This window comes from Rhipicephalus sanguineus, chromosome 3 (assembly GCF_013339695.2).
Source record: "Rhipicephalus sanguineus isolate Rsan-2018 chromosome 3, BIME_Rsan_1.4, whole genome shotgun sequence".
In the NCBI taxonomy this organism is placed as follows: Eukaryota; Metazoa; Arthropoda; class Arachnida; order Ixodida; family Ixodidae; genus Rhipicephalus; species Rhipicephalus sanguineus.
The window spans coordinates 210,588,584-210,660,245 of NC_051178.1; the positions used below are offsets into that span (position 1 = coordinate 210,588,584).

The following is a 71,662-nucleotide window of genomic DNA, read 5'->3' on the forward strand; positions in this document are numbered from 1 at the left end:
GACAAGAATATAGAAGGAAAAGAAACAGTAGGAGTGTTGCAACCGGCAACAGCCAATTCCATGGAAGGAAGAACAGCTTATTCCATGTCCATAATTTCCAACAATAAGTAGTGCCCTTTAAGACAGAACTTCAGAATACGAAGTTACGTTGCTGCAGTCCTCGCTGAATCTTCATGTAATCAGATCTAGTCTGGCAACATGAACTCTTCCACGAATGAAGACTATTGCTTAATACTTAATGAGAGCAGCATTCTGGGCATGTTTGTAACCCATTACTTGAGTACGAATGCGCAACAAAGGCAGGAAGACACGGACGAAAGAGAAGAAGACTCATCCAGCACGTTTGCTCTAGGTGTCTTCTTTTTTTTTTTTTCCTTCGTTTGTCAAGTAAAAGTGCACACCCCTTCATCTCCCACCAATTTCAATACAGCAAAAAAAAAAACATTTTTGAAGCGCCACTTTGTAACATTGATTCCAGTTAAATTATCGCTTAGTCAAAATGGCGTATTTCACGCAATGAGTTGACTCATTCAGCGAATCGTATACCTACTTATTCAATGTTCCTATTATGTTTTTCTAAATTCCTTATGTTCTAAATTGTGCAAGAAATCTTCTCTTTCTGTTTCCTTAATTTACTTGTTATTCTTCTGATCTCACTTTTCATTTGCTGAATACCCATCGTTTACCGCTTATCTTCGGGTTCCTTTCACTCATGTTCTGTTTATCCGATTTTTGTGCCTATCCCAGGCCGCGAGTATGTGCCGTGTTTTTAAAGCGCATTGTCATCACCAAGGCACGCTCCACTGGGCTCACGCGCCAGACTGGCCGCCATATCAGAGAACAACTGTCCTGCTGCGCAGACTTCGCTCCTGTCGACTTCTGCTCTCAGGCCTGTCAGCGGCTCTCTCTACGACCGCGCTCCTTGGGAAACCTCAGTATGGACACCATTGTAGTATTTGCAGCATCACTGATGGGCACAACCAAGTATGTGTAGCGCTTCTTTCTCTTTTCAAGCGCACTTTCTGTCTTTGTTTACGTCTTAGACAAAATGTACGAATTTAGATCACGTCATCTTGACGGGTATGAAATTCCTAGCGAATATTTTTTATCGATTGTCTGTACTATGAAAATGTCATCGAAGGGGCACCTTACGAGGAGTCCCGCTTGCGGCGGATGTTCATTCTACTGTATTCGTTATTTCCTACACTGCCCTATCTAAGAATTCTTCGAATGGAATCAATAAGCGACTAAAGTGAAGTAGAGTATGAGCAAGACATTTCTTTTATTGCGCGATTATTATGTACACGGGCAGTTATGCTCAGGGCCATTAAGTCCTTTGAAGTACACTTGTGGAGCAGACAGTCAGTTTCGTTGTCGCGGCTTTTGTCTTCCTTACGCAACTTCAGATTACGTCACGGTCATCAAGTTCCTATCTGGAAGGGGGAATACGAAGGTTTTTCTGTTACCCTTCAATAGCAGAGGCGCCGCTCGGTCGGCGTCGTTATCGGCACCAAACCTGGCCCATCTCATCGCTCATCCATTAGTCAACTTTACGGACGACTAAACGTTGCCACCTTTCAGCTCCCGACTCCTCTTCCTCGTTCTAATCTTCATTCACACAGTAGAAAGTCCTTCTACTCTGGCTCCCTACACTGCTCACTACAAACCGTGCCTCTGTACAGCTCTTAACCTCAAAACATACAGTTTCTGAGTACGCTTTCTGTCGCAAGTATTTCACATTCCTATTCATCTTCGGCGTCTGTTCTGTATTCAGTACCTTCAATATTCTCGTGCTGTCCACTGAGCTTCCTGCGTGGAGATTATGCCGAGATGTCCAATGAAAACTACGCGCTCATGTAACGCTTTGCAGCGTCGCAACGAAGTCATCACTGGTGAGCCGGTTCACGATCTGGGATTACCTGGTGTTCTGCGGCATGCTCCTGGTCTCGGCAGGCATCGGTGTCTACTACGCTTTCTTCGGCTCCAAGAAAGTGTCCACCGACGAGTTCCTGATGGGCGGCCGCCAACTGAGCGCGTTCCCCGTGGCGCTCTCCATCTTGGCTAGCTTCATGTCGGCCATTACTCTGCTCGGCACGGCCTCCGAGGTGTACCTAGCCGGCACCCAGTACGTCCTCATCTGCGTCTCATACTGCTTCGTCATCCCAACCACGGCCTACTTCTATATGCCAATCTTCCATCACTTGCAGTTGACCAGTGCCTACGAGGTGAGCACACGTCGCTATAGCCCGCCTGTTTGCCTTGCACGTTTCACGCACGCAAACTTCTGCACTTCAGAACGAGCACCTTTTACTAATAGCGCTAGTGACGAGCCCTATTCTTCAAGTTAGAAACTTTGTCGCTTTGAGTTTTGGAAAAGGAAACAAGAAGCTGGGATGAGTTCATCGTGTAAGTCAAATTGTGGCCCTCTTGGAGCTGCACATATACGCTGAGTTGAGGCGCGACAAACACGATGTGAAAGACTAGCATAAGACTTCTTGTTTGTTTGGTGTGTGCCACGTCAAACGGCCTATTAAGCCTGCATAAATGCAATGGGCTCGGCGATTAGTTATGTTACCTAGGTTTCTACCTGGTATAGTACTCGCAGTACTATGTGAATGCGAGAGACTAGAGGAATAAATTTTATCGAATAAGATGCATTTATTTTATAAAGTATCACAAAACAAATTAACAAGCGTTATCTTTTTTCGACATCCTGATAGCTCTTATTATAATTGAACGTTGATATCGATTTTTTTTAAATATGTACGTGTAGTTCGTTGGACACATGGTTCTTTTTTTTTTAATCCAATATAGTACCTCGAAATACGCTTCAACCAAGTGATACGATCCATGGGAAGTATAACATTCTCAATTCAAATGGTAAGTGTTGATGACATCGCACACCTTAAACGATCAAGTATGTACATCAAATAAATGTTTCTGTTCCTGTTTCAGCTAATTTACATGTCAATCGTACTGTACGCACCCGCGCTGGCACTCTCTCAAGGCAAGTTCAAGCATTCTTTTTTATTATCATATATAATGCAACTTACAAAGGCGTTGCACACAAATGCATTCACGTGAAAACTTCAGTCCCTCAAATGCGGTCAGAATATGTTATAATGAATAATGTTGACAGCAAAAATAAAGCGTTTGCATTAACTGCACGAACTTATGAGCGTTTTTTATAAGTATAATCTCGGTACTGGTACTACAACGTTTCAGTGTAAGTGCTCTGAATGCATGTTTGTAGCAGCAATCGTCGCCAGTTTTGATTGGACGTTTGCCGTCCTCCTGGTTGTATACCTCCTTCGAGAGAATTACACCGCACTATGCAGTACGCACATGGCTTTTCCTAAACGCGAAAATATAGTTTATTGGTTATGACGCAGAGCTGCTGCGGTTGCTGGTTCAATCACGGCCAAGGCGGCCACATTTCAATGCAAAAAAAAAAAAAGTTCTTACATTTAGGCGCACGTTAACGAACCTTGTGCGCTCAGAAATAATCCAGAATGGCACACTACGGCAAGAAACATAATGGGACGGTAGTCGCGGGACAAACGACCACTTATTTCACTTATTAATGATCAGTTTAGGTATTAATAACCGATATCAGTTATAACAACAGTAATGTATAAGATGATATAGATAATAACTGAACAATAATGACCTTCCAGCTGGACATATCAAGAGTGCTAGTTGCCTTTTTTCAATATCAGTTTTCTTTTTATTAAGAGGTGTAATCGTAGCTTACAGCCCTTCCTCGTACGGCAATGAGAACTCTCTGCCGTTATTTAATAAATATCGAACAATCATCAGCTTACCTAGAAGTGCGAGTAGTGGTTCTGAAATATGTCACTGTTACAGATGTCGATGTGGATACATGCTCTCATATCTATCCACTCCGGTAGAGCAGGTACATATAAAACCCATTCGCCGGGTCAACGTATAAAGCAGAACTGTGTGGCTTGCCTGTGGCCAGTACCTGAATTGGATAAAGAACGAACGCTGGTTAGCATTGTCAATAGCTGCATCTGTGATATCGCTGTCTTTTCGACAAGCAAGCAGACTGCGCGTCAGTTGCGTGCTTTCAAAACGACTAGTGACGACGTATCGTTGCCAACTATCGCCTCCTACGCAGTGACGGGAATTTCCACCTGGACATCGATCCTGTCCCTAGGAATAGTTTGCACTTTCTACACGAGCATTGTGAGTAAAATGACTTGTGAACTTTACGCCGATCTGTTAACTACGGGGAGTGGGCGCGGACAGGTAGCACATATGGGCCGTAACCACGTAGATCGATTAGTGCACTGCGCCATAACGCACTTACGCGTATGTGATAGCCTAAGCACAAGCGCGCGGCGATGTCACCCTATGTATTCAGTTTTTTCATCGCAATTATCCATGTCTGAATGAACTACTGCCTGGAATATTCGCAGCTCTCGGCAAGGAGCAGTAACAATATCAGTATCTTACTTTAGTGCAGTGAATTACTTACAAGGCCCTACATGTGAATGTCTGAGCTCCTCGTGTGTGCTGTACCTAAACAAAAAAATTAATCTCTATCTAAAGGTAACAACCCAATTTTCCGGGGAATCACGAGACCTCCTCACAATGCTGAATCCAGTTAGCCTTAGTGCGTGCTTCACCGGGAGATTTTTCTAAAGAGACAACTTGATTTACTGTGATCACACTTAAGGTTGCTGACGTGAAGCAATTACATTGCACTCCCGCCGTAACATCGCAAAGACATTCGTCGTAGATGCAAACTGAACTCAAATCGACACCTACTAGGACGGGTTGTGCGCTACTGTCTGTAGATGCAACATTTCTCGCCTTCACCTTTCCGAGAGTATAATAAGTATTTTGTTTTTGGTTCATGCCAAATGCTTCCTTGCCACTACTTCTTCAGGGGGGCATGAAAGCTGTCGTGTGGACAGACGTCTTCCAAATCACGCTAATGTTTGGATCCATGATCGTGGTCGTCCTACGAGGGACCATCGACCTCGGTGGGCTTGGATACGTCTTTGACAAGGCCCAAGAGGGCGGACGTCTGGAATTTTTTAAGTGAGAAATGTTCAACGAATTATTAAGGCAAAGATGCAATCATGTTTAAGTGCAATGCATGAGCAGTGAGACTCGTGTCATCTTCAAAGCTCATTGCTTACTCCAAATCTCGAGTCGGCTTTCTGTGGCAGCAAGGCAGGTGCTAAGCAGTATAAGCTTCGAACAGAGACGAAACCATTGCATGTGAAATATAGATAGACGACATAGTTTCGAAGCTTTATTCTACTAGCACTTGATACCGAAATAATGAAAGAAGGATCTCATTTGAATTAAGAAACGTTCTTGCTCATTTTTTTCATTTTAGCCGCAGTAAATGTCACCCCTTACACAGAGCTTTATTCAAATGGCGCTGATTAGCTAACTAGATCAAGTCATTAGAGAGGAGGCTACCGACTGCAGAATGCAGACCGTGTGTTTTAGATCGTTTTAAAACGTTTAAAACGAACGAGAAAGGTACGCGTTATCTGTCTCAGTATCCCAGAAAAAACTCGGCATTCATGACAAGCCTTGAAATTTCTTCAAGCAGATGCAGCATTGTCACTGGATGGAGCATTACTTCCGTACATCATGGTCATTTAAGAGTAAACTTATCGGCACCCCTTGCTTACGCTATGATCGAGCAGGTACATATAAGGTACAACCTGAATGGTTTGCGAATTGTGAAACACGTTTACCCAGCGCCAGAGGACGAACGAGACGTTTGAAAGGAAAGCGCAGGATAAACGGTTTACAATAAACAGTTCGATAAACAACACGCTGTGAACGAAGGATAATAGGCTCTGCAACTGCGTAATTCTGCAGCACGAACCTGAACCCTGCGGAGCGGCACACGATATTCGGCGTGACCATCGGCACATACTTCACCTGGATGTCTGTGTACGCCGTGAGCCAGGCCATGGTGCAGCGATACCTCACCATACCAACAATCCAGGGTGCACGCACGTGAGATGCCTTCTTTCGCTTTTCACACTTCTTCGAAGCATTGCAAGGACTTTCGGTTTACTTTCACGTACGTCACTTCCTTCAAATATATGTAAAAGTCGACCAGCTTTTCAAAAGATCTTCAGGCAGATGTGTGCCGCAAGCAGATTTACATATAAGATGTAAGCTGTGAACGGCTTGGACTTTATAAAGATTGAGGCTAGCGCTAAATATAAAAGAAGCATTTTTATGCATGAGACAGAATAATATGCGCGAGCACAGATTCAAAAGAGGAGGTACAATGTTGTACGTTGATAATCCTCCATAGTGCAGGGGTGTCAAACTCACGACGGCCAGCGGGCCACTGTCGCGAAATTTAGTGCCGCAGGGGCCGGGACAGTGAAGGAGGTTAAAACGAGGAGGGGGGGGGCAGTTTGTACAAAATGTCAGCTAAGACCATCCCCATACCTCAATATGGGTCATTTCTGAAGGGGGTTTGGCGTGAGGATTCGAGAAACATATCGATACCGATCTCCAAAAAGACTAAAATGTGGACGCCGATTCTGAAATATAGAGCAGTTGTTTCGCGGTTATGTATCAAAACACGGCGACCGCAGCGGGTGCCTCACGAAAAAAACTGCTTTAGACCAGTCATGCTTCTGTAGCTCATGAACGTATACTTAACAAAATTTAAGGAAATATATGGGACGAAGAGTCATGTGTGGGCCGTGTGTTCGAGACGCCTGCTCTAATGTACTACAATTAACTTCGTGTTGGTAATAATGCTGCAGGTAGCGATTACTCTTAGCCGCAGCCGCCGCCCACCAGTACCCCCAATATAATGACCATCACACATGTAAATACATTCCGACAAACGCTTTAAGCATGCACAGCTTTGCCTCTATTGGTCTACGGAGGCTGCTTACAAGGGCCCTCTACAGGCATATTTCAGTGAGCAGTCAGGAAGTCGCACTGCTGAGAATGCTACGTCTACGTCAGCATAACAGCTTATGTAGTAACAAGTGAACGCAGCACACGACTAGCTTAACATCGATGCGTCGAATATAAACTGAAACGTTACAAAATATGGCTGAGATCTGCTACGCGAAAGTGGCGTATAGAACAGCAGCACATATGAACGATGCAGTTTGCTTACTAATTGTTCGTTCGCACTGCAGGCGTGACAATTTTTTACTCATCTTCGGTTGACTTTGGCACCAACTAGCGCAAGTTTCCATTCTTATGCAGTTGATTTCTTACTCGTAACTAACAAACAACGAAGGTTGTAGGCGAGACGGAGACAACGTAGTACTGTAAATTCTTATTACGCTTGAAGATCACCGGGAGGCGACGCACGCTAATTCATCGAATGATTTGCACCCTTGCGATGACATTGGTGTGAACACCCAGTATGCAATAAATATATTGAAAATGTTACTGTACGCAGTGCAGAGAGGTCTGTGGAAGAAGTAGCGACAAGAAAGACCCCTACGGTTGCACAAATGTCTAACCAATAGCGAATAGCTAGTTCAGGTATGTTGAAGTATATAGTCCATGGAAGTTATATTTGTGCAATGTCTATGTAGTTCCTTCAAGGCTGTTTCCCGGCATAATAGTGACGATTTAGGGACACCTTTTAGTATGTATTAAGCAAGCATTTACAGTTCTAGGCTTTACTTCACTCTTAACTGATCTACAGATTAACGCGGGCAACCTGAATACATCACGAATGTCAACGTACTCCAGCTGCTGCTACCGACAGGATATTTAAGAAGGTGTTCGCAAACTTTGAGAATGAAACGTAGACATTCACACATTTACAAAACATCACGTATCCAGACTCCAGAAATAAGAATTAAGAAATGTCAAAATCAAAGCACAACATGCAACTTTTTCTCACCTTTTCTTGCTCGGGGAAGAACTACATCCAGCTTGTAACTGGAGCTAAATGCGTGATATCACTGTTATATTGTCATGCCTCAAGATATATTTCTTTTGCAAGCCGCTTTTTCCTTCAAGCAACACCGTTCTCGGTTGACCGACTTTTAGTAAGATTGCCATCTCGGACAGCCAGTTTGAGCTTAATTTAAATCTGAAAACAATAAAATAATGAAATTACAATGTACACAAAGTCAAACGCACTCTTTCTATCCATGTCTGCCGTGCCATCTTAAATCCAATCGAATTCCACACCACCATATTAAAGGACGGCAGCCTTCATTCAAGCCATAGCACCAAAAGTGCTAACGTCAGAGACATGTGCAAATCCTTCGAGATGATAGCATTGCGCCGTAATTAACACTATGTCCCGTACGTGCGACTGGTACAGCAGCGCAAACGATGTAAGCAAGCGGCATGTAAACAGAGTGCATCCATTTTTGTAAAATTTAAAACGTGGAAACATCCTTATTTCACTCTTTGTAGAACGAACTCGAATTTTACTGCAGTATACCGCTTTTTACGTAAAAAGACTCATTTAATTACGTAAAATAATTATGGCTTTCTATTTTCATTTATCTACACATAGCGTGTATTGGTGAACATACGAATTGGGGGAAATGTCTGCCTTGCTGAGAATTTGGATGTGTTGTGTTCTTTTTCTGAATCCTATTCGCTGTTGCACGATACTGTTTAGGCTGTACGTTACACATTTTCACGCTACATAAAAGAGCAGAAAGGTTGGAAGTGCTGCAAGCCGACGTCCTAACACAGGCCTACGATCACAAAATAAGCGCTTAAGAGCACTCGGTAAAGGTGGTTAACCATGTTGTACGGCAGCCCGGCCATGATGGCCAAAATAGATGCAGAACAATTTAGTGCTATGTGCAAATTCTGTGGCAGCCGCGATGATCTGTTTCACATGGTTTTGTCAAGCCATCCTAATAGAAGCATCGCGCAAACTACGCAGCCGACGTGGGCTTTGTCCAGCCCACATCTCTCGGCCATCAGCGGCGCCTCGTGGAACAGGTTGCAGCTCAGTCCAACGGAGTCCTCGAATAGGGACGCGCCCAATCGTCTCTAGCAAAAACTGCAGCAGACGATACGATTTCCTCAATAAATGTTTTATTCATTCATTTAATGAGTGAAGCTGAAACGTGCGGCATCGGTGTTTATCACGAGCTGGGTTCTGTCCAAGTGTCTTGTAAGTTTTGTTATTGTAGCTTTTGACTTCTCTATCACCACATTTTAAGAGATACGTGCTTCATTTGCGTTTGGCCACGATAGCTTAAATGATAATAAGACCTAAAGGATTTTATGGGTAGTGATTAATGCTGCGGCGGGTATAGTCCCTAGCTGACAAAACATCAAAAGAAACTAGTGCAAGCGCAGAGACCCTTCGAGGGTCTCCGCGGTATGCTATAGCATTGCTTCTTTATTATAATTTCTGCGTACTCACGCAAAGCCACCTTTTTCCACCTCCTAGCGAAATACAGCTTCGCTGTCCGCCTCGGTGGTGCAGTGGTTACGGTGCTCGGCTGCTGACCCTAAAGTCGTGGGTTCGATTCCGGCCGCGGCAGTAGCGTTTCGGTGGAGGCGAAATTTTAGAGACCCGTACACCGTGCCATACCAGTGCGCGTTAAACACCAGGTGGTCCAAACTTCCCGAGCCCTCCACAACGCCGTCCCTCATAATCATATCGTATTTTTTGCACGTAAAACGGCAGACATTTTTATCATACGGCTGCGCTGTACAAAAAAACATCATTTCCATTTCAACGTAAAATCCTACTTTCGTCACAACACACATCAGCTCTACCATGTTCCCGAAACTCTACTTTCTATTTGACAGTACAAAAAGGCACTTTCAGTATCATATAAGTTGTAGGATTTACGTGATAGGAAGTTGTAGGATTTACGTGATAGGACTTTGTATTATCACATTGTTCGCAGGGCCATCTGGCTCAACCTTCCGGGCCTGTCGTTCCTAATGCTCATCTGTGCCATGGCGGGTCTTGTCATGTACGCTCGCTACTACGACTGCGATCCAATCATGACCAAGAAAGTTAGCTCGGCAGACCAGGTGTGTGCACTCAAGAGGAATGCTACGAGTAGGCAGGCTGTGACATTCGTTGAAGTCTCGTCGCCGTTCTACGATACACAAAGCAAAAACAATTCCCTGAGAACGCGCCCATGTGGCTTTGCCATCTCGGTATCTCAACCTGCTGCAGTCGAAACACTTAGGTTTGTACGCAGTCAAGCTGTTAACTAACTTCGCGTTATTGGTTGTGACGAGTTACTTTTATACGCGGCAATATAATTGCTTACGTGTCATTTAGCGACCGCGGCATGTTTTGTATAACGTATATGCGCATTTCTATTTCTCCTGTGTCACAGTAAATATGTTTATATCCTGTTCAATTTCATCGCAGCAATTCGTTTTCGGGCAAGCAAATATTAAACAAAATAAAAAAAACATGCTGCAGCTAGCGTTGCGATCACGTGAAGGACCACATTTTACAGCGTAATGAGCAAAATTTCATATTGCAGAAAGCGCCGTAATGAACTTCATAAAACTTGTTCTGTCTACAGCTCCTTCCACTGTATGTCATGGACGTCCTGGGCAAGTTCACGGGTCTTCCTGGACTTTTCGTCTCTGGAATTTTTAGCGGCGCACTCAGGTGAATGCACACAGTTTCTAACGTCTAAAGCCGCATCCATGTTATGTCGTCGGACCGTTATCAATGCTCATTGAAAAGGCTAAGCAACTTAGGCAGACTTCTATATTCATTACACCGTATACACTTAAGAACACGTTGAACGGAGATAACGCAAAGGAAGGCTCTGAAGAACTTGAGAGTAGCAGCTCGAAATTTAAAAACATGGACAAACAATGACACATACAACAAAGCAGCGTATACGTATATAACATGCACACAGCCTGGTAAATAAAGAAACTCCGCCGTTAGAATCGACCAATGCGCACCTATTACAGATTGAGTAACAAAAATCTACCAAACAAAAACGTAACAAAAACGTGGGCTGAAGTGCGTCTGGCAAACATTAACCTGTGCAGGCCAATATGAAAGTTGCGTTCAAAGAATGGTAAGAACGACGTAACACCGTAAAGAAAAACGACGAAGATTCGACGCGACTTTCGCATGTAAATCGCGAAGCCTTTATAAGTTAGCGACGAAGCAACAACGTCGGATGACACGAGCATAGCACAAGCTATGTGTTGTGCATGGAAAGAACGTTTCATGCACGCATAGAAACGTGTGACGTAAGCGCTGTGTCACACGAGGCACATCCATTCTGGAGGGTCGGCCAAGGGTGGGCCCATGCCTATCTATATAGCTGCACATACCTAGTACCGAAATTTTCAGCTCGAGTACATATCCCAATGGGAACGTACAATCCAGTGGCACATGTTTTCCCACTTTGCTTTATTCCGGAAGGTGGCAGGTAGTGAACACTTACTATGCCGGTTTGCCTACGTGTATAAGAGACAAAGTTTTGCGTTAAAGGGCCAATGAGCGAGATAGCTATAGAGGAAGCTTTGCTAAAACAAAGACATCACTGTGAACTCTGAACTTTATTTCGTATCCTCACGAGGTACAGATGACAGAGGCACAGACAAAAAGCCACAAATCGGCCTGACTAGGTCTGCGTCCCTTATTATCACGATATGAACTGGGGATCAAAAACACGAATTGATCTCGTACAGATAACAGCTGGGCAAGCGACATAATGCGCTGTATACACAGATAACCATGGGTCTGTCATAGCGGTTTAATGGATACCAAGGGAGGCGGAACGCAGTCCATGTGGCACACGAGGAGATGGCGCGATGAAGTCAGGAAATTTGCATACGTTGGCTGACGTCAGTTTGAGACTCCTTTCTTGCAGTCACGGGCATCGAATACGAGAAAAATTAAATGCAGTCCAAAACTCGGATTAAAACTGAAATTACAAAATTTCGCGACGTAGGAGAACATCAGTTGATCCTGAATATGGGCAAATAGAAATCTTCAGGAAGGGGGCACTCTCGTTAAGGTTATCAAATTGTCGCATCTCTCGTTCTCGCTTCACTCATGGACGACTTTAACAGCGACAAAAAAAAAATACTACTGCTTTTATGACATCACTGAACAGGACATAATGGAATGTAGGAGGTCGCTTTCGCTGTTGAGTGAGGAGGAGCGGCAAGCTCTTAAGACGTGTTGAACGTTTACCTGTCCCTCATTATGTCACGTTATCGCTACCGGTTCCCCCTCTCCGTTCAGGAAGACTATAGAAAAAGCGGCGGTAGAGATAAGGCTTCTTAAGTACACAAATTAAAGAAACACTTATGGGGCTCTGAAGTTCCGGAAACTCGCCCATGATATACATATGTTACACCTACATCCAAATATGCCTGCGCGATATGAAGCCGGCGCTAAATTACTAGATAGCATCCAGAATTTGCTGCTCATTTCATCGGCTCTGAATATGATAGTAGGGTTAGCGTTAGCACTACCAAATCATATATCGGTCTCGACTCCTTAGCTCAACGAAGAAAGACACTGCGGCTGGCACTGTTTCATAATCTGTATTACAATCTTCCTGACCTCCGAACTTCATTTTAATTCCACCTCCGCGAACATCATGTTAGCTTTTCAATCCCATGAATGTGCAGCGTATAAATGGCTCTACAAGCGCACTCAATAACTAATCTTACCCTTGGCCATAGAAGAATGAACTCGCTTCCCGAATCAATCGTCCATGCACACGACAATTCGAAATTTAGGTAGTTAGTACTGAGCCCACTTGGCAAAATTAAGCTGATCAACAGCAGACTGTCTTCTTGACTTGGCCGACAAATATCAACTGGACTCTTACTTTGTAGGTGCTCTTTAAACTCGTTTATATTTAATATTTTGATCCAGTACCTTTATATTATTTCCTGAAAATTGTGCCTTTAAAATGGCATTCTTTTCATTGTCCTCACTTCCATAAAGATAACAACGTAACTACGCTTTCCTGTACATTGCTGCTTCCTAAACCACTGCATCAAACATTCTGTAAACGCATGTGGAAACGCATCGCATGTGTGTTTTGTTTTCTTGCAGTCATCGCCTTTTTGCTTTGGAAACCAAAATGTGAATATTTTATTATAAACACATGCGGAGAGGCCTTGCATGAGTAGGTTGACGGAGGGAATTATGAGCCAAGTTCAACGTACTCAGCGTTGATCTGCAACTGCAATGTCGGTAATATGCACACTCGTACCGATGCACTTTCTCATCGCTTCCTGAGGTGATATATAAACGACTGAGGCGAGGAAGACGGGCTCGGTTGAACGCGCTTAAAAAAAAGTTCATGCTTGCTTGCTCTTCATCTCTTTCTACGCAACAAAAATCCTATTGTCAATGAAAAATCGTATTGCTTTGTCGGCAGGTATGTAGCGTCCGTGGCTTCAAGGAAAGACTACTAGGACACTGTCAGCACCATCGATCGGTGTCGCAGTAGCAAATGTACCTTACAACATCAGCATGGGCGTGACGACGTTTCATATGCAATAACTTCGTTACCTAATAAGCAGAAGCCCAGGGTCCCTTACGCATCCGCTCAGACGACTCAAAGGTGAAAGACTAACCAGTGTGGCCATTTTACTGTGCACTTTATATCGAATTAACGTTCAGTGACTAATATTCACTAATTTCCATGAATTCCCCTAGTTGACTTTAGTGATCAACGCTCACCTATTGCACTAATTATCATTCACCAATTGACTCAGTATTCGCTTTATTTGCTCTTATTATTGTGACGTGATTAGCTTTCACAAATCAATGAAATCACTACTCACTTAAGTTGCTTTATCATCATATGTACGCACAGTCATGCTTTCACTCTTTCGCGTGGCTTTCGCTCCCTTAGAGGTCACGTGATCCTTCTTGCTTCTCTCCTCTCCCACTGGCTTTCCGTTCAAAGTCCACGTTCTCATTAGACATGGCTTTCGCCTTAATGAAACCGAATAACAGTGCGTATTTATTTCTGCGCAGCACCGTCTCCTCCGGAGTCAACTCGTTGGCGGCTGTCACCCTCGAGGACGTCGTGAAACGCTACATCGTGCAAGACATGAGCGATCGCTCTTCCACTACGCTGACCAGGTTACTGGGTGCGCAAATTAATATTGGGATGCACTTCACGGCGTCTGCTACGTTCGCAACTTAAAACACCAATGCAAACACGTGGCGCCAGTAGAGATGCAAAGCATACATTGTCGAACCTGTTCCTTTAAGGTGAATACCTCAGCGCAAACCAGGACGAACCACAAGGAAGCGCCAGTGCTTCTCTTCTTTCTTGTCGGGCCTGGTTTCCGCTGAGGTATTCACCTTAAAGGTTATGTATCAAGCAGGCCCAAACAAAGTTTTATGGAAGAACCTGTTCTTAGCGAGCAGTTCCCAAGCTTAAATTAAGAGAGTTGTAAACAGCGCGACTAAATATTATCCAGCTTACACAGATGCATGACGCGCTGAATCTGTTACAAGCGCCAGAGGAAAATACATACTCGCCATTCGCCGTCCTCACATCTAGGTTTTGTGAATGAAGCCCGTTTCATTTCTAATGAAACTGCGAGCGAGCACTTATTTTGCACGAGAAAAAGGCTGCTAATCATTTACGAACTTACTCGCAACTTTTACGTGCGCAGCGCTAACATTTGGGTGCACCGCCATTGCGCTCGTTTACGCCGCGCAGAACATGGGCAACGTCTTACAGGTGAGACTTCGGTCGTTGTTCTTTCTTTCGTGTGTACCTATGAACATTTTGGTATCCATTTCAGGCAGCTCTGGCAATCTTTGGCATCGTCGGAGGACCGCTACTGGGAGTCTTCACCCTCGGCTTATTTTTTCCCTTCGCGAATAGCATTGTGAGTCTCGATGCACTTTTGCAGCCATTTTGATCTGACAAAAAATATAACGGTCGGAACAGTATGCATTGCATAGCGTCACAAGAACAGAGAAGCCATTTATAGCGAACTCTGTAGCCTCACCATTTGCATCGCACTGAAACAAATCACGACTCCCGCCACGGTGGTCTAGTGGTTATGGCGCTCGATTGCTGACCCGAAGGTCGCGGCATCAAGTTTCAAGTTTATTTCGCATTTCCTTTTTACAGGAAAAAAGAAAACGCCAGGGCAAGGAACAAAAAGCTGCAAAACAGCAGCTTGACGAGGTTCCTGCCCCCTTGGTTTGGCTACAAAACATACAGCATGTATACAAATAGAGGGGAAAAAATACATATTCACACGCTTCTATGTCCGCATATTCATGTATATACAACATCTGAACACTTTTCTATTTATACATTAACACAAAATATCTACATCTATTCACATACAACAGTTTTCATACGTACGTGCGATTCAGCATAGAAAAAAAGAAGAAAAAATGTATACAGTAATGTGCGCACATATAAACTTAGTCGATACAGGAATGATTAACGCGCACATACATAAAAATACTTAAGGGTTTAATATCGAAATTGACACTGTTGGGCTGAACAAGACAGGCAAAAAATATATATACATAAATACAAAAAGTAAGGAGTACGAAAGGAAGAAAACTAAAGAAGAAAAAAAAGGACAAAAAGATGAATGTGAAATTGGCAACTATTATTGATATAATTGTACCCTTATTTAATAGGTTTGATTTTAACGCCTTCGGTTTTTGAGGAATACAACACATTTAATACCCAAGGCACTTGGTACTGCAATCGACATGAGCCGTAATTTGTTTTTGAAAATGGCAAAACCCAGTGATTTCGTTTTCTGAATTCATATAATGGTTCCTGTGACCCAACTAGGTTACACAAGTTTAAAAATATCGCATTGTTGCACCGGAAATACTTTTTGATTTTCAAAACAAGGTTATATTCGTAAAAGTGTTCAATAGGCAGTACATTGAGAGTGCGGAATATTTCGTTGGTATGTGCATTAAATGGAGCAGTGACAATATGCCTAATAGTTTTCTTTTGTAAAGTTTGTAAGCTATCAATGTTTGTTTTTGATGTCGTGCCCCACACTACGTTACAGTAACTGACATGCGATAGGAACAGACTGTTATACAACATAAGTTTTATTTTGGTAGGAAGCATGCATCGTAATAGGCAAATAACACCACATGCTCTGGCTAGTTTAGACGCAATACGTTCAACATGACGTCCCAGTTTAAATGATTGTTAAAGATAACGCCTAATGTTTTTACGTTGTCAACTAATTCTATCTTGTCTGCACCTAGGTAAAGAGCACTGCTGCAGTTCACATGTTTTTGCGGTGGTGTGAACAATACAGCCTTAGTTTTTTTGGTATTAATAGGTAATGAATTTAAGTCACTCCACTTTTGTAGTATGCTTAAGGATGTGTTTGCTACGTTTACGAGATGTACGATGTCAGGAGATTGAAAAAAAAGACTGGTGTCATCCGCGTAGACTACAAACTGAGCAAGTTTCGTTATATTTGTTATGTCATTAATGTAAAGATTGAATAAAACAGGTCCAAGTACGCTACCTTGGGGAACACCTTGTGTTAAGGATCTTGCTGATGAGAGTTTTAATCCAATAGCAACGCAATGTTTTTTGTGTTGAAGATATGATTTTATAAGTTTGAGTGTAATGCCGGGAAAGCCGTAATGCTCCAACTTTGAGAATAGGGTTTCATAGTTAGTAGAATCGAAAGCTTTGGAAAAGTCAATGAAAATGCCTAGAGTTAATATTTTGTTCTCAAAGTTGTTTAAGATTAATTCTTTTTGCGATAACAGAGCAAGCTCCGTTGACATTCCACTGCGGAATCCATACTGCGTACCTGATAAGATATTATGTTTATCACAAAATGTCGTTATTCTTTCACATATGACCTTTTCGAGGCCTTTAGAAATTATTGGAAGTACAGAAACTGGCCTATGATTTGTTAATTCATTTGTGTTGCCGGACTTAAATAAAACGATCACTTTGGCATGCTGCATTTTCTCGGGAAAGACGCCATTAGATAAACAAATGTTAAAAATGTGAGTAAGCACTTCTACCACAAGGTCAAGCACATATTTAATCGGTCGAATTTGAAGTCCATTTATATCGCGCGATGTACTATTCTTTAACGACATAAACGTCTTGCATACTTCATTTGCTGTTACAGGTTCAAAAACCGCAGTGTGTCTGTTAGGGCTACCCAGAAAAGAAGTAGCGTTTATATCATGCGTACTAGAATTTAGAGACGTAAAGTGCTTGTTAAATGTGTTAGCTAATTCTTCACCACCTACGACGTTACTACCAATTGTCAGCTCTAGCTCCTGCTGCCTGTGACAATCGGGCAGAAGAACCTTATTTACTTCGCGCCATACGACATCACTCCTGGTTCCGGCTCTAATGAAGACCTTTTCAAAATGTCTATTTCTAGCACTTCTCAAAAACTTATTTAAAAAGTTTCGGTATTTTTTGAAAGACGAAAGGTCCGCGGGTTCCCGAGTCTTTACAAACTTCGCGTACAATAAGTTCGAATCCCGGCCGCGGCAGCTGCATTTTCGATGGCGGCAAAAATGCTTGAGGCTCGTGTACTTAGATTTAGGTGCACGTTAAAGAAGCCCAGGTGGTCGAAATTACCGGAGCCCTCCACTACGGCGTTTCTCATAATCATATTGTGGTTTTGGGACGTTAAACCCAGATAATATTAAATCACGACTGCCATGAAAATATGCAAAAAGCGCGCAGTCTTTTTTTCAGACGCTAATTTTACTTAAGGACGCATTTTTTTTCTTAACTTCAACCGACTCTGATAGTTAAGTGTTTATGTAGCCGTTGACTTCTTCGACAAATCGCACTGGTGTGCATCGCGGATGATCGGACGAAAGGCGCACTAGGGCGCACCGACGCGATTTGTCGAACTTGCTGCTCAGTGACGTGAAACTTGCGCACGCTTAACATTCCTAGTCTCGCCGCGCAGGGGGCCGGCGTGGGCATATTGACGTCAATGGTGGTTACCTTTTGGATTGGCATCGGCGCATTTTACTACAAGCCAGCGAAACGGTTGGCTCGGCGCTCTGTAATGGGATGCCTGCAGGAGTACATCAATGCGACGCACCAGAACCCTGCGAACGTGACCTTCCCCGTCCTTCCCGATCCTGATGTAGCCAAGTGAGTCGCTCCACGAGAACGCCCTCACCTCACATCCAGTCCTGAGAACGGATAACTGGCACGGGTCAACTGCTTTAGGACCATTCAAAGCTGAGCAAAGTAGCGATTCATATTAGCGAAAGACAAGCACGAGCGTTAAAGACAACACAAACGCCGACTATCAAATGTCGGCAGACATTCGCCTGCAGTACAAGAATGTGTGCGTTCTTCCATATTCTTAGCACAAGATTTTTATGCGCGCATATATAGAAAAAAAGTAAGAAAAAACACCTCAGTTCTCCCACTATCACCTTTAGTTTTCTTATTTATGCACAATGTTTAGATGCAGACAGCCTACAAACGGTAAGGCAAAAGTCATAACCATGTAAAACTATCATCTTTGATGTTTTCTATATTATTGCTGCTGAGTCCCCTGTATATATAACGAGTACTTGTAATTCCTTCACAACAGATATTGCTTTATACAATCTCATAGATGTGAAACCGTTCTTTTTTTTTTCTTCGGCACTAGCTAAATCGTGCCAATCATACGGGACTTCGTGAAACCCATGTCGTTGTTTTTGTTGTTTTTTTCGTAGCAAGGACATATTCTACGCCTACCGGATCTCGTATGTCTGGTACAGCATGATTGCCTGCATGCTGGTCGTCTTCGTCGGAATCGCCGTTAGCTTTATCACCGGTGAGTTGTCATAAACGAGGAGTTCTTCATAGGCCTGCGCAGGGTTGCCCATCAGGTGGGGGGGGGGGGGGGGGGGGGGGAGGGGGGCAAATGTTCATCGCAGCGACCACCACCCTAGTAAGTCAATGTATGGGGCAGATTTTGCGCCCCCCCCCCCCTCTTAGGTGACTAGAAGGGTCAATGTACGGGGCAGATTTTGCACCCACCCCCCTCTTATGTGATGAGGGGGGCGGCTGCCCCCTGTGCGCACGCCTGTGGTTATCACCTTCGATGAAACGCGCTTTACGGGTGGTGCATGAAGGTCAACAGCGGCAGAGCTAGTACTGTGTCAAATGTAACAATTAACAGCCGATAGCAACTTTAAGAACTGATGGTGTTATCGCTTTTTTTTTTTACTCCTTCATAGCGTCAACTGGGAATGCCGATATGATAAAGAGCAAGACAAAAGCAGCGAGACAGGTTTAAGAAAAATAAATAAATAAAAGTACGCTAGATTTCACTGACAACAAGGATTCATTGCACCATTCTTTCCTGGCAATTAATAATGCGGAGAAGCCGCAGAAGCGGTGTAGAAAGCTAAAAGTCTTCGAATGTACAGCTCCAATGTAAATTCTGAACGATATTTCATTGTCATGTACTTCTTGTTGAGTGATCAGACTTGTGGTTTAGCTTTTCGTGTTTGTTGACAGGGTTGAAGGTTGCATATTGGCTAAGTGTTCCCTGCACTGTCACACGACAATAAATAACAGCTTACAAAGCCACACACACAGGACAATCGGCGAATGCAGTTGAACAAAGTGGAGGCGGTTCTTGGAGCGAAGCAGAAGACGCCTATGATTTACTCGAGCAGCTCCACTAAAGTGAAACAATAAATTAGTTTAGACAGATAAATTACACTCTGAAAGCTCTAGTGCCGGTAATTTCCCCACCATAGGTTTGTTAATAGATAAGGTCCAACGTTTCACTTTTAAATTTCCCGCCGAAATCTCCGGTGGTGACGCCATGTATTTCAAAGTGTTTTTTTCCCATTTTGGCCCCAGTGGTTCTACGAGATTTTCTAAAACTTGGTACGTGAGGTGTCTGGCCCCCTCGCAGGACAAGGTACTTCATTTTACCGATCAGGAGCTAGATAGGCCCCAGTAGACGCCATTAAAATCTATGACGTCACGGCGACTAGCGCTGGTACTTCAAGGTGGCGTCGCCACACGCATTTTCTTTCTGGGCGTGTTCTCGATTACCAAGCGTCTTCTCACGGCAAGCGTTTCTTTTTTTTTTTCGTATCATGAAAGAGCAATTTACGAAAAAAAAACCTTTAATCTTTAGTGTCCCTTTAAGCTGTACACCGTCGATATAATGAAATAAATTAGCAGGGGATCATCAGCGTCGAATCTAATTGAATAACCACAATAAATATTGATTCATATATCTGATAAACGTGTTTTAGTGAAGAGTGGCTTCTTTTCAGGGCCCTCTGATCCGTCGAAAGTGGATCCGAGGTCGATTCATCCATCTATAACTGGATTGTAATGAAGCTCACGACACCGCCTAGGAGAGAAAGTTACTGGTCAGAAGTGAGGTAAGTAATGTCTATCTTTATTTTTACAGAAGAATGGTAAGGATGTTTTAGTTTCCAACTCTCCCCACTTGCGATTCTAAATTTTGAACACTAAAGGTGACATGTAACATATTTAAAGGGGTACTGACACAATATTTCGCGGCTGAGATAGCCTGCGGGGTCGATTCCGGTGAACGTGCGTATATCATCTGCAAAATACCAACAGTGAATATAGCTTGGAAGTTATTTTAAATGAATTTTGAAGTTTGCGTGAGCGATCGACATCCTCGCGCTACCGACACCCTCAAAGGGGACCCTTGGGGACTCGCTACTTCCCTCACGTGATCACGCTGCAACAAATTATGATGATGTCATAGCCGCCATGTTTTTTTGCCGCGTTTGCTCCAGCAGCCTACTTCTCGGCGGCTGCTCGCGAACCGTGCGGAAGTGCGTCACAGTTCTGTGTGCTGACGTGATCAAGCGCTGCACCGGCTAGGTGGTGATAGTTGCACCCGGAGGCTTGTCGTTCTTGAAACCGAAACTGACACTGATCGATAATCAGGAGCCTGTAATAACTATCTGTCGCGCGCTGCAGCAAACGATGTGCCGTGTTATGGCTAACAGGCCCCCAGCAACACACTGCAGCAAAAAACCACGAGGCCAAAATTTTTGAATCGGCACCCCTTGAAGTATCCAATACGTTTTTGGCCTGCAATTATATTCATAACAGCTTGACCATGCGTCATTAAGCTGCCTGCTTCAGCGCCTTTTATGATCATTTTCAGACTATTTTTATAGCACAACGAAGGCCTCTCCCAATGATCCCTGTCTCGCGCGAGCTGGTTCTATTTTTTTGTCTGCGAACTTCTTGATATCTAACTCGTTGCTGTCCTCTTCTCTTTTTCCCTTCCCTCGGTATCCACCCTGTTGCCCTAAGTGACCACCGGTTGCCTGTCCTACGCATTACGCGGCTGGCCCAGGTCCGCTTCGTTGGCTTAATATCAAATACACACTTCATTCTACTGTCCTCCAATTTTACGCCTACCATTATCCGTTCCATTGCGTGGTCCTTAACTTTTCTCGAGTTTTATTTTTCTTCTGTTGTTATCCTCCAAGTTTCAGCTCCATACGTTAAAACAGGAAATACAGATTGTTATAAAATGTTGTGCGACTTGAAATGCTAAGCTGAATCCAGAGGTAACATGTGCGCCAACAGGAGGCATACGATTGGGACCGCATGGTTGAGCTGGGCCGAAGGAAAAAGGGCGCTGATCACGTGGAGTCGGGACAGTTCAACGCTGGCTACGTGGCCGAACAAGCGGCGCCATCAAAGGACCGGATCGAGGCACCCGCGCATTGGACCATCGGAGAAGCCCCCGGTATGCCGAAACTTTTGAGCGTTTTGATTCGAGTCATTATTTTAGGAGCTACGGTTTAGCTGGAGTTCACAGCTGGAGTTTAGCTGGAGACCATAGTTTCAACCTCGACGAAATCAACGGGAAAAAAAAGGTACTACAGCGAGGACAGACGGATACAGCGCTAACTACAGAAACAGCAATCACACAAATATTTATTCAGAGGCGTTCCGTTCTGTCATATCAATCACTTACATATGTTTTTTTAACACGAAAGTGTTTTATGCCGGGGTCCACCAAGTACATCCGTCACGGATATGACGTTGATAAAATGGACGCCAACGGGTGAGAAAGAAAAAAAACCAAGAAAAGATACCCCGCTGGGAATCGAACCCACGATGTTGCGGCCGCGACGGCAAGCGCCCGACGCTCTACCGACTAAGCCAACTCGGGAGATGCTAGGCACGGCGCGAACGCGCCTTATATCTTTCACACATTCTCTTTCGCGGCGGGCGGAGCGGGGAGGTGCCGCCGTCTGTGAGAGGTGGAAAGAAGTAATGCTTCACGATCGACACTTACTAGCGCTTACTCCGAGATTGCACGTGATATCGGAGGTCATGGTTAAAGCGTCTCGATACCAGAGAGGTAGACTGGCCGCGCTGGCGTCGCCGAGGCACCCTTGACGCAGTTACGTTCTTTGCCTTTGGATTCGTGTTAGCGTGCGTCGGCTCATCGGAGTAGTGCACCTTCCACGTGCACGAACGGGATTTCTCTGCCGCCGACTGCTTCAAATGCGAGAGCACCGACTAACAAAACTGCTGCAATATGCGTGCAGAAAGGACGCGATTTCGACGGGCGAATGTCGTGCCTTGGTGGAGCGAGAGCAGCGCCTGCGAGACAGAGGCCAGCGGGACGCACGCGTTTGCGGCTCAGGCTACGAACCTCTACCTCCCGTGTTGCTGAAGCGCAGTGTGTGTTATGTATGCATGAGCACAGGCGTCGGCTACCCATTACTAGAAAGCGCACACCGTGCCGTTTCTCTCCTTAATTGACGACGCTTTGAAGAAGTGCATACCGGGTACCAGTGTTGATTATGAGCTTGTTGATATCATCCTTACGCGCGATTCACGATTCGCTGTGTCCAAATATATGTTCACACCGTCAGCTACCTCAACGGTTTTATCATGATCATGGGCGTTAGTCGTCGCGATAGAGACATGCTCTCAACATGGGTGCATCCACGTCAAACGGTGCTATAGCTGCCAAACACGAATAGACATTGTACAAGCTCTCATATCATAAGCACTACTTCTGTGAAGACACGTTTCACTTTCGTGTTATACCGATTCCTATGACGGAGGGATCAGCCATGTTTTTTTTTTTAGTTCGCCTAGCAGACGCTATCAATAACGCACGAGGATATCTACAGATAACAAGCTGGAGAACGAGGAGACCATAGTTAGCGTGGATATTTACGAATTCCAACAGAAACGCGACGTAACGAACAGTATATGCAATATTTCAAAACGCAGCTTGATGGCCTTCGTTGTCCCTCTTCCTTTTTTTCTTGCTTATCTTTCTGTTTCTTGTACCTCATTTTTGTTTCTATTTCTTTCTTACTCTCTCTTTCCATCTTTATTTTTCTTCCTTCCCTTTCTTTCTCCCTTTCTCTGCTTCGTTCTCTCTGTCTTTTTGCTTCTCTTTATTTCTCTTTCATTCGCTTTCTGTTTTGCTCTCAGTTTTTTCTATCTCTTTTTCGTGTCCCTTTCTTTCTATACCTTTTTCTACATTTCTAGTCTTTCTATTTTTCTATCTCTCTCTCTCTGCTTCCTTCTCTTTGTTTCTCTCTATCTTTCTTTTTCTTTATATCGTTTTCTTTCTCTCTCTCTCTCGTTCACGTGTTTCACGTGCACCACTTCGCCGAGCAGAATTTTCGTTTAACGATCGGACCTGCTGTACTCGGTAGTGGGGCTTGTCAAATTCCTGTGGCGCATACCCACGTGTTTTTTTTTCTTGTTTTTTTTTTTCAACACCGCACGAACTACGCCTAGCCACAACAGCTTCGATGTTAAAAAATTGCACAGTGCGGCGTGCGAATATAAAGAAATGGACGACCACTGAGCTGCTGTAACACGCACTTTCGTTGCACGGTGCTCATCGCAAATATACACCGTCATAGTGAATTAATAAATAGATTTTAAAACTTGTTTACTTCAAGAGAGTCCTTGCAACATCTTCTATGCCAACCACGTGCTGTGGGACCTCCTTCTAAATATGATATGCTAGAAAAAAAAAGTTTCGATGGATGCTCCGCGTCTCAGTAGTACATGTTGGTTCACTTTGTTTGCTTTTTTTTTTTATTATCAGTGAAGTCTGGGACAAGCACATGAAAGCCTTCTTGGCATTGAAAAGAGAACAATGTCCGTAAGAGCAGTGCAAGTAGTGTCAATAAATATTTTTCTTCGGTTAGACAATTGCGCGATCGGGGTATCGTCGGGTATATGCTTGCGCTTCTGTAAAAAGTTAACGCGATACGCCTCGGCCCTGTACCGGTGCGGTTCTTCTGAAGAATGAACGAGAGAAAATGAGAATGAACTGTCGCAAATGCGACATCGCGGCATGGGTTGTCGTACAAGTATCGAAATTTGTCTTCAGTATACTGAGAAACTATACAGCCGGAATATCCTTGTTAACACACGTCTTATCCTTAGCTTACACCATGCAGTGGACATCACTAGCGCACGAATATCCTCATCCGCATGTCAAATAAAGAAGGATTAACTATAACTTGAATGTTGCTGTCGCTGGTACGGTGTACTCATTAAAATGGTGGTGCGCCGAGTTCTCAATAAAGCCTACAAAATGTTATCTGGTAACGTTCGATCGGCGCGGTAGACTGAAGGAGCTAGAGAACACGCTGCAGCATTCGACATGGTACCCCAAGACATGGCGATGGTTTCGATGAGTTTAAGCTTGTGTTTAACATAAGGCTTATCTAGACGAAACTTGCGAGGCAGACGATCTAGCATGTACCTATAGAGGAATAAGCCTCGATACGCGTGACTGTTATGGCCATCAGGTTGACGAGAGTGCTGCGCGCATACGCAGCTGGAAACAAGTGAAAGAATTTGGTAGATGAATATATATCGCTAATATCTATCCGGAGCTGACATCTTTGTCGACGCGATAGTCTTTAACCTTTCCAATCACTGGCTTTACTCAACATGAAAGCATAACAAGAGAGAGACGTTTCGCCGCCTATACGGTTATGTTATGTTTTTATGTTGAGTAAAGCCAGTGTTTGGAAATGTTTAAGATGAATTCCCCTGGCTTTTGGAATATTTTCTCACGACGCGATAGTTCCGGACAATAACTTCGCGTGTGCACATTACCGGCAGTGGAAATTTCAGCTTGCTGGTTCAATTACATCAGAACTGATTCGAAATGGCCACCACATACACACGTTACTAAACTTAGCTCTAAACCCCTCTGAACGTTCAACAGGACATACTGTTACCTGCCATACTCCACTGGCGCGTGCAAACTATGGATCACGGCCGTTACAGTATTGCCTACCCAATAAACAAATTCAAACAGATGACAGTTTACGTATAGTGTCGAAAAATTGAATCTGAAATATGGTGTCTCCGATGTTTTTTTTATGTAAATGTGACATTCCCAGTAACTTTATGCTTGGTTTGAACTGCGACTTAAATTGTGCATACGACTCTGTTTATGCACAGCATGTTGATGCCTTTGTTCAAAGGGAGTATCGGGAAGAGAGGAGTGCTAGTGAAACTGGAGATATGCAGATGACTTCCTGCTATCCTCGCCATAAAACATGCATGCCGTTTCGTACTGCGGTACTGATGTGGTGAAATAAACCGAATCATCAATCTGAAATTATCGTCGTGCGGTATTAGTACGCATGGGGAAATACCACAGTACAGAAAGGTTATTATATACTGCGCTTGCGTTTTTTTTTTTTTTTGTCATCCCTGCAATACAAGCTGAGTACTGACTGGTAGTGCTTCAAGATCAGCGCCGCATAAGTGAAGCAGCCACAGCGACGACACCGCACATACCAGGCGCATCTACGAACTGTTTACAGATGCGCTTCGTCTGTACGGTTTTGTCCCTGTGGCTCTTTCTACTTTGCCCAGCTGCTTTTGAAGCACAACTAGATTTACAACTAGCATCAACGCAATTGAGCTTCAATCAATGAGTAATGGCCCTTGCTATTTCAGCTCCGGGCACCGCTGTCATTCCCCCAGCCCCAGCAAGCACGTCTACGATGACAGTGAGTGTGAGTGAACCCGCGCCCCATCCACAAGACCAGCCGTTGGGGATTAAGCCCTCATCTCCGGCGCCATCGGAGCCCTTCGACGTGACGTCTTCAAAGGCCGCGTCGCCATCCGGCCATGGAGGAGCCATCAGCGCACCGCGCGAACAGAAGCCTGAATCAGCCACGAAGGACCCGCAACCAACAAACCTACAACAAGCGGTGCCGGCGACGGCGCCTACCGAAGACGCTCAAGAAAGCAGTGGAGCAGGTAGACCGGCGCTGGCCAACTAGACCAGACACTGGCGCACCTCGACAAGGGCCGCTGTCATCTGCGCCACACTGCGAATACTTTGTAAATAAATTCGCGTGAAGCCGTGAGCGGAAACCCAAGTCCCGAACATTTTGTAGCCTGGCTATTGTGTCTACAACTTTACGTAGCGTCTAGACGTGGATAAACGTTAACCCGTAGCCATAGGCGTGCGCCAATGGGGGTCAGGGGCGAGGCGTCCTTCCGCCTTCACCTTGTCGTCTAACGGAGGCGCCAAGCCTACCCTATACGTTAGCTTAGTCGGACCTGCCCCGTCATTGTTTAATGTGAAGGGTCAAGGCCATGCAGATTTTTGGCTATAAAGGCGGCCGAGGACCCCTGATGTTGCATTTCAAGAACTTTCCTTCCCACCTGTGCCCCCGAGGGCCGGGAACATAAGGCTGTGAGAATCGCGTATAAAGCGGCGAGTTGGGCTTGCTGCTGCATAATTCTGACACTGCAGCGCGAACGACAACGGCGACTGCTTGTCGTCATCGTTTGTGTTCCGTCCGTGTGTTTCTTGCGCTGCAGTGTATCGGAAAATCACGTCATAGCTTGATTTTCATTTGTGCATCCAAAAGAACCATGCGGAGGTGGGGGGGGGGGGGTGTTATACCCACACTCGCTATACCCACGAATTTACGTCGAAACAGCCATAACTGCAAGGCTGCATCAATACCGACTACTAATTGCGATACGATTACGCAATGCTCACTGACCCTTAATTCATGCCGGGTAACTAATATAACTGGCTCACTCTGTTTTATAGATGGACGTTCAAAGCGTCTTTTAGCACCTCCACTTTTAAGGATAGGCAATGGAATGTATAGAATGCCATGGAATAATACAGCGATCACCAGCAACTTCACTGGAAAACGATGAAATTAGTGGGTGATTCGTGGTCCTGTCTGCTATAGCTGAATGCATTGCATACTATGGTCGCTATTTCATATCTCTCAAATTTATGCTTACTATCTTGCTTTGAAGCAGACTGCGGTATACTAAACTTTGAAGGAACAGAGAGAAACTATAAGCTGATAGCACCGACCTGCACATTTAAAATACTGGCATCCTGTTGACCTGGACGTTAACTCAGTTTTATTGCCTGCGAAGAACGGCTTCAGGTGTGGTTTTCCACTGTCGCGCAGCTAAACTTTCCATAAAAACGTAGCCACGTCGACGCTATTTTCTTGTTAGACGCTAACAGTTCAGAACAACACATACGAAAGGTGAGAGCCGCTGTTCTCTTCTTTCGCCTGTGTTGTTCTGCGCTGTTAACTTGCTGCGCATATCGTCCAAAGAATTACTGTCCCAAGCTGTTTTCTTGGATTTCGTCAAGGCGTCAGATAGTTCTTAAAATCTCATGCATAACAAATATAGTATGATTGGTAAATGGATCGAGTCGTATACATCTAGGAGCCAATATACAAGTTTCAATTCGGCCTCTTCCGATATGCTTCAGTTGCCTCAGGCGTAGTTTAAAGTTCCGTGTGGGCCCGTTATTAAGGCGAACGCTTTAAATGTCTACGCTGGCCTTGAAAGATGTTGTACAGCAACTTACGTGAACACTCAAGCGTGACCTTCAAGAACAACAACAAAAAGACAGGGTTCGCCAGACCACATCATGTGCTGCAAGTATAAATCTAGGGCTGGGATGCGGCATCGCAGTCTTGCCAATGTGACTGAGTTCGATCTTTCGCGTTTTACATGACCTCCTGCTCCAAGAGAATCGGTAGGTTCAGCAAGTCAGAGGAGGATGCGAGACTAGATATTGAGGTTAAAGGGTTGTACCTTCTAACCCAGACCGCAGTAATGAAAGCCGTAGATGGAAGCGGCGAAAACACAGGGCCTGCAAGAAAAGCGTGACTGCCACACCACTTAAAAATATATCTTTGGGTCCACGTACCCATACGAAACAAATCTCTTCAAGTTAATTGTAGCGAGTACGCGTAAAGTTACGAATATATGCGATTCACCGGGAGCAGGTAGCGAAGAGCGCAACGATAAAGATGTGATTATTACCTCGGTAATAATCGGGGAATGAGGCTTACGCAATAGTACTATAACAGCCCGGAATTCACCATGAATATGTGTGTGCATTTCGGTAGTCGAACAGAAAAATATTATCCTAGCGAGAACTAAAATATTCCAGCTCTGGCCTTTTCTCCCATTTCGAAGTGTCAGTTGCCATAACAACGTCTGTGCAAAGTCCAATGATCCTGAAGTAACTCGTTAAGGACATGCCAGAAAAGCTGCTTTGCACTGTTGGGATATACGTTAACATATGTGATGGCCAAAGAACTTGAACTGCTGCTGAATACGCTAACATCACTAACCTTTACACTCAACGGATCCAGTAGTTCTGTGATAATCACAAGCGGGGAGTGACACCGAGGCCACTAGGCATTCCTTTTTTTCAAGAATTCTGGCTGTCTGTCAAAGATGGACTAGGATCGTCTTCGCGGAGATTCATGAAGCCTTATGAATGTCTCAATTGTAATCATAACTCTCTCTTTCGAACGAATTAACCATTCCTTGTATATCATGTGGTTTGCTACAAACATATATGTAGTTCAAGGAACAAAGGGAGCACTTCATGTTCTCATAAAGCTAGAGGACACAGCTGCCAAGATGGAGCACCGCAGAATAATATCCCCACAAACTCTGCAATAACGCGGTTGCAAACCGCAACTGAATTATACCAAAGACATATGGTTCACCGTCATGTGGGACTCGTTTGGGTATATTTTATATAGCGCTTAATTAGCTAATTAACTAAAATCAATTATGCGACACTTTTAATGTTCACTTTCAGGCCTAGTGCGTTTCGTTATGTTGTGGAGGACATTGCAAAACGACCGATCCAATTTTTGTGGAGAGTCCATCGTGACTTGGAACTGCAGCTACTAAACATTAAACAACGAAAGATATTTCTGGCAACGAGATTTCTTCCAAATCTTTTATCGTGCCACGTCACCGAGGTGTGAACACAGCTCGACAATCTGGTCTCCAAACTTCTGGCAATTACGTCTGGAGTCGGCTACTTCCTGGGTGATTAACACTAACAGCTCTATGTTTAAGATGCGTGAAATCATTCTTAGTGTTTTATAAAAAGCGAAATAACGCACGCATGTGATTAGACTTAAATTCCCAGTGTCGGCCGTTGTAATCGCCTTTTGCTTCAGATACTGTTCAACGTTTAAGTGTTTCTGTAAAAAAAACTTGCAGGTTCTAGCCGACTGGTTACGCACGAGCCGTTTGCACGCAACTTTCTGTCATGCACCCGCGTCGTTCCACCGATTTCTATATAGAGCTCGTTGTGTACCCTCAGCTTCGAATTCTGACTTCGCGAAGCGTCACAAGACAGCGCAAATATTACCAGCGCTATATATTGATGACCTCAGATGGACTTAAAGGTTGTCCACAAGTAATTTTTAAATTTGTTGATCAACAGAATTAATTTTGTTCTCCACAGAATACAGCAGACTGCTGGCGTGTGACTTCGAACACCAGTGAAACGTGATTGCTGGTTGTCCCTACATCCATCCTTCAGCCAGGATAATAAGGAAAGACCTCGGCTCGAAACTCTAGTCTTTGATATAGATTTCAATCACTTGCGGAGCATTGTTACCGAACCAGAATTGTGATAGAAAAGAAAAATATTTGCTGCAGATTAGTCGCATAAGCGCCTTCCCCACTCGTCTAATTTAGACCCCCCATTCATAGTGTAAATTGATGTCACCATCCAATACTATCTTTGTATAGGCACCGTGTATAGAATACACCTGGAGGTGTGTTCCAGTGAAATAGCCTGACCTCGCGAGAGAGACTAAGTCTGCCACTAGAACTTCACATTCAATGGACATAAGCGGCAGGATATCCTTGAGGCAAAGCACGCGAAATACCTGCCTCTGGAAGGGATACCTAGGCGAAGTGATCGAAAATTACGCAAACGAAATAAGAATGTCATGCTGTACTTCATACTCTAAATTCCTCCTCGATAAAGCTGGGAACTAAGGCGTTCAAATTCGTAGAACGTAGAGTCGAGAATCACTTCATCTTTCCTCCCTTGTGTTTAGAGAACAGCAGATACCGTGCACTACAGCGCACACATTAGATTTTTTTTCTTCTGTTTTATTTTCTTGGGAACAGTGTCCGCTTGTATCTCCTTTTGTTCTACAAAACCCCGACCTTTTCCCAGCATAAGATACCCAGCTGGTTAAAGCACTGGCCAACCTTCCTGCCTTTTTATCTGCTGCTCCTCCACATAATGCCTTGATTAGACGCTGATCCAAGCACATTTAAAGTTATGGAAATGCGGGCAATATTTGTGGACGGGAGCTTACGACAGGGACAATTAAGAGACATGAAAAATCGCAACGATGTGACGACACATGGTTTGTCATTGATATGGCTACTTTTTACAGATAAATTATGATCGATTATGATGCACTGTGAAACTGTGGAGGCGTGTCACATAGGGGTGCACCCCAAAACACGCGTGTCCCTGATGTGCATTCTTCGGGGTGCAAGATTGATTACTTGCAAATTCCTAGCAAGTGCACGCGCGAACAGGCAGGCAGCCTATAGAAAGTATTACTAAACCAGTGAAGTTCGTCTTTCGTCCGCGTAGCGCATGCTCACAACAGTCCTAGATCCATCGCCCAGCTGTATACGTTGACGGTAAAAAAAAGACAAGCTGCGCCACAAGCAAGTATGCAAGTATAACACACGAGGCTCGAAACATGGACAATGTAATATGCCTGAATATACTCAATGCAATATATTGAATATATTGAATTCCTGAACTTAAATTTATTCGCAGAAAACACTTTTACAGAAATGTATCGTTTTCGAAATTAAGCAAGGGGCCCATCACCCGCTATAACAAAATTTCTACATGAAAACTGAATTTAAGATTTTGAGACTAGGCCAGTATTTCGTTAATTTAGTAGTGTGAATTTAAATTTATTCAACAGCTATCGTCTTACGAGCATGTGAAATACTATTTGGAACTCGTTCGGGGGCATTCTAAGCTCTGGTATTGGTCGGTTGAGTGAGCCTATCAAGGGTCATTAGCGATGAAGAGATTCAATACCCCCCTGTGAATGTCATCTCAGACCGACGCTGCCACGACGGAACAAAACTAAGCCTGCGTGCATGTGGTTCTCTTGAAGAATAGCACAATGGGAACAACTCGGTCGGTTATAAACTGACGTTTTATTGCTGCTTTTTCTTATATTACGCACCTTCGTTCACATTTTTTTTTTTCTCGTGAACAGCATACGTACCTCGGTTACGTTGTTGACTCATCTTGTTATATTTCATCCTCTACGACCTAAGATGAAGTTCTACAACCTCAGATCAACGAGCGCGCACACAATTTGCGCCATTCGTTATCTCCCGCAATGTATACGCCTCTGCTCCATTGCATATTGCTGCGCCACTATCAGCGGCGATTCGGTGCTGAAAATGATCCTCTCATCGCCGGGGGAGATACGTCCTGCATACAGAAAGAGGTACAAATCTGGAACAAGGTCGCAATCAACGCTATATATAAACAGCTGCACCGCTTCATTCCCGATTGTCTGTACACAATACTTTCAAATAGATAGCACGTCTCGAAGGCACAAGGTGCACACCACCAATAAGGGCGTGAAGCGAGTATTATAATTAGACTGAGCTTGCTCCTCCGCAGTAGAAATACTGCAGGACACGCAGCTAATGCACGCGTATCGTGGACCTGTCTGGGATGCGCAGAATATTTAGGTAACTGCGTACTTATGCTAATGTATTGCAAGAAAAATTCTGTTTTCGTACAATAACGACATCAGTTACTAAAAAATAAACTTACCTTGTTTTTCGTCGTCCCAGCCGACAAAGGTCGACGAAAAGTTGCCGTGTCGGAAATGAAATTGACTCAGCTTAAAAGCCTACATAATTTTAAGTGATGCCTCCATGATCCTTGCTCCTGAGATGCGGTCTCCTTCGGTGCGGTACGCCTAACTGGAACTGCGTCATAGGACTCCGTCGACGGATCATGCGTCCAGCCAACCTCTCCATCTCTCCAGCCGTCGGTAGAACCGCGCAAAGCCAGGCCGCCGTCCCCAGGTCGAAGCCGCGCCGTACTGCTGGTCGAGCGCGTAGCCGCCTTTTATAGTATTCCCGCGCAGCTCTCGAAACATCCAGGGCGCCCTTGAGGTCCTTCGACCAATCAGAGAGGAGCGGCCGGCTTCCGCAGTGAGGCGAACACTCCCATTGGCTCTTGCCCTTCTGAAAGTTCTAGAATGATCTACCGTGTTCTCCGCAAGCTTCGATGCCTTGTTTAGGATGTTTGTGAAGCCCGCGGAAGTAAACCGCAAATCTATACCGCTCTGTGGCGAGTTAACCTTCGTGGTTTGGTAATGTTGTTAGCCTACGCTTTGTACGAGCCAGTTTATAACAACACACGCCGTCTTTCTTGTTTACCGTTGTTTTTAACAAACAAAACCCGGTGCAGTGTAGTTATTGCTATGTTCAAAAGATGGCGCTCTATGTCCAGCCGCACGCGTTATTTTGGTGCAGTCTCCTAGCAGGGGTTACGAGAGAGAGAGTGGTCGTCGAGTGCGCAGCGAAGCGCTTCCGCTTGGTCTTCGGCGTTCCAGATTTTTCTAGAAATGCGCCGAAGAAAAACAGACGCGCATTAGTCATGCAAAGGTGATCAGAAGGGCGGCATTGTACTGCGTTGTATTGAAACGTCGACTCACAGGCCGGTTCTGGCGCAATGCACGGCAATACGCGTTACAATAAATACGCGTTCTGAGCAGAACTTCTCGCTTTACGGACACTACTGTCGACGCGAGAGTTGATTCTCCTGCGCCTTTTTGCATCGCCTTTCAGCTGTAGTAAGTCGACTTGGAAATGCTGCTTTATCCAATCGCGCCGAGTTACGCTGATGTGCTCAGTTTCGCCGAGGCCAACCCATGGGTAATGGATAGCCTACCTCCCATAACTGCACCGCTGTTTGATCATTTCTTGAGCGATTTGTTCCCGCCCTTCGAGCCACGGAAAGCTGACCCGTGCACTCTTGATAATGTGTACTGCCCGCCACCCGGCGAAGGCGAGCTCTTGGTTGAGGACAAGGTTGATGAAGAGGATGCGCTGCCCAACGTATCAGCGAGCAGCAGTAGCGACTACGACGACTCGATTAAGGCTTCAGCCGCCTGCGCTTGTGACGATGAACAGCGCCCATTGTCGGAGTTCTCCCGTTCATTTGACGTTGCGGGATTTGTCGCCGGAGAGATAACCGTGAAGGCTGTGGGTAACTGCGTCGAAGTTCACGCCGGTCACCTAGAGAAACCCCCGCCAGGGCAGGAGGGGGACTACGTGCGCCGGGAGTACACCCATCGCTTCACGCTGCCAGACGACGTGCGACAAGATTCCATTACATCTGTCTTGACCGAGGAAGGTACCCTGGTGGTGCGAGCCCCGAGGAGCGACGTCGTATGCGCCGAAGAAGCCTATAGCGGAAGCACTGTCAGCTAATATCGATGACATTAATTCAGCAAAGCCTAAATGCCAAAACTATACGTGCATGAATTAGACAATTGCCCGTACACTTGTTAGCGAGTCTTGCAGATTATAAACGGCGTTTTAATCTGGGGAACTGCTGTCCGCTCAAGAAGCTACCACAGGAGACGACCACCGACTCCGCATTCGTGAAGAAACTGTCGCGGCTGACTGAGGAATTTGTGCATAACTACGCTAGATATTGATCAAAGCGATGGCATCAGATGAGACGCCAATAGCAAAGCCTAAATGCCAAAACTATACGTGCATGAATTAGACAATTTCCCGTACACTTGTTAGCGAGTCTCGCAGATTGTAAATGGCGTTTTTTCGTAGTAAATGTCATTTGTGCAGTATTTCTGCTCGCGCGTGTATGCACATATATGTGCGTGTTCGTTGATGTTTGAAAACGCTTCAGAATGCGGAGACAAACTGCTTCTATTAAATAATAGGTAACACCGTGATTGAAATAAAAGCGGAGAGACGAATCAATACAAAATGTCTTGGGTGATTCACTGACGCTTCGGCATCGTAATAAACTGGAATGAACCCAACGCCGGAAAGTGAAAAGAACTGAAGAGATGGCCTTTGACACCGCGTGAACCTCATCTCTCCGTGAAAAATCAATTTTTGCACTAAATAAAGTATATATATATATATATATATATATATATATATATATATATATATATATATATATATATATATATATATATTCGCAGTTGTTGACCGCCGGCCGCAACGTGAGTTAATAAATTATAAGTTATTTTTGTTTGTTAAACGAGTGTATCTTCACTTGAAAATGTTTCTTCGGTTTATACATATATCTTGAGAAGCAGTCCACATTGTGATATGCATTGAGTCACGTTCGCATGTCAACATGAATGTCGAATGTCGAGCGACTCAGACGCGTCGTAACTTTCCACTTACTTATTTTCAATCTTTTCCGACAGCGTCTTTCGCACTTAGGAGTTCCCATGAATTAGCCGAATAGTATTCATTGTGGCGAATGCAAGAGCCAAACATACTCTAAATAAGGACTTCATGCCCTATCTTGAAATGGTGTGAGAATATACCTGGCTGTAAATCACTGCAGCTTCAATACGCCTGTAATTGTAACTGTTACTCCGAATGAGCGACAATTTCCACAGTTGGTACACGCTCCACGAAGCCAATGCACACGAGTTTCATCAGCGTAGATATAGCATACTAGTCTTCGTGAGATTGCTTACTCGATCTGTCGATTGCAAGTGATCTTTACAAATTTCTGCATCGACTGAAAGCACGGAGTAGGGTGAGTGCACTGACTACCATTTTGTTGCGCACAGCATAGTGAAAAGCTGCGCTGTATTTTGATCTATTTATCTCCACAATTAAAGCATGGTGGAATATGTGAATCGTACGACAAAATGTCGCGCGTAGACGTCACAAGAACACCCCGTGTATTATTACAGATTGACTGGAATGATGAATCCGCATATTGATGACATTGCGTACATAGTAGATTGCGATCGGAGGACGAATATTTTTCATGTTCAAAGCGAACATGTTAGCTTCGTATTTTTCCAAGGACAAGACTGTAAGCATACACGTTGAATAATATTTAGGCAATATTAGTGCCGTAATTCCGCAGTGTCCGTACACGATATACGGGTGCTGTAGCTGATCATGGGATGACTCACGCATATTGCTCATCGCAAAGTACAAGTCATGGCGCGTTCGACTTGGCTAACTCCTCAGATTAACAGAAGAAGCATCGTCTCTCTTTGTGGAACGTTACAGCTGGCGTTAAGTATAAAGGCCAGGGTGCTCTTTGAGAATAGCTGTTTACAACTGTGGTACGTCGTCATCCTCGATCGAGCTCAGGGGCGTAGCCACGTTAGGGCACACCCGGGCCCGTGCCCCCCCCCCCCCGAAATTTTTTTTGCCATAGCATACAGAGCAGAAAATGACACTCGACCACATCTGCCTGCTCGTCCCCACTACAGATCAAGGAGGTGCCCCCCCCCCCCCCCCCGAAAAAAATTTCTGCCTACGCCCCTGATCGAGCTATATCCGCGCCCTGTTCCTTCAGCCTATGTCCTTGTAAAATCATCTTGTATACGCGTCAAAAATAAGGTGGACGGTTACGCGTGAAATTTTCATTGAATAGTAAAATCATCTTGTATACGCGTCAAAAATAAGGTGGACGGTTACGCGTGAAATTTTCATTGAATATTTGGCCTGCTGTTTCATTAACATCCTAATCGTTTCACGTGTTCTCCAAACGTGTTTTCGATTTGTATTATCACATTGAAAATCTTCCCTGCTTCGACATAAAGTTTTTCAATCCCTCGTAACCTGCTTGTTCACGGAAGTACGTAAGAGTAACGCTCTCTCATCCCATTCAGCTGGTCCCTACGCTTTGGCGTTGTACTTTTTCCTTTATCCACGAACTTCGACGAATCCGCCTTGCAGCTTACTGAATGCATTGTTTTCTCTAAGCGCAAATTTTCTTATTTTTTTTTCACGAATTTAGCGCACACTCTGTCCGCTTCGCTTAATTGAATTTTTTTTTTTTTTTAGCTCGGCGAATAATCGTACTTATTCATCTCTACCCTATTGTCGGAACAAATTTATGTAGATTGCTATTCGCGTAAACAAAAGGAAATGAAATGTGCCGTCGAATGTATAAACGTGGACACCTGCCCTTATTTTTTAAAGCGAGAATAACACGCAAATCAATTAAATGTCATTCTACAGAACAAAATGAAGGGAAAGCAATGCAGACCGCGTTTTCCAGATTTCCAGTAGTATAAAACGAGAAAGCTGGTAAAGTATAACAAGCGTAGGTTTCAACTTAGCGGTTGACAATCTAATGACCAGTAACTCCAATAAACTATGCGCCCATGTATCATGTATGAGCCCATATCAACAGCCTCGTAGAACTGCGGAATCATTCTACAAGAGAATAACGGCGGGAAAGTAATGCAAGCTGTCGCTTTCAGAGTCGTAGCCAGTGAAGTCATGACCTTCTTTGAACTACGATCGATGCTCGTTGTCGTCATCAGGAGCCTTCATGCCTTTGAGTAAGCTACATGTGCCCTCCGCTCATAACCGCTCATTAGGGCGCCTCGACGCCAGCGGAGGAGGCGGACACATCGAGGCGCCCCATACCACTCATCGTACACTACAGCCGCCTCTTGGCCCTGGGGCGAAGCTCACCCGCGGAGCTCTTTCATTCGCGTGCCGTGAGATGTCGCTAACTTAAGCCAGCCGATACCAGCCGATGGAGGAACGCATGAATATTATATTGCACGAAGCACCGTTCATAAGGTTGTCTAGCAACACTCTCAGCTAGATGGCAGAAAACAGAGCAAACTGCGCATTTACTGAAAAGAGAGAACTTGTTTGTAGAAAAAAAAAAAAACAATCCGGCAGATCCCACGCATTGTGGGAATCGATGTGATGCGAAGGAGCAAGCAAAGAGCTGCATACATCGCCGTGTTTGTCTTTGCGGCAAATGAAGTCATTCACGTCATGACACCTAGTTCTCTATATATCGCATGTTTGTCATGCATGCATGCATGTACAATCTGGTATATACCATGCTAATGAAACTTATATTCTAGTATATACAATGCATGACCTGTAATTTATGTTCGTCGCGCACTCATGGCATGAAATACCAATTTTGGTATATATACAGTTAACAAAACGGCCGGAAGCGCACCTAGACAGTGTAACGTAAACTATGCCGTACATGACGTGCATGTAGTGATTTGTATGTTAGGAACTGTCATTTGTGTCCGTCGTACAGTCACGTCACGCAATATTAATTTCGCTGTATATCAAGCTAGCGAACCGGCCGCGAGCGCACCATGAGCGTGGCATGTAAATCATGCTGTACATGACATCCACGTCATGATTTTCATCTTACCACCTTTCATTTATGTTCGTCATACAGTCACGACGCGCAATACCAATTTTGGTGTGTCAACCTAGCGAAACAGCCGCGAGCGCATCATGAGCATGGCATGTAAATAATGCTGTACAAGAAATGCATGTCATGATTTTTAGTGTTACCACCCGTCATTTATGTTCGTCATACAGTCACGGTGCAATACTAATTCTGGTGTATAGCAAGCTATAGCGAACCGCCTGCGCGCACACCATGAGCATGACATGTGAATCATGCTGTACATGACATGCATGTCATTATTTTCATGTTACCACCTGTAATTTATGTTCGTCAATGCCAATTTTGGTATGTATTCATTTAATTAAACGGCCGCGAGCGCCCCGAGACAATGTCATGTAAATGATGTTGTACATGACATGCGTGTCATGATTTGCACGTTAGTACCTGTCATTTATGTTTGTCATACATTCTTGTCACTTCATACCAATTGTGGTATATATCAAGTTAACGAAGTGGCCGCAAGAGCACCAAGACCGTGGCATCTAAATCATGCCGTTTATGACTTGCATGTCATGCTTTTCATGTTGTGACCTGTCATTTATGTTTGTCATATAGTCATGTCATGCCACACCAATTTTGCTATACATCGCATTAACGAAATGGCCAGGAGAGCACAAAGTCGTAGGCGGCTAGATAGATAGACAGATATGCGCTCTAAGTCGCAGAAGTTCGCTAAGAAATTCAAATTCAAATTCAAATTCTTTATTTTTTCCAAATACATTTGGAATGGTTTCCAGGGCTAAAAGCTGCGGTCTGCAGCTTGACAGAGGCCCGGAAACCAAAAACACAAGGCAGGGCTTGACTGCAAGGCACACGTGGCGCCCGTCCTTGGTACACATACTAAATCATGAACAGAAGCGTGTCAGCAGCTAAAGATCGTTGAAGTAATATGTCATCAGAATAGTTAACTGCGAAATATGTTAACAGCGAACAAAACGTTGAACAGCATTGTTTTTACATAGAAAACAGCAAAGTTAAAATAATAAATATACAACTAAAGATGATAACGAAATGTATCTTAATTATAAACAAGAAGAAATCATATTGAAAAGGAAAAAATAACCACAGTTTACATCTATATAAACACACGCGCATGCACACATATGCACATATACACATCTGTACAAACATAGATACACATGTAACATACGAAAAAAGATATTCACTGCATGAAACACAACGACATGAAGCACGAATGAAGACTGAGCGAGTTAAATACTAAATTTATGCCAAACGTAATGTGTATATTTCATTAGGAATAGTTCTGCTTGCTGCTTAATGATGAAGTACTCATATTGATGATTTTAAAATTATTTGACGTAGTGAAGTTAACGTGGGTTTCCCTACATCTTTGTATCGATTAATAATTGATGGCAGGTTGTGTTTCAAGGACTGCAGTTTATAAAAAGTACGGAAACGTGGTATTAGCCATAAGTCAGTGGAGCGTGTGCGAGGATTACTGTACTGCTGAAGCAATGCAATTGAGGTGATAAAATACTCGATAGTGGGCGAAGACACATAAAATGAACGCATAGTACGAAATGCGTACATCTAATTTATTTTCATAATGTTGTACGACTCGAAATATTGTTCTGTGGAAGACAAGTAATCAATATTGGCGATGTTGCGAACAGCTTTCTTTTGTAATAAGTAAATTCTCGTAATGTTTCGTTGTGTAGTGGTCAGCCATACCAAACTACAATAATTAATATGCGATGCGAAGAGTGCATGATAAATTTGCATTTTCACTTGCAGTGGAAGAATAGTGCGACAACGCGACATAGCTGTGCTCATTGAAAGCTTTTTGCACAAATGCTTCGCATTAAAAAAAATGATCATTTGAAATGCATACAGTGTTGAGAAAGGCAAGTGCAGTTGTGCGAAAGTGTTAGTGGTCAACACAACAACATCCCCAAAGCCTTGACTGTGTAACCATATCGCATCTACACACCAGGTCAAAAGCAACACCTTTCAAGCGCACTTCTGCGACACATTTGTAATGAGAGTAGCGAGTGCGTTTTTGACACATATTGAAACCGCTGCTGAGAGGTGTTGGACTGTGGCGAAACCAGACATTTTTCTTACAAAAAAAAAAAGATAGCGCAGCTTCCACGAAGTAGCGCAAGGCTGGGACACAGCCGAACTGGTGGGCACCTAGCTGGTCCTGGCTTGGCTAAGCATTTACCCTCTCACCTGTCTCTTTCCCACCCCTTGCTATGCTATACCACGGCCACTCGATGAAAGACATTTTCATCGAGCGGCCGTGGCTATACTGTACATGACCATTCTCGCTCTCTCTCTCTTTTTTTTTGTAGTCTGTCTTTGTATCTCTTTTTTTATGTATACTTGTTTTTCCGTCTTTCTTCCCTTTCTTGCTCTCTCTTTTTTCTCTCTCTTCCTTTTCATATCTTTCTCTCTGCCTCTCTCTGCAGTCGTTCCCCTTACAAAAATATTTGGTAACACTAAGTTGACGGTCTAAAGACAATTGTTACTAGAACCTACCAACAATCAAAAGAGTGTCTACCAACTGTCTTTAGACGTCTGTACCAACAATCAATCAACGCTCTGGCTGCAGTTGGCCACCAACTTTGAACAGACACATGTTCATAGGTTGTCTGGTGACCTCGTAGTAACGCCCTATCAGCGATGTTCAACAGACACCCTATCAATGTGAGCAAAAAAGAAAAGCCGAGATGGGAGTAAATGGACTCGTCCTCTAGCGCATGCCCCTGTGGGGGTTTTATATACTCCGTCCAGGGAGTAAAAAATTTACCCCCTTTAAGGACGGAGGTTTTGGATGGACTGAGGGGAGTATTTGTTTACATCCATAGGGGAGCTTTTCGCTGTCGCACCATGCGCCAGAGAATCTTTAATTAAATTAGCATCGAAACTCGATCACACGTACACAAACATGTACACAACATTCGCAAAGTAATACAACACTCGCACTGTCAACCGCTCGCCACCCGCTCTTCACAACCAAACTTTGGTCACCGAGTATATATAGGCACCACATCTTGACCTCCAATGTAGCTCAGATGGGACACTTCTTTTCCGTGTAATTAAGCAACAAACATTCATGGCGTACGTGTAAATTTGCGGTGGGCTTATAGATACCACTGAGGCACACCTATCTTTTACTAAAAATCCGCCTAACATTCAACGACTTTTTTAATTGGCGAACTTTATACAAAAGTAAGAAGGAGGTCTTTAGACGGTCTACATAAAATAGTCTTTATACAAAAGTAAGAAGCAGGCCTTCAGACGGTCTACATAAAATAGTCTTTATACAAAAGTAAGAAGGAGGTCTTTAGACGGTCTACATAAAGTAGTCTTTATGCAAAAGTAAAAAGCAGGCCTTCAGACGGTCTACATAAAATAGTCTTTATACAAAAGTAAGAAGGAGGTCTTTAGACGGTCTGCATAAAATAGTCTTTATACAAAAGTAAGAAGGAGGTCTTTAGACGGTCTACATAAAGTAGTCTTTATACAAAAGTAAGGAGGTCTTTAGACGGTCTACATAAAATAGTCTTTATACAAAAGTAAGAAGGAGGTCTTTAGACGGTCTACATAAAATAGTCTTTATACAAAAGTAAGAAGGAGGTCTTTAGACGGTCTACATAAAATAGTCTTTATACAAAAGTAAGAAGGAGGTCTTTAGACGGTCTACATAAAATAGTCTTTATACAAAAGTAAGAAGCAGGTCTTTAGACGGTCTATTGACAAATGTTACTAGATCGCAAATGTTACTAGACGGTCACCAATGTCAATAGATGGTTACTAGGTGGTCTACTCAATGTTACTAGCCATTCTTGTAAGGGTCTCTCGCCTTCTATCTGTTTCACCCTTTATTCCCTTTCTTTCTATTTCGTTCTATGTCTCTCTCTCTCTCTCTCTATTCGTTGTCCCCTCCCCCTCACCTTTACATATGTCCTCCTCAGCCTCACTTCCCTCTCCTACCTCCATGCTATAATACTATACTCTACAAGTCTATGCTATGATCTGCTAGCGTGCCTGGATAGCTGAGCGGTTACGACGCTCGCCTTGGGATCGTGGGGACGCTGGTTCGAGTAAAGCCTCGCAATGAAATTTTTTTTCCCCAGGAATTTCTCCCTTACTCTATCTTTCTCTTTCTTTCTCTATTTCTCACTCACTCTTTCTTTCTCTCTCTCTCTCTTGTACTCGTTCTCTCACCCATCAGAGTTATTACATGCCACGGTGGACAAATCAGCGCACGTGTTCTGCGAGTGAAGCAGAAGAGGAAGGCGATAATAAGAAGACGAAGAGAGCGTGTGCCGGTTCATGATGATAATGATTTTCTATCTACGACACGCGGCAAACCTCGACCATAACAGCTCTGCTGCAATAGAGCTGCGCGAGACCTCAGTATGTTTAGTCTGATGTATGCACAGCACTATTGGGGGCGAGGAGTTACGGAGTCGGTCTCCGTCGGACGCGCCTCGATTTCCTGCTAGGCAGGATACCGCCGGCGCGCTCCCCATAGGTTTTGCTGTCGGCGCGCTACAAATACATCTCGCGGAAGCCACCCGGGACATTTCTGTAAGTACTTTCGATAGGAAATATGTTCTTAACAGTCAAAATTATAATTTTCGACGAACAGAAAGCACAAGATAGTTTACAGTCGCTGTTTCTTTGCAGAAAACGGAGCGCCCGCTTCACGCGGTCACCGCGATGGAGACCCCAGAGCCGACCTCTTGCGTGAAAGGTGCCAAAACACGCTCGCTGAGTGCAAACTGCGTGAAATATCTTGTTAGAGTAGACTGTCTGTATAACCAAATGGAGCATAACAGAAAGAAGCCTCAAGCCAGCGATCGCAATTTAGGGTTCGCGGCGACCGACGGTGCTTCTGCATGTACGAGCGTCTGCATATATGTCCGCACTCATGATTTCGCTTTCGCTAAGAGCGCGTTTTGGCACCGTGCTGTGAGCTTTAGGTCGCAAAATGTGAGAATATGTGAGTACACAAACAACTGTTGTTACGCGGACATGGCACAAAATAAATTTGGGCTTTTTAGCACGTAATGTTTTGTCAGGAGAACGGAAGCTTGACTGAAAGAAGGTTATTGCCAACATAAACGCAGCACACGTCAGCCGCAGCATTTGACTCGCTCGCTATGTACATCCACCAGCAAACGTCGTGTAGCTTACGAAGGCGAAGGCCTTTGATGCCTCATCAAACGGGAATATTTACCGTCGGCGTCGGCGTCCCGCGTCGGCGTCGTCAACACGAATGACGCAAAAAATTATTATCACGTGATGATTTCCCCATATGACGTCTTAGATCACTGAAATTTGTGACGTCTTCAGGAAGTCACCATGACGCCACATAACGTGACGTCACATGATGCCGTATTCGCACGACATGGTCTATTTGCACTGCCTCCATGATCGGTGGGTCGATCACGGAGTGAATGCTAAACCACGTTAGGTGTGGGAACCTTTTGCAGGGGGCATCGACTGACAAGAAGAAGATGGCTTTCGCATTCCAGTCATTCTAGGAAAATGCATAAGGGACCGTGAGTTTTTTAATCCTACGTATCTAAACAATGACTTATCTGCAGCCGATTTCGTGGACGCTGAGCACGGGGCCGACGATCAAGAGGTCGCACGGGAGGGTTCTGAGATGGCATCGCACATGGTAGAAGTTAGCGCCTTTTCCATCCTGCGGGAGATATATAGGCTCCGTTAGCTGACAGGAAGCGCGCGCGAACGACCGTCTCAGTGCGCGCTTTCTGCTGCTCACCGAACACCGCTGCCCCGACGCAGTCGCGAAAGGCGTCGTCTCGGAAGTGGTTCTTGCGCACACGACTCGTAGGCAATGGCTGATTGCCGGTTCTGAGATTCACAACCTACGATTCACGCATTTCTTGTCCTGTGGGTACCACTGCAGGCTGGCACAAGGCACTACTGCACCACGCAGTACAGCAGCATGTTCGCCGCCTTCGGAGGCAGTCACTTCTATGCAATGGGTTCACTTTTGTTCAAAATGCGAGAAAATTCGTCCGCATTCGAACTGACCGCAGCGCAGGTGGAGCTTGAAACTCCTTTTCAAAGCACGCAGCAGCACTCCACAAGCAGCCGACGCGGCGGCTGAGACCGCATGATCCTGCCAAGCACGTCACGCCGACGGAGGCGCTGGCGTATCCAGTGGGGGCCTCGCGCCCATTAGTATTAAAGCATTCGAACATCAACTGGCACGCGAGTTTGCATATTACTACTCCTAGTATACCTCGAGCATAGCTCGGACCCAGTAGTGCAGATCGCGCTTCTGGATCACGTCCGGCGGGCAGCAAAGGCCAGTAGAGCCCTAGACGTAGGGCTCCAGCCATAGAAGCTCCAAGATCCCCTTTTCCCTTGAATAAAGTTTCACTCCCTCTTTCTCTTTCTCTCGTTGTGACATGCATCTGGAGCTTACAAGACGTTCTTCTGCACTTTGTGCACAGTGAAAGCATTTTCGGTCTTATTAAAATAATCTGGGGTCGCATTCACAAAGCTTTTCGCTCATCGTTGGCAGGTCGCCTTCTCTATAATAAATGTCGAACATCACAAGTGGCTCGCATCTCCTCTTAGAAATAACTTCAACGCAAAGCATTTTTGCGCATAAGGTACTGTACATCCTTAAGGAGCCCTTGTACGAAATTTTGAACGACTACGTGTATACAGTTTATGTGTACGCGTACTCTCTTGTGCACCTTATCCTTTACCCTGTATATAAGGATGTCAATCTTGCAGCGAAGGACAACGAAAGCGCTCCTGAAATACCTAAAGACAAGAGATCTGTGCGACCGCCTGTAGACTTGATGTGCTCCCCCAAGTGTGCTTGTGGTTCTGTCCATCCCTCTCGCCAATGCAGGGTAGCAAACCGGACGGGCGACTGGTTAACCGCCCTGCCTCTTTTTGCTTCTCTCTCTTGCTCCAGTTTGCACTGTATCTGCCTGTATTGCAACCACTCCTTTCTCGTAACGTTTCGAGACACAAACGAGGTCAAATTTTTTAGCTCATTGGCGCCAGTGCTGACTGGTCCTCTGGCGACGGCCAGGTGACAACGTATGCGCCGTGCGAGTAGCCCGACTGGCCTAACTGATTCGGGTTCACTACAGCATAGGCTCGATTTTCATTACTGTATTCTTCTTCTCCTTCTGTGGTTATCTGCGGAGATGTGAGTGCCTTGAATTTGGATAGCGCAACTACTCCACGGGACACTCAGAAAGACAAAACAGAGCGCTTTCTTAAACTGCGCGAGAAGATGAGGACACAAGTAAAGAAGCATTCAGAACACCACGAGCGCTCGTGGTGTTCTGAATGTTTCTTTACTTGTGTCCTCATCTTCTCGCGCAGTTTAAGAAAGTTTACCGCAATGAACCAACTAGCCTGCCAGAACGTGTTACTGAAACAGAGCGCTACTTGCAACAATCGTTGTGCAATCCTGATTCAAGTATGATTTGCAGCCCGCCCAGTCTTCAACCTCAGTGAGTGCCTTATTACATTCTAGTCCCCAGGTAGCACACATGGTCTAGAAAACGTTTTTTGTAGGGATGAAACGGATTCTAAACCAATTTCGACGTTTTAAAAACGTCATAGAAAATGCGTATTATATCCGTTTTTGATAACGTCTAGAAAACGCATTTTTTAAGACCATTTTGGTCTGGAACGTATATATGAAGACGTTTGTTCGATTCTAAACCAATTTCGACGTTTTAAAAACGTCACAGAAAATCCGTATTATATCCGTTTTTGATAACGTCTAGAAAACGCATTTGTTAAGACCATTTTGGTCTGCAACGTGTATTTGAAGACGTCTGTTCGATTCTAAACCAATTTCGACGTTTTAGAAACGTCACAGAAAATCCGTATTATATCCGTTTTTGATAACGTCTAGAAAACGTATTTTTTAAAACCATTTTGGTCTGGAACGTTTATGTCAAGACGTTTGTTCGATCCTAAACCAATTTCGACGTTTTAAAAACGTCTTGTTTGTGACGTCTAGAAGACGCACTTTATAAGACGTTTTGTCGCCCAGCAGTGGACCGCGCGCCACTTGGCCCATGCATGCATGGGCATGCATGGGCCACCGCGAATTGAAATTTGAACTCGAGCCTGCGCACGCCATCTCTCATTGCGATGAAGAAAGTAGCGCGCAAAAGGATAAAGGCGTATGGTGTCTACATTGCATCAGCAATAATGAAGACTTCAAAGTTCGTTAACCAGTAAACATTACGTCATTTGCTGTAATTTACTCGCAGCGATAACCGTCTAACTTCCGCACGAAGGCCTTAGCGCTGACTGTATCCAACCGCGCGGCCGTTGCTTCTGCAATGTCAGTTAAGTTCGCCGATTTCGCATGGGCGGTCGAGCTCACCGGTCATGCACTCTTTTGCTATATTTCGTGCTTGTGTCGTGGTTCGTGGAGGCTATAAACGCACCTGTGAAGAAACTACTTCGCTGCGTGTTAAACTTGTGGACCCGAATGCAAGTATGTCTCTGTGGAGCGACTGTTACGCTGACTGACGGTTAGAGTCCCGTAAGATTCTCTGCGGAAAAATTCACTCATCAGCTTGCGCGCGGGACGCTCTCGCAACTTCCTTTCTTCTATGCTCGAGGGACGGGCGTGGTTACTTTGATGTGCGATTAGTTTTCTGTGGATTTGCGGATACTGTAAACCACGGGCCTCTGTCATTTTTGAAGGTAAGTTCATTTTTACCGCATTTGCGCTCAGTATTTCAGAACTATGGCAAATGAAAAAGCGTGTTCCGTTGCATCACGGGCTGCATGTGCGACATGTTTGAGCAGTACGTTACTGCGGAATTTATTCAGCATACATGGTAAAGCTCTCTAAACGTAAATGCACGTCGTGGTTTCTGTTCATGCTCGAGCGAACATCGGCGAAAACCATATTTATATTTGTTAACCTAATTTCAGTAAAATGACTGTCTTTTCTTGGCCGCTTGATGAGTTTCAAGATACACATTAGCTTAAGCTATGTGTGCCGCGTAAGAAGCAGTTTTAGAATAGGGTACGCAAAGATAGCGTTCGTTGGGCGCATACGCTATTTCCGCCACTTAACGTGAGTACGCAAGAGGATGGCGTACGACGCATGCGGAGTAGCCACTTTTGCAATGGCGATGAACGAACGCAGAGCTTCGCGCACCCAATTTTAAAACTGCATTGTTGGAAGTTACGGCATGTGTCATCTGTTTTATTGTGTCACTGAAGTTTGTGGATGAGAGAATCTTTGCAGCGACAGCGTACTGGTTCATGGTTCCTTCCACAGTACTAGCTACATGTAACGAGAGGCTGGGCACGCTTTTCTGTTAGTTGCGAATTTCTGAGGGCATGAGAGTCAAAGACGCGTTTCACGGAGAGGAGTTCGGCATTTTTTCTCAGTGCTGCCTTGACTATCTCGATGCGCTTTCGGACTTGCGATTTGTTTCCCCTACTCTGTTAACCTCCTCCTTTCTCGGTAAAGCCTGCAGCTATTAGCAGAACCAAGAGGTTCTCTTGCGCGTCTCTTGTGCCTGGTTAAATATAGCAGGCTCGCTCTCTGTCGCCGTACGGTGATATCGAGTTTTCATCTTTTCACACCGTCCTATAGGTATAATAACAAATACTGAAATGATCTTTTCTCCTATTTATTGCAGATGGTATTTGCCCTAGATGTTTAGAAACAAAGGCTACACCAACTAAATTATTACTTTCTTCTTTTTGATGGGCTGACTGACAGGTTTTAGTATGAAAAAAGATGGACGTCAAGAGATTGACATTTTTCTCTTTCCCGTGGAAACTTTCAAAAACAAAAGGTCACAGTTTGTAAAGCAGTTAACCTTTTTGAGCGTCTGTGTTTGTCGGCATCTTCAAGAAACCGAACTAGGGCTATTGTGCTAAAATATCTTTGACGTGAAACGCTGCCCCATGCTGCTAATGGCACAACTTTCGTGTGTATGCTATTTGTAGTGTTCTTTGCAGACTTCCGGATGTGCCTAGTGATTTCCATCAAGTACCTGTCATGAAGCCATGTGTTCAGACTGACTTGCCACACATTGTGATATTTTGACACTGAGCAATGTGATGTACTAAGTGCAATACCCTGATCTGCCTCTGACAATCCTGAGTTTACAGCTGTGTGCTTTTTGAGTAAAAAATGGGGAAGAGTCCCAATTTCTTTAGCTGATGTGTCTGATCATTATATTAATTTGTTCTTTTAGCCTGACATTTTCTAATACTGGGCATCATAAAGAAAGATGTTTTTTTATCAGGCTGGCATTTTCATATTCCTAATTTTTATTTATTCATTTTAGTAAGTGGCTCATTCATTGTAATTTTTGTGGTCGTTTGGATTAGTTTTCTGTTCATACATTTTGTTTTCGCGCTACAATTGGTTTAGTTGTACTTTTTGTTATATGTCGCTGTAATTTACAGTGTTCATATTTTCTGCTAGCCATGGCACATTTAAGCTTAACTGTGTGCTCTCTAGGGATGTCAGACCATGATTTCTGGGATAAGTTTTGTACGCTGCATTTCGAAGCCTGAAACCGTTACTTCTTTAGTGGGCGCCGTTTGAAACACGGATGCTGCATCCACAAATATTTTTGGCTAACGTCTAAAATGGCGCCTTTTGTTCCCAACGTCTAGTCTTACTTCTGTAATGATGCCGGAGTTTTTTGCCAACATTTTTTCAGTGAGAAATGTTCCAACAGAAGCATGTTGTAAGAACGTTCCTAAAAGTTTCGTTTTGTGAGCAATACACTTCAGCAACAGTGATTTTGCTAGCATTTTACGTTCCTCTTTCATTACGCATTCTTGGCTGGGTGGGCCAAATATTTTGCAGTTTTGTTTTGGTATTAGTGATTTCGACACATTGGAGTTGATTTCCTCTAACTGTGGTCTTAAGTAGCGCTCTGAACGATTGTTTTGAAACGAAGGGAGACACACACCAGGTGCTTGATTCATGCCTCCTTGCCTGCTTTGAATGCTGTGTTGGAGCAAGATGGCGAGTTGGGCCCGTTGGTTTACGTTCATGTTTGGAAAATTAGGTTGAAGCACACTGGAAAAAAAAACGTGGACAGTAGAAGTGGACAGGAGTAAGCGCTGCCCTGTCCATTTCTACTGTCCACGTCTTTTTGTTGTGTTGCTGTGGCTCGGTGTAGGGTCTTCTAACTCATCCCCTATCGGATTGGTAGGGCAGATTCATCAATGTGCGATAACTGCAACTGTGTAGAGACTTTCGATCATCATTTGTGCCGCTGTATGCTATTTTAAACACATCGCCGGACTCTCCAGTGTGCCAGTGTGCCTTCAGGAGACTTGACGGTCGGCCTTTTCCCGAAGGAAAGGTCTTGGGAGTCTGTCTTCATAGCACATCAGCCAAGAAAACCATACGAGCCCTCCTGCAGCACTTCAAGGCAACAAAATTGAGTGACCAGTTGTGATACGCTCCTCTGTGTGTGTGTTGTGAAATGTGTCTCTTTCTCTCTATTTTTACTCCCTCATTCTCCTCCCATGAGTAGGGTAGCAAACTGGACGCTAGTTAACCTCCCTGCCTATCCTCTGTTCCTTCTCTCTCTCTCCTTCCTACAAGAAAAACGTTCAGCGGAAGATGAAGCGTTGAGGAAACGTTTCATCATGAATGCTTGTCTTAGTCAGGGCCCTGACGGCAGGGGCGTAGCCAAGGGGGGGAGGGGGGGGGGTTCAAACCTCCCCCGAAAAATTTCAATTTTGCTCGCGTTTATATACACGCACACATACAAAGCACGCACGAACATACATAAAGTATGGTTGAACACCCCCCCCCCCACCCCCCCCGAAAAAAAAAATCTGGCTACGCCCCTGCCTGACGGAAACTAGTCCCCTTGTCGAGTCGTTGGCTTCAGCGACATTCCCTTTTCGACAATTTCTCTTCACTTCATCCTTGCGTTTGAATAAGTAAAGCTAATGAGACGACGCTTACATATTGCAGAATGGCTGTGCCATATCCTAAATTTTGTCATATTGCACTGTTAGTTGTTTGACAACAATTCTGCGAATGATGAATCGTGCAACAAAAAGTGTTCTTGAAGGTTGGATACTATATAGCTGCAATTTAATTACCGCGATATTTTGCGTTCTTTGCCGCTTCTGAATAATGTTATATAGTCGCATGCTATATCTCATTTCGTGGTTTTTACGTTTCTATGCTGTACATGAGTCGTTGCCGTTTTACATAATAAATGATGACGTGACCACTTTTGTCTGTGAATCGACTGAGCTCTCACTCTGTAATAGTAATTACCGAATAAAGTAACTGTAATTACTATAACAGAGAGGGCTTCCTAAAAACGTGCACTATTGTAATTGCATGCGCAAAAACAAAACAGCTAAAAGAAAAGAGATCCTGCATGACGTCTTAAAAACGTTTAGAAAACGTCTTTTCAAAGACGATGCAATGGGATATTTTTATTGTAAAAATGGGATTTTTTGCGACGTTTTTAAAGCGTTTTCTAGATCGTGTTAAAAACGTTTAGAAAACGTCTTTTCAAAGACGATGCAATGGGAGATTTTTATCTTTTTTAAAAATGGGATTTTTTGCGACGTTTTTAAAACGTTTTCTAGATCGTCTTAAAAACGTTTTTTAGATCGTCTTAAAAACGTTTTCTAGATGGTCTTAAAAACGGATTCTAGCCGGACATTAGACGAGATATAAAACGTTTTCTAGACCTTTCGCTTCTTTTCCGTGACGTTTTGTAAACGTTTTTTTCGTCTCGGATAAACGTTTATAAAACGTCACTTATCCGTTTTGTGCTACCTGGGTCGACTAGCCACTTCGAAGCGTCCCCGTACAACACTTTGAACCACGGGATGCCAATATACGAACGTATACATTTATTCAAGAAAGGTAAGACGCATTGTCTAACGGCAGCTGATTATCGGCTCTCTCCCCTGTGTCACCCTTACACACTCGATTAAATAACCTTGCAATGAGTCCCTATGGCCATGCGCGTGCCTGTATGTCTTCGCTCAAACCTGACCTCTTCTACCTTCGGTTTCTGAGAAGCACAACCCCTCGATTAAAAACCACATGCTCGATGTTTCGCGACGCAACCTCAGTCGCAGGGGCGTAGGCAGAAATTTTTTCGGGGGGGGGGGGGGGGGCACCTCCTTGATCTGTAGTGGGGACGAGCAGGCAGATGTGGTCGAGTGTCATTTTCTGCTCTGTATGCTATGGCAAAAAAAAATTTCGGGGGGGGGGGGCATGGGCCCGGGTGTGCCCTAACGTGGCTACGCCCCTGCTCAGTCGTAGTGAAACTTGGACGACTGACGGACAACTCCGAGTCCCGCTATTCGTTGGCTGCGACATGAAATGCATGTACTGTACGCCTCGAGTATTAGAATAAAGTGCATAAAGTGCACGTCTGTCGCGACATGATCAATAAAACGCATGCATTCCGAAAACCACTGCCACGTACGCCACTTAGAAGATATAAGGCTTGTAGAGCACACCTAGACCACTTTGCGCTGTGAGGCACAACATGGTGCTCCCAGCACCTGCAGTCAGGGGAACATCTACAGCTTTTCATTAAAACATTTCTCCATCTCTCTGGAAGAAATTACAGCTTAAAATAAATTCTGTCTGTTACTGCCGATAGTTATCGTAGAATTTTACTGAAAGACTGTTGAATAAAAATCACTTCGCCGATGTACTCTTTATACGTTCACGTCCTTCGGAATAAAAATATTCCAAAACAAAATCAGTCAGAAGCACCGTCTCACAACTAAAACAACCAAATCCACCCTTAACTCATAAGCTTTTGTTTTTATTTTACGAAATTATGCTCGTAATTTCTGCTTCCTGTGTGCGATAGGTTGCTTTACTTGTATCATTATTATATCACACAAATCCCTGCATATATAGTTAGTCCAAATGTTTGCATCGAACTGTTGCTTTCGTCTCGAAACTACGTGTGGCTCACGTGGAGCTGGCTCATATTAACAGTCGAGTACTCCTCATGTGTGAAATATATTTTCGAGAATGGATACAATTTAAAAAAAAAAACAAGCAGCACGTGTAGAACCAATTCGCACGCCAGCCGGCAGTCGTCGGCGGACGATCTTCAGGCTGTTAGCGGCAATTAATCGGTCCTGCAGGAGCCGCGATTTGTGATTTCATTTGTGACTTCATCAGAAGTTTCGACCGAATTTCAGGAATCACATTTTACTTCTATACGAGACAGACGTTCATGGGGAAATGGAGGCTTGACGTGACGAGAATCGGTCGAACATGCAATGTTGCTGGAGATGGCGTCTCGACAAGTGGACTTGCCTTCCTTAACAGTGTGTTTGTGTACGCTTACACAAAGGTACACAAGCACGCTGCTCGACGAAGATGACTACACTAGCGGCACTCCATGCTCACCAATTTCTCATTCATTTTATTTGTCCTTTGCGTGGCTCCGCTCTAATGCGCGTTGTCATGTGAGTCGTAGGTGGGAGTGGAGGAAAAACAACGGTAACGCAATGCTGCCTGGCACCGCCAGTTACAAGAGCGATTACCGAGTCACAGAAAACGAGTGGACGCGAGACCGTTGTATAATCAGCGCCCAGTCATGCCAGACGTGGCATTTCCTAGGAAGCAATAAAAGTCTCTGCAAAACAGACAATTCTCAGCGAGCGTCAATGGCAACTCTGAAGGCGGGGCCGATCCGGGTGACTCTTCAGCGAATGAGCTTCGATTAACTTTGACAATGGGACAGCAGGATGTGTCTCGTGCGACTCCTGCGGCTGAGCTCTGCTAACGGAGCGGCACAAATGACTCGACGTGTGTATTTTTTAAAGGCAATGTGCGTATAGGTAACTGAAAGCCGTTGCTATGCTGGCTCGTGCGCCGACATGAATATACGAATACAAGGACGTGAGAACCTACTAAGCGGCATTGCTGTATCTGTTTCGGTTTTGCGTCGTCTAAACACAACTGTTGTTTTCATATATTGTACTTGAAAATGCAGAATTTTGATCCCTCCGCATGCTACTCGTCGTCTGATCCCTGATGTCATTCCTTTGATTCCCGGCCGTTTATTTTAAGGTCCGGGAGGCCTCTACATGCTACATTCCAAACCGTATGCAGAGCCCGCAGACATGTCTTCTTACTTTTTTTTTTTCATTTATACGCATCGGCAGATAAGTGAACGCGTACGGTCGGAAAGTTCGCCGCTGAAATTGACAGCTACGATTCGGTAAACGGTCATCCGTCGGCTGCGACATCCATGCGTGTGTAGCCAGCCTCCGGATGTGCTTGCGTTAGTTGTGAAATAGCGCTTCACGAAGACAGTTTGCTGGGAATAGAACAAGGAATGGAAATTACGCGGACGAGCAAAGCGATCACCTGTAACGGAATTATATCAACGCACCAGAGTCCCGCAATCCGCCACTGGGAAAACCGTGGCCGTGTCAGAGGAGCAACGCGGACGTATACAGGTTCGCCTTTGCTGCGGAATGCTATAACACATACCTTGCGCAGACGGGCACACCTGGCAGACTCTTCGGGTACGCTTCGGTTTTCAGGAAGGAAGCACAGTCAGCGTTAGCACGCACACGAACTTAAGTTAGATATTCAGCAAACATATATACTACTGTTTCCTTTCAACGCGCGAAATGAGAACGCCCACATTATTTTTTTTCTTATAAATGTTGGAGTACAGAAAAAAGAGAAGGAGAATTTGAGAGCGGCGACCGTAATTAATAGCCGCAAATAACTTCCTATGTTTAGAGTCAAGTCTTGTTCATGAGAATAGACTTTGCAGTCTTTGCAGGTCTTACATGGTGTAGCTTCATGTCAGGCAATCTTTGCAGCGTTGTTGGTGTTATGAGTTTTCACAGGCGATGTTTGCTAAACAATCTCACGAATAACCTCACTCACATTTACTCCTATCTGAGTCTGAATCTTGAGTGAATGCGGAGGTGAATTTCAGTGAGCCTGAGTCTATAGTGAGCCTAGCTTAGTAGAATTCTTATGAGCCATTTAGTTCCTGTGATCCCCTAAAAAAGTTACAAAGGATTCCTAAGCATATTCTTATCAGATGAGAACACGACAGCGCTTCTTTTGGCTAGGTTGTTGTGCCGGAGCGGTGCTGCCGATTTGTGTTGAAGGCCAACTAATACGGCGGACAAGGGCGCGCCTACTTTGTAGACGCTAAAGGCCTGAACACACGTACGCGTTGCAGCGTGTCAGCGCGTGAAATTTTGACGCGGCGCCGCGCCCTCTCCCTGTGCGGAGAGAGGGCGAGCGGCTACGCGAAGCTGCGCACCCTCTTTCTCCATAGGAAGAGGGTGCGGCGCCGCGTCAAAAGGTCACGCGCTGACACGCTGCCACGCATACGTGTGTTCAGGCCTTAAGTCGGTGGCCACGTGCTGCAGACGCGGGCTCATTTACTCAATGTGTCTACGATTCCTGTGCGCCTTCCTTCTCCCCTTCGAGTCGGGACTGCCTCTTCTTCTGGAAGGGCTGCCCTTTCCCACGCCTAAACTGCATGTGGTTGCTGCGGCATAGTGGAGCGTGAGCCGAGTGTGGCTGCGGCGACCCCATCTGGGCGTCAGCTCTGATGGGAGAGGTCACGTGCCTTCCTTTTGTGGACGCCAACTGGGCGCACGCTCTCGCCAACGCAGCCAATGAACGTTTTCGTGTTAAAAACGCAATTTGTGAGTCAGTCTGAGCGCACACCTAAGAGGGTTCCTAGGTAGGCCAGTAGGTTCAAGAACATTGCGGCAGAACAGCCCAGAAAACGGGACAGTGAACACACAGGACACAGCGCTGTGTCCTGTGTGCTGAATTCGCTCCGTTTTCCGCATTGTTCTGCCACAACTAACAGGGCAGTGCCGAAAAAACACGGCGGACAAAGAAAGGTAGTACAGAGGACGGGCACAAAGTTCCAATATTTAAGTTACAGGTGCCCTGTTAAGTGTTCAAATGCACCAATTGGCCCAAACTAAAGCATTGCTGCACACAGTGATTTTGCCGACTTATGCTTGCATGATCATAACGAATGTGGACAACTAGGTGGGTTTTAATACGGCGTGTTTAGCTACCACGGTGACAGGCGTTCAGAAATGTGTTAGCAAGAAACTAATGCTATATGAAGTGAGGCTCGCCAATGGATACTCTCAGTTTGAACAGCGCTCCTGTTGCAAAGGCGGCTGAAGCAGCGAAGGAAACTAGCGTGCTTCAAGTGTCGAGCTGTGACACTTGATAGTTCGCGCTCATCTTTTGTTTGTTCGTTTAGCGGCGTCCCTTGAGCTCGAGTGGCTTTCGTACGCTCCGTAACATGAGCGCGGACATCACGCTGAAAGCGTGAAACATCCCTCTTCCACTCAGCACAAGAAAACTGCGCGAGCAGACAGCGGAAGGGCAAGGTTCTCCCTGCGCAAGTATAAGAAGAAGCGAGCGAGCTCGCCGACGACATTTAAATGCGACTGTCGCGCTCCTAACGTCATCTCGCTGGTAATGAAGAAACGCTTATAAGCGCAGCCGTCTCTGAGTCCGCCCAGCGGTAAAGGGTGTGTATATAACGCTCGCCGTTACCTACGTGGACGATCTGCGTTTCGTGGCGTAGTGGCTAGTGCCACTCGCTGCGGAGGAAGAGGTCCCTGGTTCAATTCCGCGCTTCGGAAGCATTTTTGGGGCGAAGCTCCTTAAGGCGGCACCCGTTCGTCCCTCGTAGTCGTAGTAGTGCGTAACCAGTCGTAACGCTAGTACCGGATCTTGACCTCCAAGGTGGTGCCGGTGGGAGATTTTCCTGTGCGTTGTTGAACAATAAAAAAATTCGCAGCGTGCGCGTTAACTAAAAGCCGAATTCTTCTGTCTCTCATTCCCCATTAGCAGCCATTGGCATGTTCCAGTAGGAAACGTTAGTAGAAGCGTAAGTGTTAGCTAAAAGCCGACTTCTTCTGTCTCTCATTCCCATTAGCAGCCATTGTTTACCTCCAAGGTAGTGCCTCATGAGATTTCTCCTGTGCGTGATTAAACAATAAAAATTTTGTTCAAAACGCCGTTGATTGATGAAATAAACCAACGAAAGACGCCAGATGTTTTCTAAAAGCAAAACGAAAGAACGCCAGATGTTTCTAAAGCAAAACGAAAAGACGCCAGCTGCTTAACGAAAGACGCCAGATGTTTTCTAAAGCAATGGTTTTCTAAACAATGAAAATTCACAGCGTACATGTAAAATTAAAGTGAGCTGCAAGTCGTCATAACTCATCGAACCTTTAGTATAAACGCGCCCGATCTCACGTCGGTGATGATGTACTGGGCAGAATTCACGGAAGATTCACGGTTTACCGATGAACCTCCGCAGCTTCGCCCACTCATCATCATTCACTCCGTGGATATGCTGTGATTTTTTCTGAATTATTTTTCTTTGGGGCTTTTATATATATATATATATATATATATATATATATATATATATATATATATATATATATATATATATATATATATATACGGTGCATGACGGCGGCGACGGCGACGGCAAAATCCAGCCGAGACTTCCATACAATTGCTATCGCAATAATATAGGCAACACCTCGGCCATTTGCTGCGCATATATTTGCTCCCGCACTATACCCGCACTATGATTTGCCGGCCCGCCGCCATTCAAGAACATGCCAGCCACAACCGCGAGAAAAGTGAACCTTTTCTTGGTCGTGTGAACAAGTGACAACTTCCGTCAGTCACCTCGGTGAAACGTCTCAGTAACACTATACGTGCACAATACAGAGAGCGCAAAATACGATCGCGTTGATTATATAGAGAAAGGTTGGGTAGTATCTTGGCGAAAAATAAAGCGTAGAACTGAACGTCGCAATGCTGTCCGAAACGGAAGGCTGCGGATTTATTTTGTTCACCTGGTTCACCCAGAGCACGCTATACAGCAAGCTTTTTGCATTAGGACCCCATCAAATTATAGTTAAAGTTTAGCTAATGCAGTTTTCTGTGACAAAACTACGTTCTTATTAAGACGTAAGGAACGCGGGATTTCTTCTGACCTCTATTTTCTTGTTTCTTTATTAACTTGCGCCAAAATCTAAGTACACATGATCTCTTTATTTATTTTATTTTTTTCTGTTTTCAGTTCGCCTTCGTAGAAATGCGATTGCCGCAGCCAGGATTGAAGCAGCAGCCTCGAGCTACGAAGTCACTTGACCATGCACGATGGGGAGAGGCACATTGAAAATGTGGCAGGAGCAGCCTGAAATTGAACCCGCGACTTCGTAGAGAAGTCAGAAGTAGCTCATACTCATACGAGACCAAACAGGGGTTATTAAAGATCACTGAAAGTCTCCGTCATTACACTTTCGATGGCGGGTGAGAGCGATGAGATGATCATAACGATTGTTACGACTGTTATAATTACGACGACGAAGGCGACAATAATGACGATGGCGTGTCTAGCGCCGGGTCATACAGACGCGCCGATGCCTCTATCGATTCACAAACCGGACTTTTTGCAGGCGGCGAAGACCATGACTTGCGAGACAGCGATTTTCTTGCACATCTCGCGTGCAACGCGCCGTGCACCGGACACGGAAGGCGGTACCCTTCATCTGGGGGACGCGCAGCCGTTCTCGAAGGAAAACGGATAAGGGCAGGGTCGTTATTTATGAAAGGACGGCGAAACCTTTTCGCGTTAGCGGTTTCGCCACAGCATTACTCGTCTGGTCCGACCTACCAACAGCGCGTTAATGAGCGCGCCCTAGTCTCTTGGAAGCAGTGCTGGCGGTAACGCGTTACAAGTGACGCCACTACCGGTAACGGGTTACTTTTCTCGGTAATTTAGTAACGCACTCGTTACCATTTCTTAACTGTAACGGGTAACGTACTTACGTTGACGCTTTTCGGTAGCGTGAGGTGTCACGTTACTCGTTACTTTTCTTTATCCCATTATTCCGGGAGTCTTACACAAAACTACTTCTCGTATGCGCCACATTCTCAGAGCTATCCTTATGTCGCAGCGGCGGACTGCTATCGGCCTGGCAGGTGCTGACAATAGGAGTATCATTTAATTCGTCCGTCGAGCGAATATTTACGCTTGCTGCGGACGTATTCACTAATAAGCGCTGTTTATCAGTTCTGTTTTTAAAATAAAACTTACCTCTATCCTTTTTTTTTTGTTAGCGTAAGGAGTAACGCACTTACTTTTTCGGCAACGCATACAACACTGCTTGAAAGACGAGACTTCGTACCACGCGTACATCGCCGTTGCGATTTCGTTGACTCGGCGAAACTCACTGTCTGCGTGGAGCATACAACATGGCACCCGCGCATCTGATTCTGAGCTATTCCCACTCGGTGCTAGCAGTGCCTGGCTTGCCGCCGATTCGAGCACACTTCGTGTGTGGGTTGCGATTTCCTAAGCATTTCAAATCGCGCTGTGCTCTGCTGTTGTCTGATGCACTCTCAAAAGCCCAGCTTCACATCGGAGCGTCCATGTTGCTTGTTTTCATCGACCACTGAATCCTACTTGGTCTCCTCGTTGTTGTTGTTGTTGCCTTTTCTTACATACTGATTGTGCTGTCTTTTTCGTTATAATCATTGTTCTTGATGTAAATGTTCATCCATATATTATGGGCATACTTCGCATCAGTTCATTATGCAATTTTTCCACCCTCCATCCCCTACTGTAAGTGCTTACGGACGAAATGTAGGTATACAAATAAGTAAACAACTAGTTCGAAGGACTACAAGAGTAGTCCAAGAGTAGGTAATCCAGGAATAGAAAATGAGACGAGTATGTCATTAAATATGTCATTAGGATGACAAAGGCGCAAATGTCTGCGTTGTCTTCTTGACATTGTACCAGTCTTTTCTTTCTTTCTCTGATTTACTTATGTGGTTGTTAAAAAACTGCTGTCCAACAAATCGGCTTCTATTTGTTTAATGAGTCAGTACGCGATTTCCAATCCCATTGAGTATACTTGGTGGTTCCACTGAGACCTTGGTGGCACCACGGTGACACATTCAACACTGACGTCCACTTGCCACAAAGATTACATCCGTTCGACATTGGTATATAATGTGAATCGAGTCAGACACAAAAACTGCGACCCATTGCAACGGGTATCGTCGACGACGAGGGCGGATGACTGAAATGCCTTTCCAGCACAAACGTCAGAGAACGCGCCGGCCGGTGGTGACATATCATATTAAAAATTTGTCGGCATGCTATCTCTCACACTCGTAGGAGAAAAGATAAACAACATTAATAAACGTAAGGCTCCCTGGTTATACTGTGGGTGGAGCCCCTCTTCCAGAGCCCCAATGGCTATTGCGGCTCGCTGGGCATGGTCAAAGGTCGCCAACTGGTTTCCCAAGTTCTGTGTAGAGAGAAGAATAACCCTGTTGGAAAAAGCATGCGCGAGGGTGCTACAGAATTGATTTGAATGCCGCCAGGGTGTCTGGGTATATTGTTATTCTTAATCGGTAATATTCTTGTGACGCGTTTGTTAATTTGTTTAAGAGAGCGTCAGTGTTGACTTTTCACGCAGCTTGGCTTGGCTTGACCGTAAGATGAGCCGCATGAGTGGCACAAGCAACACGCATGATGTATGTACATACAGCCACCCAGTTTTTTTGTACAGCATAATGTACAGCCACCCAGTTATTCCAACAAGGCGAAATAGCCGTGTTGCTGCAGTTTTTTAACCTGAACGCACGAGCGTCGACCGCCGAGTCGATAAGCGCCGTATAACGGAGTAGAGCGGCGAAATGAGCCAGAATACACGCATGCGCGCAGTGAACAGTCCGGTGCAGCTTCCGCCTGCCAGGCTGTTATGCGAAACGGACCCAAACCCACATGCTTTTACAGCGAAAGCTGTTGTGAGATCACAACAACAGTGCCGTAGTTGTCCGCCGCCTCCACCATCGGTGTACGTAACCGCTATCGCACAAAATTAAAAAAAAATGAAATAAATAAAAAATATCAGAGATCGGATGGGATTTGAACCCGGGCGCTTTGCGCGGCAGTCGAGTATTCTATATCACAAAGCCACGTCGGCCCTTGAAACTCCTTTGGAAAAAGACCCTATACAGGCGTCATGTTCGGCAAGGAATCGCGTTAACGTATGTAATATAGCGTGGCAGAAGAGTAAAATAACAACCAGTCGTCACACAATGCTAACTGTGCAATGATTCTGTGGTTTAAAGCTTCCCACCCACTACAATGTACTCAGCCATAATCATTCATCGTCATCAGCCACATGCAGCCTCAACAAAATGCACATAATGCCTTACAGATGTGTACCGGGTACGTCGCTTATCCGCAGAAAGACGAATAATGACATAGTGCGGTGCTTCCCTACTTCACAAAAATTATGATTTATCGCGTAGTGCATACCTTGCATGTGTACTTGTGTTAGATGCCCCAAGAGTTTGGAACGGGCTCTAGAAAGGCCGCTCTTTGAGCTTTCGCTGTGACTGTGCTGCGCGTTGCACGCAGGCCGGGCGGTTTTTTTTTTCTTTTTTCTTTTTTGTCCTTACTTTTTAGAGCGCAGCTCTTAGGCGCCCGTTCCTGCACTGAGCGGCGTCGCCAGTATATAAACAGGTTTGGAAAAACAGCCTATGCAGGCGTCATGTCGGTGCAACGTCAATTGTGGTTGTGTTGCTGGCTATCTAATTTTACAAGAAAGTTAATAAACTATGCACTCTATGCAAAAATATAAACTATGCAAAAATATGTACTCCAACGATACAGGCGTCATATCAAATTAACGTCTGTGGTTCCAGTGTTGACTCCGCTTTTATAGCTGTCTAATAAACATTGCATTTGTATTCCTATGATTCAGCAAGCTATATTGAAGCATTGCTCGACCCCGGAGGAATACATTAACGAAAGTTACGTATGATATTCACATGACTGCACCATAAAGTGCACTTAGTTTCGATAACACTGACGTATGTGCTCTAACGTGAGGGCTGACGTTACTTCGCACCATAAGTTACCCTTCAAACGCCAGTGTTGTCGACGTGCCTGTTAAGCCCACGATGCGCACACAACTACTACACTTACAAAAACACATCGATCCACCTCGTAACGCTTGACTCAAAGCCATAAAATACAGCATAGAAGTACTGGCTGACTGCTTCGCATGAAACCGATTCCCACAACGCGTGGGATCTGCCGAATTTTTTGTCGGAGGAGGTCGCGCAGTTCACGGTCGGACTCATCGCGCTGGTCGGGTTGCGTGTGCTTAGTTCTTTCACCTGCTTTCAGGCTTAAAACTGTTCGTGCCAAATTTGCCACATTTCTGTGGATGACGCCGTTCTCAGCTCCGCGGTTTTAACCGTGGACTAGGTCGCGGCTGAGTGCGCCAATGCGTGCACCAGTGACAAAGTTAGGAGCTGGGACATTTTCTTCGACGATCGCTTACGGGCGTATACTTTCACTTTCGCGAGGCGTTCGGCCGTCTGCTACGAGCCACGGTGGTCCGACACTATGCCAACGGGGCTACATTATCGCTCGGAGGCGCCGACGCATCTGGTGACAATCTCGCGAAGCTATCGCCAAAAGTGATCGCTTGCCAGGTGTCGGCCGTGATGGCACTATAGATTTATTAAAAGAATATGACACGCACCGCAGGTGCTCTAGAAACTTTTCGTGCTGATCGGGCGTGAGTAAACGCACCAGGCAACGTTGCACGGTTTCTTCAAGCGTAAGCATTGACACAAAATTCTGTACCACTAAATATCAACAGCGAAGCTGAGGTAAAACGTATGACCGGCAAAAGCTATAATAATCATAAACGGGCATGTGCCACAGAAATTGGGTAAATCCCACTACTCACCACTGGTCCACTAAAAATGAAGTAGGCAGCAGTTAGCCCGAGAAATGGCTATCATCACGGATATGTGCCACCGAAATTAGGCAATTCCCACTACTCACCACCGGTACACTAAAAAAAAATCACGCCATATCCACGAAGTGAATGATGATGAGTGGGCGAAGCTCCGGAGGTAATCCGGTAAACCGTCAATCCCCGTAAATTTTGCCCACTCGATCATCATACAAAGACCTGACACACAAACGCGGGGGTCCTCATATACAAGGAGGTTTAAAAAAAACTTCTGGAGTGGAGGCGGCGCGCCGCCGCTGAAGCCGACGACCGCCATATTGCTCCAGGCAGAAAACGTGTGGGTCGTCGCTTGAGCCCGCGCGGAAGTTCCGCAGATGGCGAATTTCTCCACTCCTTTGGTGACAGGCGAGTGTTGTGGATGTTTCGTTTGTTGGACTGCGATCCACTCGATAACCACATTTACAATTTGTCAAAGACTGCCAAGCTGTACATAAAAAAACACCGGGCCTGCACGGACCGCGCAGCACAGTCACAGCGAAATCTGGAAGAGCGGCCTCTCTGGAATCTGGAAGAGCGAAATCTGGAAGAGCGGCCTCGTCATGTTTGCGTTGCCGCTCGACAGCTTGGGCAGGATCTGCGGTCAGGACAGTCTGATGTTCGAAACCAACCAGCGTGGTCGGGACAGTCTGAGGTGACTCGGTTAGGGTGACACCCGTGGTGTCAGTGAACATGTGACAAGCAGCGCTGGTTTGGGTGTCGCACACAGGATCAGTAGGCGCTGATGCCGTCATGCTCACCGAGGTGTCCACAGGCGTTGACCACTGTACCAAAGGCTGTTCGTCGGCGATGGCAGGAGTGGCAGGCAATACAGTTGGCGCCAGGCGATACTCAGTCGTGGCACGTGACGTGCACAGTGTCGTCCTGGGCGCCGCGTCGAAAGCGATGTCTTGCGATGGCTCTGTGGTTACGTTTAGCGCGGCAGGAAGTATGTGACGTGGCGCTGCCGGTTGCGGTAGGGCTAGAACGAACCCTCGAAGTTGCTCGTATGCCTGCGGCCCTGGAGGATGCACAACGCATCGCAGAGCAGGAGGAAGCATAGCTACCGTGATGGTGTACTTGTCCTGCTGCGAGACGATGTTTCGCAGGTAGAAACCAGCCTCCATCTTGATAAGCCAGATGGCTGGACATCGCGGCCAGAATTTGGGAAACTCCGGCGGCAGCAAGATGCAGTGCGCCGTGGATTCATATGGTCGCAGCGCCATCGTGATAGGCGTGTCAGGGGTCAGTTCACTCGGTGAAAACGTCCGGCGGAATCTTCTGGAAGGTCATTCCAAGGTCCGGGTCACCACTGTAGCGGAGAGGCAGAAGAAGAACGATGTTGCTACATTGACGTACGAAAACCAACTGCTTTATTCGAGGGCCCACGCGCTCGCCTTGCACGCGCCTCAGCTGACTTCGTCGTCGTCGGTGCCTCGGCACGCCAGCACGCGACAGCGCTAATACTTCATGGTCATCAGCGTCATCGTCATCGTTATCACGCGTAGTGGGTACATTCCACTATACTGGAACGCGCTTATTCTTCATGGTCATCAGTCGTCATCGTCATCTTTATCACATGGAGTGGCTACATCCCACTATGCGTGGCTACCTACTACTACATACTACAAAGGAGGGACAGGCCCACACCCTGAGAAGCTTCGCCCGTAAAAGGAAGGAGGCAACAGTTAGCACAACAACATCCCCCAGCGTGGGTGTGTGCCAGAGTTTCAAGGATCTACTCTACTCTACAAATGCCTGCGAAGCGACGCCGCGGCGAGACGAAGACCCCAAATAAGTAAAACGAGAGAATATACTAGGGAACGGGAAAGACAGCGGCGGCTGCGAGAAGATCCCGAAGCGATGGAAGCCCTACGTGAACGACGACGTGGCCGCATATCTATGAGATGCAAATGCTCGGTTTCAGTGCAAGTTTCTTCCTCTGGAGTTTGCACATCCGTGTCGCGTCTGTGATTGTCTGTGGTTTAATTCGAACCTCTCTGCGCTGCGAACCAACCTAGGAACAATCTAGCATCACTTCGCTAAAGCCTAGCAACCACCTAGAAGCAACCTAAAAGAAAACCTAGCATCACCTAGCTGAATCCTAGCAAAAACATATAGAAGCAACCAGATTAGACTTCAGAATCGCCCGGTTTCGCTATTTAAGCCTGGCGCAATTCAGTGCAAGCATGGCTCCCCCCCCCCATGTTTCTCACCTGCTGTTGTGTTTCCCGGCTCTTACGTTTATTTCCTACTGTCCCTTCAAAAACGTATCAGCGGGGTTCGACTGTATAGATATTTTTATCGTGTTGTGTGACATCTGTTACTACACGGATTCAATTGGTCAAGTGGTTAACAAGTGGTCACATACAGCGTCGTGTTCCGTCAGAAAGTTTAATCAACTTCCCGCACGTATCATGTCGTCATTTAGCGACGTATGAGATTGGGGCCTCTCATGCAACCGGGCACCTAAACATCCTAAGCGCTAATAGAAAAACCGATGACGTCAACGCAAAGGCATGCATCGAGATGACTTCGTCTTAACCATGCACTGCGCGGAGAAAAATACCACGATCAAGATCGCGCGAAAGAGAAAGTCAAAAGTCTCCTTTTTCCCGAGTTGCTTCAGAGCCTTTCAAGTCCTTCTTTCTTCTTGTCCTCCCCCCCCCCCCCTTTTTTTTTGTTTTGTGGTTCGTATAAACAGAACGGCGAGAAAAAGAAAGGAAGAAGCAAATACGGCGAGGACGTGGCCATTTTGGTTTGAACCGCAAACTGGTCTCAAGGTCGATTCACCGTCGTCTGGCGCCTTCAATGGCGGGTATCAGCGAATGGGAAAAGCCCCTTTCGTGCAACCAGAGCGTAGTCATCGAGGCTGGTGTGAAGCAGCGGCTCCTTACTTTTCTATTTGGACTCGCATTAGTACCTTGCATATACAAGCGCCTTCCGCGTTCTATAACGATTGGCACCGAGTTTTATAAGGCTCGCTTGGCGTGCGGAGTCTATTCGAGTGCTCCAACACAGAGCCGCCGCACACAATGACGCGTGTGTGGTAATCCCATGGTCAGATGAGGACCTCAATTTCCTGAGCAGACTTCCCCTCGTTTCTCGCTCTTCCAATTCCTTCATCCAAAGTCAGACTGCTTCTACAAGTTTGCAGTAGAGCAAACTATAAAACAAGAAGGGTGCAGCACAATTATTTCTTCAAGACAGTGTCTTCCTTGGCCTAATACAATAATAACAGTTGGGGTTTTACGTCCCAAAACCACGATATGATTATGAGGGACGCCGTAGTGGATCTTCAACAACTAGTGCAGAACGGACAAGGGACAAGAAAGGGAACATAGACGAACGCTGTCTTCCAACTGCCCTTGTCCCTAGCCCGTTCTGCGCTGGTTGTTGAAGATGGATTACCAACTAGCCCAATCTCAAACTTTGCCGTAGTGGACTGCTCCGGAAATTTTGACCCCCTGGTGTTCTTTAACGTGCCTGTGGCTCGGGCTGATCTTCCCGAATGCCTACTCATATCGAATCGGTATGGCTAGCTGCCCAACATGTGATAACTGTAGCTGCGAGGAGACAATCGCCCATCTTCTCTGCGAGTGTCTTCGCTTCAGTGCACCAAGAAAAGAACTGTCAAAAGTGTTAGATACACTTAACAATAGCCCATTGTCGGAGGAAAAGGTCTTAGGACACTGGCCGAAACCGTCCTCGGCACGGAAAGCTTTGAGAGCGTTGTTGCGCTTCTTGCGGACAACTAGTCTCAGAGACAGACTTTAAGTGGTCTTATGCTTACTGTATGACATTCTGCCGCTAGTGAAAACAACACACACAAGAAAGGCACGAACACGACAACATGGGCAGCACTTCCAACTGATTTATTTTAAGCATGAAACAGGGCGTACATGTACATGTGACACACACAAGCGCAGAAAAGCCAACAACACTGCCTAACATATCCAGCCCTCAAACGATCTAATCTCGGAAGACCGCAGCTGTATCTACGCGTCACTGCTACATTCACCCCCTAACTTATTAATGTAAAAGGCTTTCTAATAATTCACGTGCTGTCTGATGCTTGCTCTTACCCAGAATCCTGACCTCATGAAATCGAGGTTCACATTTGCAGACCTTACAGGGCACAGGAAAATGCGCAAGTTCTTTTCCTTTCTTTAGATTTCGGTCATGTTCCCTGGCACGTATATTCAGACAGCGGCCATTCTGTCCAACATAATACTTGCCGCACGTCAGTGGGATTTGATACACAACTCCTGTCTCACATTTGGTGTAGGCAGTAGCGTGTTTTACACCACAGCCTGTGGTTCCCTCACCGGAAGTGCGAGGGCAGAGCTGAGACAGCTTCACAGGGGCCGAGAAAACCAGTGGAACATCATACCTGCCTGCCACCTTCTTGAGGCTGTGTGTTACCTTGTGGACATAAGGAACCACCGCGGGTCTTACGGGCCTCGTAGGCGTGTTTGCCCCCGTCGGCTCCTTATATCCACAAGGTTTCCACAGCCTCAAGAAGGTGGCATATCCACAGCCTCAAGAAAGTGGCAGGCAGGTATGATGTGATGGAGGCAGGATAGAGTGCGGCGCCAACCAATCACAAATCGCCGAAAGGTAAGCATAATTAAGTTAGCTTTACACACAGCCCTTCGTCTCAGGTAATTAAGATGGCGTTGGTATGCTCAAGCCGGCACAATGATGTCGCGCCCCTGAATTCTTTTTTTTTCTGTTGTTTCATTGCTATGAAGCCAAGAAAAGAATATGCGAAGTAAATTTTCTTTTTTTAACTTGAAGGTAGGTAAATTTCAGATAAGGTTCATGTTCCTAACGATGAAAAAAAAAGAGGAAATTAAAAAGCAGTAATGTTCCACCACTGGGCAGCGAAGCCGCAACCTATGGAATTTGCAGGTTCGGTTAGTTCACTCCATCAGTTCTACTCTCCTCTATCTATACGCTCTTGGGCCATCCCTAGCAGATCCACGACGTCATAGATTGAGAGTTGTGGTATCTGGCTTTGCCATGCTGAAACTTTCTGTGGCAAAGAGAAAAAAGAAACTTCTCTAGGTGCTTCAAAAGCATGTGCCAAAACATTTTGCAGACAGAAGGCATGATTGATTACTAGAATGCATGTACAATGATCGCTGAATATTCAAATAAAATTCGTTTTACGAGGGTTCGATTAAGGCTGTTGTAGATGCGCGTGAAAACCGCCAAGGATGGCAGAATAGAGAAGGTATTCTCTCAGTTGCGGTGACAATTATAGTAAAGCTTCCTTACTTCCTTGCAAACGAAAATCACCTCCACTGTCCCTGATATAAGGCATCGTGTCCAAATAGATCATGTTCTTCATGTTTTCCAGCCATGTCAAGAAGTCGTGAACTAAGTCGCAACTTAATTGTTTCGTGTCGTACTGGCCTTCCAAATATCATCGAAAGCTCATGCAGGTGACACAGGTACCACGCATCTACAGAAAAATCGATAGCCGACGCTGTTTTTCGCAAGACGTTAACTTGCGAAAAACAGCGTGAAGCCTGCTGATCATTTAGCCAGTCGCCGAAGCATCAGACGGGTAATTTGCATAGCCGCGCCCGTCGTGTATGCAGAGGTTGGTGTTTGTAAACAGAGCGAGTGAAAAGGCATTATCTCCCGTATTGGCACATCGTTTCGGGCCGTCACGCTCCATCACATCCGCGTGCAATGTTGACACAAACCAGGCGCGGCCCGTCTTCGATTAAGACGCCATTGGGTGTTGCAGAAGGAGAAAAAACAAAATGAGCACAGAGAACGTTCGCGCGTCGTCGACCTATTCGTAAATCGCTGGGGTGATGCTCTTCGATTTCCGGGCGGAAATTCTCGTCGCTACAAACACGTGCGCGAGCGGATTCCCCCCGCTTAGGCAAAACGTGCGCGTCGAGGCAACGCGCCTCCGTGGTTACGACGGAACCCGTCGTGGCTTTTAAAAACACCAATTTCCCATTGCGCTCACGTTGCTGAATTCTTAAGAAAAACAAACGCGTTCGGCGCATGACCGTACTCACATGCTCGTTTACCGCGTTCAAGGCCAGTCGCGCAACGTCGTCGCGGGACAAAGCAAGCGTGACGCAAATGCTTCGATTCGTGTGCACGTTGCGCCGCCGGACTTAATTAAACGGCGCGCGCTCATTAGACACTCCTGCTCGAAGTCACCCACGCAGTCGCTTTCCCTGCCGATATTCACAGACCAGGCACGCTTCATTTAACCCGCTGCACCCGCGTGCTGAACAAAGCGATCAACATTCGTGTCTGTCTGTCTTTTTTCTTTCTGTCGAAGGTGTCCATATAGGACGAAACGAGCGGGCGCGCACTTGGCGCTGTAGCTCGCACATTCCTTGTAGGGCGGTGACAATGGGGTGAGTAGATTGAAACAGAATTCATTAGTTACCAAAAGTGTGTTCTGTAGGTACAAAAATTATTGCTCGGTCCCACTTGAGCCACATACAAACCATACAGTGGATCTTGAGATTTAGGTGGTCACATTGTTTCCTCGACGTGTGTATCACCGTCGTAAGAATAAAACAAATGATTTTCTAGTTGAAGCTTAGTAGGAACACAACCAATGATTAGTTAAAAACTAGCTAGAGCACGCTTGCCTTTTGCCATGACGTGCGTGTCTATTTGTAATTCCTACTTTTTTTAATTTAGTGATCACAGAAGAATGAAATCGATCAGCTTCATGGAATAATAATATCTGGGGTTTAACGTCCCAAAACCACGATATGATTATGAGAGACGCCGTAGTGGAGGGCTCCGGAAATTTCGACCACCTGGGGTTCTTTAACGTGCACCTAAATCTAAGTACACGGGCCTCAGACATTTTCGCCTCCATCGAAAACAGCTTCATGGAAGAATACCGCTGCAGGGGGATAGATGACAAAACATGGCATAAAAGTGCAAGACAACGTGTGGTAAAACGAAATGCCTACTACGTGGTTCGATTTTACAACATTTCTTTGTTTGTTTGTCGTGGCTCGATGCAAATACCCAAATAAAAAAAAACGCTTAACAAAACGACAATAGGGAAGTGCTATATTCAAGCTTGTGTCAATTATACGACAGAGTATACCTCTTGCAACAAGCGAACATGTGCAAAAATATAGGGCGAAATGATAGATACGAACATCACACTGCTGCGCATGAGTAAGGCTGCATGTGCGTGCGTGTATTTACTATAAGGTAGTGAAAGCGAAGTATAAGGGACCGAGCCATGCCCCATTTTCACGCGCACCCCACAACAAGAAACAGAACCTTCGATCGTGGCCTCTGAATTCAGCGCCCCGCTCGATTTCTGAGGTCATGTTTCAACCGAGGAACCTGCGTACCCGCCCTTGATGTTCCCACTGCGCTGATTCAATGCCTAACCCACATAAAGCGCGGAATGCACTTGTGCAGCTTCTTCGTATGTCGCGGCGACACAGATACGACGAAGCCGCGTGTAGTAGGTGTAAGGAGCCTCGCGAACCGAACGTCTCATGGCTATGCACGGGCACGATTTCACAACGGTAATGATTTGCGTCGCCAATGGCAGTAACAGATGCCAACCGAAAACAGCGACGTGTTTCAGTTCAGTACGATCATGCTTGTTGCTGATGGCTTTTGCAAGACGTGCCAATGGGCCACCCACACAGAAAGTTTGAGCGCAACTAAGCAACTTCTATTCGTTCGCGTAAACAAGCCTTGGAAAACATAATTCGTCCAAGAGAGAATTACAACCTTTCAGAGCGGATGAAATAGCCGATGTTAACGCGAGAGAGTTGCCCGTATTTTGAACCAAATAATTTACCTACACTAAAAGATCTGTTAACCAGGCGTAAAGAGTGAACAGGAACGCAAGAGAGCCTTCAACGCCACATATCGGCACTGTTCGAATAACTCATTCACTACCATCGTTGTTATCTGTGTCACGTTTCGCGTTTTTTGTCTCCTACTGAGGACAGGTGATTAGTTAAATACCATCGCTATCTGTCTCTAAGCGCTTTATTATATAGCCACAAGTTACTCGTCAAAAAACTGCGTACTCCGTGTCTGAGGTTCCAGAGTTCGGTGGCCTCTCACAGTTCGACAAAGCCGCGTGAACAGTATTCACGCGACTTTCGGATTTGCATATGGCACGCGTCGACTCGGCAATCGGTGTCACGCGCCCCGACTTGCCCAATTCTTACCGCGTTTTCTAGCAACGGAAGCGGTAAGTGAACGTACGAGCCATCGCCGTAGACAAGGTGTCTCAAGCACATGGCAATGTTTACGCAACTATAATTCGTTGGGCAACATCGACGGGCCGTTAGTGAACCGAAGTAGTATGCGTTTTTACGCTGCGTTCTGTTAGACTGAAACCAAAAAGACTGTGGCCATCAGTGAGAGGTTAACTGCTGCAACACTGCGTTTTACATTTGAAGTGAACTCCGGATCAACAAAACTCACTTAAACGGAAATGCCGGTTTGCCAGAACGAATTTATACGGAGCACGGTTGGAACTTCAGAAAACGAGTCTGTTCGCATCAGTGCAACTAACCCGCTTAAACGAAACACTAACGCAACCAGTATCAATGCGCGATTGCTCGTTATGAGAACTTGCGTCGCCGTTGTGATTAAGCACGAAAAATGAAGCGAAAATATAAATCGTTGAAAAGAGCCATAGTATAGTCATAATTTCAACAGCAACGATCCCGAGTAGAATCGACTGAAGAAAACCACGGCAGGAAAAGAGGTCTGTAGAATTATTTTCGTCCCCCCTCTGTTTTTTAAACTACGCAATTCTGAGAACAAAAAAGACTCCTACCTTGCGCGGAACACACAGCACAGTGAAAGCCGAAGGAGCGACGTTCTATAAGAGCCCACTGTGAGCTCTCTTAGTACGGCTGTACTACAAGTGCAGTTGTGAAATACCCACTACGGTTCCTAAGGCAATATGGGCACCTGTGTAGATGCACACTTTGCCGATGCTGTGGCTCGTGATGAATTATGGCTGAGCCCTTTGTAATGGGTGGGCAGCTTTAAACCACCGACTCGTTACGTCACTCACACGGCGGGACGCCTGAGCGATTCTGTGCTTCTGCCGTGCAGTATACGCACGTTAGTTTCAAGCCCTGCCGTTTTCAAGCAGTTTCAAGCACTGCCGTGGACCTGTGGTAAAATACGCGACCACCACGGCCTAGGTTACCCTGGCCTTTCTGCTCATTGTGCGCGATAGCTGCGACCAGGGTGTCGGAACGGAGCGAAAACCGAAAACGAAAAACGAAAAAAAAAAGAAACGATATTTTCGACTGGATCGAAAACGTAAACGAAACTTTATCTATTATTTTGTGAAACCGAAATTTTTTCAATCGTTTTTCGGTTCACGAAAAAACTTCGCAATCCGGAGCAACTGAGCTCATGCAATGTGAGCATATCTCAGGGTACAGTATTAGCGCGTACCTCAGGCAGTAATTCCAAAGCAAAGATATGTTGAAATTGTGCAAAAAACGAAAACAGTGGCAACCATAGATGTTTATAGTCCCGTGAGTTAATAATTCTTGGGGTTTAACGTCCCAAAACGACGATGTGTTAACGCAACTAGATTTTTGCGCGCCTGTCACGCAGGCCAGCGTAGAGAGGGCATTGTCGGTGCTGAAGTTTTTTACAGCGAAAGCTGTTATGAGATCACAACAGCTGATTTTGGCGCCATAGTTGTCCGCCGTAGCCGGTGTCCGTGACCGCTATCGCGTGATATAAGAAAAAATTTAATGAGAAACAAATTTCTAGGATCGGATGGGATTTCAACCCGCGCCTTCTGCGTGGCAGCCGGGTCTTCCACCACAGTGCCACGCTGGTGCTTGTAACTCCTTCGCAAAAATACTCTATACAGGTGTCATGCCGGGCAAGGAATCGTGTTAATATATGTAATATAGCGTGACAGAAGACTAAAATAACAAACAGTCATCACACAATGCTAATAGCGCAAAGAGTGTGTTCTTTAATGCTT

General features: G+C 45.3%; 4 protein-coding genes and 1 long non-coding RNA gene across 6 annotated transcripts; 4 read left to right on the forward strand and 1 right to left on the reverse strand.

Annotated features, from left to right (window-relative positions):
* Positions 1-937: 937 nt before the first annotated feature.
* LOC119386289 (sodium-coupled monocarboxylate transporter 1) lies at positions 938-15,143 on the forward strand. The gene is made up of 12 exons (XM_037653615.2): positions 938-984; positions 1,871-2,225; positions 2,815-2,880; positions 2,956-3,007; positions 4,142-4,209; positions 4,916-5,070; positions 5,872-6,012; positions 9,882-10,011; positions 10,521-10,609; positions 13,973-14,088; positions 14,623-14,690; positions 14,755-15,143. The coding sequence occupies exons 1-12, from the start codon at positions 938-940 to the stop codon at positions 14,872-14,874; spliced, it is 1,407 nt and encodes a 468-aa protein (XP_037509543.2). The 3' UTR covers positions 14,875-15,143.
* Positions 15,144-17,365: 2,222 nt separating this feature from the next.
* On the forward strand, positions 17,366-18,839 carry LOC125757753 (sodium-coupled monocarboxylate transporter 2-like). The gene is made up of 2 exons (XM_049413867.1): positions 17,366-18,098; positions 18,677-18,839. Exons 1-2 carry the CDS (start codon positions 17,935-17,937, stop codon positions 18,789-18,791), a joined length of 279 nt encoding a protein of 92 aa, XP_049269824.1. The 5' UTR covers positions 17,366-17,934; the 3' UTR covers positions 18,792-18,839.
* A 12-nt stretch (positions 18,840-18,851) lies between these two features.
* Positions 18,852-32,636, reverse strand: LOC125757755 (uncharacterized). 2 transcript variants are annotated; one of them, XR_007415523.1, is made up of 3 exons: positions 32,134-32,427; positions 31,571-31,782; positions 18,852-20,322 (listed from the first exon to the last, which is right to left on the reverse strand). It is a non-coding gene; the product is annotated as an uncharacterized LOC125757755 (long non-coding RNA). The 2 variants fall into 2 exon arrangements; XR_007415522.1 differs by lacking the exon at positions 18,852-20,322 and having other exon boundaries at positions 23,079-31,782; positions 32,134-32,636.
* On the forward strand, positions 21,553-26,263 carry LOC119386290 (proteoglycan 4). The gene is made up of 2 exons (XM_037653616.2): positions 21,553-21,711; positions 25,935-26,263. Exons 1-2 carry the CDS (start codon positions 21,570-21,572, stop codon positions 26,261-26,263), a joined length of 471 nt encoding a protein of 156 aa, XP_037509544.1. The 5' UTR covers positions 21,553-21,569.
* A 451-nt stretch (positions 32,637-33,087) lies between the features above and the next one.
* Positions 33,088-34,457, forward strand: LOC119388216 (uncharacterized). Its single transcript, XM_037655883.2, has one exon. The coding sequence runs from the start codon at positions 33,180-33,182 to the stop codon at positions 33,801-33,803; it is 624 nt and encodes a 207-aa protein (XP_037511811.1). The 5' UTR covers positions 33,088-33,179; the 3' UTR covers positions 33,804-34,457.
* Positions 34,458-71,662: the final 37,205 nt, after the last annotated feature.

What these genes read in the sequence shown, in the direction of transcription:
- LOC119388216 (XM_037655883.2), top strand. Translation starts at nt 33,180, where the DNA reads ATGCTGCTTTATCCAATCGCGCCGAGTTACGCTGATGTGCTCAGTTTC.
- LOC119386290 (XM_037653616.2), top strand. Translation starts at nt 21,570, where the DNA reads ATGGTTGAGCTGGGCCGAAGGAAAAAGGGCGCTGATCACGTGGAGTCG. An exon ending in GACCATCGGAGAAGCCCCCG is followed by an intron (nt 21,712 to 25,934) that starts GTATGCCGAAAC and finishes TTGCTATTTCAG; the next exon opens with CTCCGGGCACCGCTGTCATT.
- LOC119386289 (XM_037653615.2), top strand. Translation starts at nt 938, where the DNA reads ATGGACACCATTGTAGTATTTGCAGCATCACTGATGGGCACAACCAA. An exon ending in GGACGTCTGGAATTTTTTAA is followed by an intron (nt 5,071 to 5,871) that starts GTGAGAAATGTT and finishes GTAATTCTGCAG; the next exon opens with CACGAACCTGAACCCTGCGG. An exon ending in TACGCTGACCAGGTTACTGG is followed by an intron (nt 14,089 to 14,622) that starts GTGCGCAAATTA and finishes TTACGTGCGCAG; the next exon opens with CGCTAACATTTGGGTGCACC.
- LOC125757753 (XM_049413867.1), top strand. Translation starts at nt 17,935, where the DNA reads ATGGTGGTTACCTTTTGGATTGGCATCGGCGCATTTTACTACAAGCCA. An exon ending in CCCGATCCTGATGTAGCCAA is followed by an intron (nt 18,099 to 18,676) that starts GTGAGTCGCTCC and finishes TTTTTTTCGTAG; the next exon opens with CAAGGACATATTCTACGCCT.